The sequence below is a fragment of the Python bivittatus genome, unplaced genomic scaffold (genome assembly GCF_059951505.1).
Source record: "Python bivittatus isolate LINGU-HERP-01145 unplaced genomic scaffold, Pbiv_v1 ctg000020_np1212, whole genome shotgun sequence".
NCBI lineage: Eukaryota > Metazoa > Chordata > Lepidosauria > Squamata > Pythonidae > Python > Python bivittatus.
The window spans coordinates 47972510-48044598 of NW_028277030.1; the positions used below are offsets into that span (position 1 = coordinate 47972510).

The window sequence follows — 72089 nt, forward strand, 5'->3', positions numbered from 1 at the left end:
CAAGTGAAGAATAGGAAAGAGACATGGCAAGGCAAAGTATTACATGGCCAGTACACACACACACACACACCCAAACTAGCAGGCAAAGACCTGGCAATGGCTAAGAGCAGGAAAGTTGAAGAAAGAGACAGAGGGGCTAATTCTGCTGCACAAGACCAAGCCTTAAGAACTAATGCATACAAAGCCAGAATTGAGAAGACAGCAAATGCCGTCTGTGCAAAGAAGCTGAAGAAACAGTGGACCACCTAGTTAGTTGCTGCAAAAAGATCACACAGACTGATTACAAACAACGGCATGACCAACAATGGTGCATTGGAATAGCTGCAAGAAATACCATTTGCCTCCAAACAAGAACTGGTGGGACCACAAAACAGACAAAATAATAGAAAATGAAGAAGCTAAAGTGCTCTGGGACTTTAGAATTCAAACAGACAAGCACCTGCCACACAACACCCCAGACTTAACAACAGTTGATAAGAAAGACAAAGAAGTCTGGATAGTGGACATTGTAATACCTGGAGACAGCAGAATAGAAGAGAAAGAACTGGAGAAAATCACAAGATACAAAGACCTGCAAATAGAAATAGAATGACTATGGCAAAAGTAAGCAAAGATAGTTCCAATAGTAATAGGCACCTTGAGTGTAATCCTAAAACATCTGGAGCATCACTTGAAGACCATCGGCATCAACAAAATCACCCTCAGTCAATTGCAAAAGGCAGCTTTTCTTGGAACAGCTTACATCCTGCGATGATACCTGTAACACCATCCAACAACATCATCTGCCTATCCCAGGTCCTTGGGAAGGACTCGACAGGTGGATAAAAATGCCGAATCCAGTCTAAACATCTGGCTGACTGTGCGACCAACAATAATAAAATTTAAACTTGTATGCTGCCCGAAGATGGAGAATGTTTGGTGGCTATATAGTACTGAGGATCTATTAGAGAAAAAGGGAAAATGGGGATGGAAGGGAATAATGGAAGGGAATTGTTGTGACTATAATCCACATCGTCGAGGAAGAGATGCTCTGGGTCACATACACAGGAAGCCTGATACCCCAGCCTGCCTTCCCTTCTTTTTAGAAAGAACTTGGTGGATTCAGCTAACTAGAGATAAAAAGTCCCCAAACCATGGCAAACCTGGCTTAGAATTATGCATTAACAAAGCCAAAGTTAGTAATTGAAATACAACGCAAATTTCCAGTTTCTCTCAAAAGTCAACGTGAGGTTTCATTTTGTTTCACTGAGGTACAGAGCTACGAAGACCATTCTGAAATCTCCAGAAGCAATCTGCAGATTTAAAGAGATAGATTTGTTTATTACAAGTGCTTCTATGTCCGTTCAGTCATACGAGTCTAAGAGTCTAACAGCGTAACAGAATGCATATAATACATTGCAATAAATAAAAAACAATAATAAATATAACCATAACCATAACAATAATAATAATAATAATAATAATAATTCATCACCATCATTCTATGTAGGCCATGGAAATCTTCACCTTAGTGAGTTGTGCAGTAACTGTATACATAAGTCTTCATTAGTTGATTTCACGCTGAAAAAAAGGACTGCACCATCCCAGGCGTTTATGTGAAAATAAGTTCATTCCTAGATATTTGTATTGCTACTATTGATATTAGCACTACAACTATTGACTGGGGATATCTCAGGGAATAGTGGAACTGCAGTTCTGTACATGTTGGCCCTCTTCCATAGCTGCTTCTACTGAGAAAGGGAAGTGGTGGTGGTAGCGGTGGTGGTGGGGTGTCTGATATTTCTATGGATAATGTTAAACATATGGAGCCCAAGTAGCATTATATTTTAAAAGCCAGAAAGCACTAAATATATTTTACTTTCATAACAGCTATTCAGGATATGTAACATTGTCTAAAGCAAGAAAAAGGGGAGCTCTTAAACTGTTTCATGGTTTGATGGCCCTTGACATTTTATCCCCTCTCCCTTTGCTCTTTCTGTCTGTCATTTAACCAGTTATACAACTTATTGCAAATTAAACTACTCTAAAATTACTGAGCATAAGCAGATAGAGGATCAGGATCAGGAAAGAGAGAACAAGTTGGAAAGATTTAGATAGCATTTACACTTATTTATTTCTCATGTTTCCCTTTTAGTCTCTGTTCATCAATTAGAAAAAAATGTACTATATATTTTATACAATACTATATTCTGCATTGATCATGCTCCATCTCAAGTAGAAGTCTGGTTCTGGATTACACATTTTAAGAAAGATTGAAAGAAACTGAATATGCTTAAAGAAGGACAACCAAGTTGATCCCTAACAACGAATGACGAGAGACTGAAGAAAATGGCTATGTTACAGACTGAAGACTGTAAAAGGTTATGGCAGCACTCTTCAAGGACCTGATGGATGGGCTGTCATTTGGAAGATAATCAAGACTTGTTACAAAACACCCCAGAATATAGGACACAGAATAACAATCTTAATTTACAGGAAGGCAGATTCTGGTTGAAGACTTCCTAATGGTAAGAATTGCTTGATTGCTTGATTGATTGCTTGATTATGTGCCATCAAGTCATTTTCAACTCCTAGAGTTGACCACATAGATAGATTTTCTCCATGATTATCTATCCCTAACCTGGTCTTTTAGGTCTTCTAGTGGCAAATGATAAGAATAGTTCTACAATAAAACCAGTTATCAAGGAACAATAAACCAGGGTTTGTGCTTATGGCAACTAGCACTTAGCGTTCAAGGAATTCTTCTATCTGAAATAGCAGCAGCTGGGGCAAGAATCTCAATGTTAGCTACATCCTGGCTTCTGCAGGGATACCTTAGCCTTCTGCCTGTGAGTAAGCAACTTCCTTGTTTACAGAGAGAATGGAGTCAGTAGAGCTAAGTGAGAGTCAGTAGAGCTAAGTGGGATTCTATCCCAGGTTTAACCCCATGTATCCATCTTCCACAGACTTATCCACCAGCCTGTTGCCCCATTGCCAGAATGGGCAGGCACACATTGGAAAATTGCTAGAGACAAATGGTTGCAATGAACACTAAGATAGGCATGGTTAAGTCCTACAGTACTCATTTCAGTGGGAATGGAGCTAACAAAGGAATGGATTGAACAGTGGTTAACTCGTGCACGATTCAAGTACCTAGAAGTTGCTATCCTAGTTGCAAGTAAGTTCCAATGAAGCCAGAATTAAAGTAATAGGCAGAGGTATCTGCAGAGAGGTGGGGGTGAGGGTGGGGGCAGTCAAAGAACAAAAGCAATATAGTGCTGTTGTGATACAAGCTCCATCTCTTTTTATGTGTGTTGGATGTTACAAGTATGTATGAAAGGGGCAATGCTTATGTCACAATAGCACAACACTGCTGTTGTCACTGACAAAAGGTTGACAAAAGGTTCAGATCCTGCAGATGCCTCTGACAAGAAAGACATCATACGCTATCATACGTGGAGTATATGTGTACATACAGAGAATGCCTATTGCTGATTAGACCACTTTGATAGTTGGAAGTGAGGAAGATTTAAGGCTCAAGGACCCAGCATCGAGTGTTCTTGGAGTGGCAGCTAGAGCAGCTAACACTCTTCAGGTCTTGACAGACTTCCATGTAAGCTGGCACTTTTAATCACAGCAGTGGCATTTAGGATTGAGGTAAGGCACCATGTAGGTGTAACACAGAAGCAGCACGGTAAGCGTAGGATATAGAAAGATGGTGGCTTCTCTGCCAATCTTAGCAGCAGGGAAATGGCAATTCTATTGCCTGGAAGCAGTGATGCCGAACACTTTAATCTTTGGGCAGGGCTAGTGTTTTAAAGTGAAAAATGGGAGTGTTAAGTTTATCTTATATTTCTGAGGGCAATACAAAGTGAAAAATCATGCAGCTTAACATCAGTGGTTTGGTTACTGAATTTTGTCAGGAGTTCCTTGGGGCTGCAAAATCAGGGGTTCAGTGATACATAACATTAAACAGGTCAATTCATTATCTACATATTGTATCTACAAAGAACTCTTCTCTATTAAATGCTAAAAATCCCTTTTTTATGTTTCTATGAGGTGGTAGTAGTACTCTCACAAAATGCCCATTTTCAGATATTTTTAGATACCGCTAAGAGTTAAACTGATTCAGAACAATCCAGGGGTCGTGTGTAATTGTGTCATTCAATTATTGGAAAAGCTTTGGCAAGGGGGATTAATTCTACCCCTCCATCCCGTGTACCCTCCTCCTAATCTGTTGTGGAGAAAGCACACAAGTGGAATGGTGGAGGGAAAGTGAAGAAAGGCTCTGATCTCTTGATCAGAAGTCTGTTTATGTAACATTGGATGTGGCCCATCATCTGATCTTTTCTTTCTGTTTGAAAAAAGTCACACTTGTGTTTAGATATTCTTCAGACTCAGATGTGAAATCATTACATTTTGTCTCCCCAAAATATTCTGCAGGCTCTCTTCCAGTTGTTCTGCTCTGATAATAGTCTAGAAAAAAATAACTTTCTCCCCTAAGCTAAAACTGAGTTCTGTAGAATGAGGTATATCTTAAAGGTGAGCTGGATATTTTGGGTCAAACCATGAATATTATATTTTAAACTCAGGAGCCCAAATTTTCACTGACCTTAGTATAATCCCTGTGATGCCTGTGGAACTACATGGGCCATAAGTTAAAGCAACATTTGGCCTGAAGCATTTGTGTCTGTTCAGTGTTTCCCAAAGAGACTTTCAACATTCTTGTTGATGAGGTTCACCAGAAGGCTTTCAGCTCTAATAGTATACTGGAAACAATACTTGCTATTGGGACCAAGGCTGCTTAATTACATACGAAGCCAAACTTTGTGGAAGAACTGAATCAAGTCCAGTGGAAATTTGGAATCTGACATGAAGATTTCTCTGAGCATTATCTCATTTCATCATCATTTGTCACATTTACACAATGATATAAATGGACAATAACATGAGTCAACTGGTTGGAAAATGCCATATGGCTGAATATGAACTGTTTTTGAGAGTTTAAAATTCCAGAAAAGGTTGTTCCTAGTTATATTTCCATGAAAATGAGTTGTTGTTTTTTTAAAAAAGATATTGGATCTTAATTATTCCAAAACTTATAACTAAAAAAAAATCAATAAAAACAAAAACAAAAATAAAAAAGCACAGAATATATTTTCTTTACATAGTCTTTCTCAAAGTGGTGCCCTCCAGTATGTTGGACTGTAGCTTGATCAAATTAACTGGGTGTTTTGGGAGTTATAGTCCAATACATTTACAGGAGATTAGTTGAGAAAGGAGAAAGTTGAGCAATCATAATAAAAATATTGTTTAGGACATAGATACAGATGTTACAATTCTGTCATCTAAAATGCATATACAGTATATTTACACATGCCATTTAGAGCTACAGAATACAGAGTTGAACTGAAAATCATTGGTAATTCAGATGAATGGATAACAACCCAGTTCATAAATTTTAGATGTCTTATTTTCACATATAAAATGTATACACATTACAAATTTTACATAAATATATAAACCACGTAAACATTAATGTCTATTATTTTCACATATAAAATGTATACATATTTATATTTATACATAAATATATATAATAAGAAATGTGAAAGTCTTGCTACTTTTGCTGGAAAATTATGCAAATGTTAAAGTTATCCAAAAGTAAAATTAGTTACATAATGGATTTTGCAATGCAATTGTTTCATAGATAGCTGCTTTTCTCCAATGTTGCTCTATAACCTCGTTCAAATGTCTTAAATTTTATAAACTATTAAGGACCGCAATCCTGCACTAGCTTAAGATGAGAATAAGTCCTGTTGAATTCAGAATAACCTTTGATAAACATGCTTACACTTGTATAAGTTGTCTTTTTGCATGAATTTTTCATCTCTGAGTGAAATGTGATCTAATGAGATATGTTAGAATTAAAAAGATTGATTTCTATTGAACGGATTAAAATGCAAGAAATGCACATATTGCAGTGATACATAATGTTTGTTGATGTTCTTGTTTGTTCTTGGTGAATGTTTGGCAGATTCACTTGAGCACTTGGCAAAGGTGAAAGTATTGAAATTATCAGAAGTCATTTCAGAAATAGATGACATGCTTTCAGAAGTCAAAGTCCATTGCACTGTGTAACATTTTGTATACCTCAAATTTGTATATGATTTGGCAACAGAATGTATAAAAACCCTGATTTCTTTTTTCTTTTCTTCCATAGACATAAGATTAAGAAGTGAAAAAAACAAAGCGGGGACTATTAGCTGTAGGTTTTAAAAAACAAGAGTGAGAGAAAAAGAGCATTTCCAGAGCTCAGAGTGAAAGGCTGTTGACAATGGCAATCAAGAATGACTAATAACTGGTCGTTGCTGATCATTGTCAGGTTTTTGCTGTAAAACATCAAGAGTGTGAAACAAGATTATTCTGGGGAAGAAAATACAAGCAGCAGAGGAAGAAGAGCAAACAATACAAGGTACTTTACAGGTTCAAGGAATTGAGGAGGAGATGGAATTACAGTACAGTTAGGAAGTGGTATCTCTTGGGTTCACCATTATGTTTATCATTACAATACTGAACGTATTATTTTATTCACTTTATAGAACAGTACTACTTAACTGAGCCCGCTCCTCTCAGCATACTGTAATCCCACAATTTATTTGATCCATGTATCAATTATGGTGTGCCACTGAGACTGAAGATTCCTGCCTGTTTGTTGAAGAATGATTCCCTTTGAATTCAAGGGGACTTCTGAGTAAGTATGTTTCAGAATGGAGCAGGGAATTTGAATTAAATTCAACCAAATGCATCTAGACAAATGTCTACACTTGTAATATTCTTTAGTTTATTTAGAGTTCTTCAGAATAAATCAGAGCTCCTCAAAAATTCCAAGAGTTGATAGTCTAACACATTTACTTTATTTATTCACTTTATGTAGTTATTTATTCCTCCCCCCTCCCCCACTTCAAATTCTTGCAAGAATATCTGTATCTTCAAAGCACATTTTCATTATCCAACTGCTTTCTGGGGTATATGCCAAAGGTTCCAGTTAGGCTTTTAAGGCCCATTAATTTCCAAGTCCCATCATCCTCACAACTGGCCATACTGACTAGAGCCGGTGAGAGTTGGAGTTTGATCATACATAGGGGACTATTTCCATTGGTGCATCAGATGCAGCCCTTTCTAAAGCAGGAGGCCTTAGCAATAGTCACTCATGTCCTTATTACTTCAAAGTTGGATTACTACAACATGGCCTACAGAACCGCCTTTGAAGACTACTTGGAAATTTCAGCGGGTGCAAAATACGGCACGCTGTATACTGGCAGGTAAGAGCAACTAAAGCAATCCTACACTAATATTTAAAATGCTGCATTCATTGTCAGTTTGCTTCCTGGTACAATTCAAGGTGCTGGTAATATGTATAAAGCCCTCCATGGCTTAGGTCTAGGCTACTTAAAGGACCATCTTCTCCAAAGGGAATCTACCAATTCAATCTATCCATCCATGAAGGGATGTTCTTGGTTTCCCTTCCTTGACAGACTTAGGGGAAGGACCTGGAAAAAAAAAAAATCAGTAGTTCAGTAGTTCAATAATTGCCCTACCTCTTCCCTGTGAAATCTGAATGGGCTTATATCCCTATCTTTTCACAGAGGAACAAAGAACTGGCTGCTTAAGACAGCATCTGGAAATTAAGAGCCATGGCATGGATTGTTTTTAGCACACGTCTCTCTTTTCATCATGCCTTGTTTTTATATTATTGTTTAATATTAGTTTTATGATAATTATATATATTTTTTGAATTTTTATTTGGACGTTGGCAATCCAGAATCTCCGGAGCTGGCAAAACAGAGATATTAGTCAAACACACAAACAAATGCTCAATGCTGCTCTAAATAATTATGATCCACCTTAGATACTGGATTAGAGCGCCCATAATTCACACCTAGTATGAACTCATCTAGAAGGCATTAAATTGAGGAAGGCTGCTCTGTGCAGACAGATTGTTACTTTTATTTTATGCATCCTTGTGTACTAGGTCCCTGAAGACTTTGACATACCCTGGTTTTAACTTTCTAATCTTTTGAAGCCTATCTGCATCATGTTTGCTGCTGCCAACTTTAGAGTCCTGAGAACAGGCATTAAACACAATTTAGTGTTCCCTCTGGCTGACCTATAAAAGAGTGCAAAAATGCCATTTGGAAGCACGCCCTGCCTCCTGAGCTGCAGCTCCTGGGGAGGGGGAGATGGGGGAACACCATTCGCCCTGTCTCTCCACAAATGCGGAAAAATGTTATGGCCATCCCCTGCATGCTTTCAATTCTGTTTCTGTTTAAAAACCACTGCAAGCTATGATGTATTCATATTTTTGCAACTAGGTATTTTTTTACAATAGCTCTGGTGTGATTGTTTGTAATGTGGTAACAGGAGTAGGGGAAAACTGATTGATTTGGACAGTTTTGGCTGTTTTCATATCCTCGCAATTTGGGGGAGGGGAATACTGTAGGCCAAGCAAAGAGAGTAGAGTGAAACTGACAAGCATTTTGACTATTTCCCTCTTTAAATTTCTGGAAAACTCTTTGGGAAACACTTGGTTCCACAATCCAGGCCTTGCCATAGGGACATGTCAAGAAAGGGAGTACAGGGAAGCATCTTAAAAGCTGCGGAGGTTATCAGCACATCATACTGCAGAGGAAATTATGTTCTACAAGCAAATTTTGAAAGTGGTAGGTGACAAGGTTGGGAAAGGGTGGAATAGATTTTGTCCATTAGTAGGAGATTCTAATTACTCAAAGTGTCTATATACTCTTCATTGAAATAAAATAAGAATCCGAGTAAGATATTGCTATAAAGCTTTCTTTAATGTGATTATACCCCTAGCCTTGTGACATGTGGAGCAGTGTAAGTAATTATATTCCTTTAGTGTTTCAGAGAAGTCCCAGTGATTGTAATACACGCTAACTTCATCTTAGCCACAAACTAGTGTGTTTCTAATTTACAAATCTGGCAATTTTTCAATAAGTTGTTGCACTTTGTCTGATCTGTTCTCAAAATACGGAAGTGCTTGAAGCATGACCACCTGCAATAACAGATTACTGTTCCCTAAAATATTGTCCTACACCTACAATGCAGAGGCGCAAAGCTTCTCTTAAAAAAAAAATCTTTGTTATTTCTTTTTGCTAAAAAAAGAAGAGGAAACTGTCCCAAAGAAAAGCTAGTTTTCAGCAGCTTCTTTGTTCCCCAAATCAACTGGCATCAAAGTCTAATGAAAACCTGTTTGCGGACACTGGATCTAGTCCAAGGTACACTATTGGCCTATGCTAGATTCCTTGGGGACATGACTCATATAAAAAACATGAGGCTGTCATCATATGGCTGGTGGCTCCAATAAATCAAATTTACTTTGAAAATTGAAGCATAACAAAATTTTATTAGGTGAAACTTTGGCATTTCTCACAGCCGTCTTGCACATATATATTTTTGATTACTTGCAGCAGTTTAAAAGTATGCCTCAATCCTATTCAGAAGAACAGAGATCTCAATGATACCTTTTTAAAAGGTTTTAACTGGTGGCAATGGGAACTGTTAGTGTATGTATATTAATGTTTGTGTGTTTAAAAATGCACTAAATAATAGTATGGAGAGACTCAGTGCTTGTTTGACTTTGAGATTCTTTTCTTAAAAATAAGTGCTTCCCCTCACCACCCAAGAAGGGAAGCTGTTATTTTTGAACTATTAGGGAGAGTGAAGCAGCCCATTCAGACGTTAGGAAGCAGCCGCCTCATTCACATATCTGAAAAGGAATCCCTTCCAAATTGTGTCCCAGTTATGATAACTTGGAGTTTCTTGACTCCCAATCCACTAGCATCCATAGAATGAAGACTTTGTACACAAAACACTAGGCAAAGTATATGGGGGGGGGGATGTTTGTAGGTTTTCTGTCTCTTAGAAGAAACTTGCCCTTAGGCACTGTTATCATCAAAAAGCCCTAGGCAACAGAAAAGTCTGTACTGAGAGATGCTTCTTAGAAGGGTCATGCAAACATCACCTGACACAGGGGTTGCTGTAGATGTGAGGGGTATCTTTCTTCTGATTGGAATGGACACATAATCCCATCCTCTAATGGAAGAACTTTGTAGGCTTTGATAAAAGGCTCAGCGAAGATGTAACTTGCCAGAAGACTGAGGAAAGTATGAGTAGGGATCTTTGAGGTGCCTATGGTCAGCTTCTTTATGGTGGGACTCCTTGTGCAACAAAACACCTTCAGATTATCTTACTACACAGAGTGCTTCAAGAGCATTCCCTTCTAGCTTTTTGTGGTTGGCTGAGCCATGCCCCACATCAACCCCAATTGTACAAAATCTATCAATGTTTATGTAGACGATGAGACTTCTAGGTTTTTATATGGAACTCTAGAACTCAGTAAGAGGTTTACAGTTTGAGGAGTGTTTGTAGAATTCAGAAGAAAGAGGAGGTGGAGGAAAAGCTGGTTCTGCAAAATATCTAAGAAAGAAAAAGAAAAGGACTTCCATTCATGATCTTGGATCTCCAAAAAACATTGAATGATATTGCATGATCTGATCAAATTGTGATGTTTCAGGGATGAGGGAAGAGTCAATGTGCTCTGCAAGCCGACAATACAACCCTGGCATTGCCAGTTAGATGGATCAGATAACAAGTGATGGGAAAGACTTGTGCTTCAAGCCTTCAAGAGCTGTTACCTAACAGAATAGAGAACACTGAAATAAGGTGTACAAGTAGTCCGATATAAGGCAATTTCTTACGTTTCTAATATAATTGAACCAGAATTTTATATAGTCCCAATACCTACTTTCCAAAGCACTAGTAATTTTCATGATCAATACAATTCAGATTGGTTTCCTTTATATGGATTGTGTGTGTGTGTGTGTGTGTGTGTGTGTGTGTAGTATAGTGTGATAAGTATAGACTGAAATAAACGTTACTGAAATCAGGTTAATATGTACAGCATAAGAGAGAGGAACTAAAGTCTGCTATGGAAGTTTGCTGCTGCTGGATGACTTGGAGCAAGGACTATTTCTGAGGAATAAGGAAGCTTACGCAGTATACTGTTTCCTAGCCCACACTATATCATACTGTTGTGCTCAGAATCAGTTATGAGGAGGAATCCTGTATAAGCTTTCTTGAGTTCCTGGAGGAAAAGTGAGATACAAGTCTGATGAATAAACAGAACTCATACTTTGAGCATCTCAATACTCTGTATGTTTCTCTTAGTTGGTGGGAACAGTATACTCATTCGTAAGGTGGTTTCTAGTTAGAGGTCCTAGCTTGTATAGAATAGTGTGACTACGCCTGAGGCAAATCTGGGCTTTGGGAGTGTTTGTGGCCTACTGGCCTAAACTGACTGGTCCCTGGACCACATGAAATGCTGCCTGTGGTATAGGTATGACTAAGTCTGGTAACCTAGTCTACACCTTCTTTATCTTACTAAAAATGTGTAAAAGCCTTTTTAAAAATTCTGTATGTCACCTAAAACTTTCAGATTTGGCAGCCTGTACATCTAAATAAAGAAAAAAAAAGAAAATCAGCAGTGTAGATATCTGTGGCATGTTGAGGCTGACGACCATTGAACATAACAATGCTGAAATGATTTGGGATGATACTGAAATGAATGCTTGAAGGAATATTTCCGAAAGTGCATAGAAATCATAGTGAATCAAATGCTATAAATGTTAGTGTCCAAGGAAAACAATTAATGAAAAAGAAAACATATATACTGTATCATGAATGTTTCAAAAAAATTGTAAGCTTGCAAGTAAGGATGAAATAACTAGAGAAATGTGAAGATATAGATGTTTGTTTATGGAGAAGTTGTGTGACTTGTGTGATGTATGAATGAATACTGAATCTGTGCCTGTCAGTTGGAAAAATGCTGTTATTGTTTTCCTCTACCGAGGGAAAGATGGCAAGAATGAACTCAAAAACTAAGTAATCTTAGGAAAGTCTTTGGCAGAATTTTGACTGAAAGGATACTAGAGGAGACAAAGCACAATAGTTGGGAGTGCAATGTGGCTTTCCATAAGGTAAGAGATGTGCACTCCATATTTTTACTCTTCAACAGACTATTGAGAAATGTATGAATGTGAGAAGAAAGTCTATTATACATCTGCTGAAAGTATATGACCAGTTAATAGGCTTCAGTTATGGAACTTTGTGTGAACATGGAGTTGATGGCTGGTTCCTGATTGTGAAAAGAGAAGTATACGTATGAAATAAAGCATGCGTAGAAATAAATAGAATGCTTAGCGAATGGTTCACTATTGAACAGAGAGTACAACAAGAATGTGAAATACGTGAGGAATGCTTGTGAGTGACATTAGAGGCATGTTGGTTGAAGATGTGAATATATGTATACTATATATGCAGACAATACAATGTTGTTGGCTAAGAACCCAAATGAATTGCAGTACAAATGATGCAACTAGGAGAGTTGGTATGAAAATTAATGTATCAAAATCACAGTGAACCATTGCAAGTTACATGTAAATGGTAAAAAAAAGTTAAAATAAGCAGATAAATTTATGTATTTTTGATAGCTTCTTTACTAAAGATGTGACAATGGATTTATAATTTTTAAGATGTACAGATGCAGGTAGAAAGATAGTAGGTAATATGCAGTCTGTTGCAAGAAAGAGAGTTTGTCAGAAGTGAAAATTGCTATGTATGAGAGTATCCCTCTGCCCCTTTTGTTACAAGGGAAATGAGATCTGAGTATGTTAGGAGGAAATTCTCTTTGCATTTTTTATGTTATGCTTTTAATTTCTTTGACTTTCCTACCCTCTCTCTGCACTTTGCATAACAGTAGTCCTTGCTTAACAACTGCCCTGTTTAGAGACTGTTTGAAGTTATGATGGTGCTGAAAAAGTAATCATACAACCAGTCTTCACACTTACAACTGTCACAGCATCCCCATGGTCACCTGATCAAGATCCGGGCACTTCTCAACTGGCGGGCATTTACAACTGTTGCAGAGTCCCGTGGTCACATGATTGCTATTTGCATGCTTCACAGCCGGCTTCTGACAAACGGAGTCAATAGAGAAGTTGGCAATGAAATTGCAAGTCGCAGTCACATGATTTCTCACTTAACAACCATGGGTGATTCACTTAACAACTGGGGTGGAAGTGAGGTTGTAAGTTTGTCATGGTCATGTGTTGTCTTGCTTAATAACCACATCACTCAGCGATGGGGTTACCGATCTCAGTTGTGATCACTAAGCGAGGACTACTTGTAGTGTGATGGATAAATACAAACAAACAGGGATTGATCTCTTGATTAGCATCTCATTTAATCACAACCATAAATTCTTAGCCATTCATACCTCTTAAGGAAATATTTTAGACTGCTTTTCTGGTGAACTGTTTACCTGACATCCATCTAACAAAAAAGTAGCCATCCCAAACCTTCAGTGATATCATGGAACAGGGCTGAACAGCCCATAGTGTACCCTCAGGCCTGATCAGAATCTCAGGAACCACCTTCCTCCCCCTGCAACAGCCTAGGAGTAAAAAATGTAAATAGGGCAAATTCCTGTCACATTGCGAGAGAAATAATGCACATCAGGTTGCACAGAAATTGATGCAGAAATTTTAGATTGCATTATTTTAAATTGTGTCTTATTACAAAATCCATAACATTTTTTTTACTATTCACTAGATATATAGTTTCCAGTCCTAGGAAGTAATACTGCCTTGTAGTTTTCTGTTTTTGTTTTGCTTTTTGGCAGGCAGTCATTCTTGTTCTCTACAACTCATTGGACTAGTTTGGGGGTGCCACATATTTCTGATTCATGTAAACCTCAATTGATTTTTCTCAGTTCATAACATTATGATCATAAGATTAGGCCTCTTGACAATGATCCCGTAGACTTGAATGTTTGAATAAAGACATCAGCAAAACCTCCCAGTACGCTGGGGGATCTGGCTTACTCAGAATGACTTGTGTTGTCTGATTATCACTGATAAGATAAGAGGAATCCTTGGACTGCATAATTGGGGCCAGCTTTTAGCTGGCACAAAAATGATTTTTCTTTTCTACTCATTATACAGGTACATAAGCAGCAGGGTTTGCAAATCTTCCAGTACTATACATCATCATTAGACACCAGAAAACAGCTTTCCCCAACCAAGCTTAAAATGTGTTATGATTACAGATGCTAGAAATGCCACATGATATGGCTGTAAGCTTGGATTATTCACTTTTCTGCCCTTCAATGGTTTTACTGTTTGCAAGTCCCTAAGAATTAAATTTGAACCTTTTGACACTGCCTAATAACTGTTCTTGGAGTTCCATCTCCTTTTAACATAGATAATTTATTATAGTAACAATTAAACATAGCTTATATCTCATCAAGTTTTCTGGTATTTGGAAGAGATGCCTAAAATTTTATCAGTAATCAGGTTCTGAATGGCAATCATGTAAATGACACCAACTCAGAATGGCTTCTTCATCCAAATTCATATGGGCCAACAGCCTTCCCATATCAACCAAGTTATTGCTTTCTGCAACATTTTGTTCCTGTGCTGAGGTGGGAGGATCTGGTTCTGATATTTTGCTGTGAAATACACATCATCGGATGCCATTCTTATTTCTGCAGATAGCTACTGTATTTCATCAAGAATTCAGTGAACTTGTATTGTGCTGTAGAAAGAGGTTCCATGTGCAAGCAAGAATTTCCTGAGTAAAAATGAAAAGTATTGATATCATCTCAATGTATGATCAACAGAAGAAAAGAAGGTGACATTTTCTGTATGCTTGTTCTCAAATGTATAGACATAGCATTGATTACTTCCTATTCTAAATTATGAGTGCTTTATGGTTTTTGGGTTCTGCCACTGTATAACATTTCATTATGGTGGAATAATGAATGTTGGGTAATATACGTTGGAAGATATGGAATGCCAACACATCAAACAACATAGTACATTTGTGAGTCTACATCCCTTTATCATTTGCATTGGCACATTTTGATAGCTTTATATAAGGTTTGATTTATGAGTTGATGTTGTGGGGTATTTTTGATATGTAGTTTCTGGATTTTGTTGGTATATCAGACCCGACGTTCATTTCATGATCGTTGATGTCAAGCTGTGTATAAGAAGCATTAATTCAGTAACAACATGAACACCATTTTGAATTCTGGACTACCTCTTGTATTCCAAGAGGGGAGTCCAGAACCTCTTTTGGTTCATTCATTGAGCCATTTAAAATTTTTAGAATGCTGGGTGGTCAGGTGATCCTATTTCTCAACATAGTATGATTGCCAGACCATTGGTTCTTTACGAAGTTGTAGCTAGGCAGTTGAAAATACTCTTGTGATCCCTGCTGTGATACTGGTCTCTGTGCTGTATTCTGGAGCTTGGATCTGGATTTGGTTGAAAAGTATTTTAGTTTGAGTACTTGGGAGAATAGTAATATATTATCTTATACAGTCTGTCTGCACTGAAAACAGAATTAGGTTGTAACCCAAAAAAGAAAATACACAATGGACAACAATTAGCAAAAATAATTATTTAAATAACATGCAAATTTGGAATAGTAAGTGTATATATCTACATGAAGATCTAATATATAGTTTAGAATTTTAAAAAAACTGTAAAAAATACAGTACAATTATACTATTGTTTCCAGTAGATGACCCTCATTGGATGAGACATTTCTGTGCCCTTTGTTGTCCAGGAAAGGCAAATTATGATTGGCTGGTTGTTTTCTTCAGTGCTGCAAACAAATGAAAATGCCTGCTCCTGTGAATGAATAATGAATAAATTTGTGTTTCATTATTTGTTCCATAAGAATAGGTTGAATTATAGATAGGCTTCTCACCATTCTAATTTTAAAGCAACTACTGATCAAACTGGCAATCATTATGAAATCTGAACTGGTTTATAAGGCTTTCTTTCTCATCATGTGGAAGATGGGACCTTATAAACAGATCAAGGAAAGTACAACCTCCAGGACAAGTCTTTTAAATAATGCTGTGCCATATGAACCAAAAAATGTCCTATGGGGCCCAAAGTATCTATATTTTCCATAGAAGAGAGACCACATTGATCCACCAAGCATTTGGTTTTACATTACTGAGACCGAGGGATTAAAAAGAAATGACAAAAAGAAAGCACTATTGAAACCAATGGGTTTCTGCTAGCATTTCCAACACCTGATATGTAGCAAAGTATTCCTTTGTAGGGTGTTTCAGTTTACAATGAATCACAAATATTCAGATGTACACATTGGTGCTTGCCATTGCAAACAAAAGATGTTAACAGCCATTGCTCAAATCAAGCCAACAGTATAAACAGGATGATGTCTAAAAGCGTGGTATGGTCCACAGAGGGCGAAGTGTGTTTGAAGGTTAGCTTATTAATAAAACATAACTGGCCTTGAATCAGCTTAGAAGAAACCTAAGACGTTTATCAACATCTGCCCAAACCCATTTCCAGTCTCTTTGGACTCTGCTGTGAATAAGCTGATTAATAAAAGATGATGTCTTAGGAAGGAAGCTTAGATCTCGTGAAGCAATGACAAAACGAAAGGAGCACTCAATCTGCATATGAAAGGGTAGAGGGAAAGTAAATGAGTTCACCACTCCATGCTCTGCTGCCAGTTTCTGATAACAATTCGTCTGACTGTTTTTGGGACACAGTTTGGATAAATAAGAACGAACTCCAAAAATTACGTGTGGAATTAATTTATAAGAAAAATCTTGGCCTGTCTTAAAAAACAGAGCAAAACAAAACAAAACCTGAAATCCCTCCCCCTCGCCACCCCCCCCCCCCGAAATTGAATCCAGTCCCTTTCTGGTTTCCTCCTTCCCCCCTCCGTGTTCATTTAAAAAAAAAAAAATCTGCAGCCCTGTTTGTTTGTTTTTCATCTGTTTCCTTGATCCTTTAGTTTCTCCTTTCCCTGGGGCTAGAATAAAACTCTCATATTAAAATAAATGCCACATCTTGCCTACTGATAGATTATTGCCCAATAAACTGTGGTCCTTGAAGCCAATTAGTAAAATATAGCCAATGTCATGATACTTTACTTCATTACAGTGACATGTTTTCACTTCAACATCTGTAGATTATATGCTGCTTTTAAGAACACAGAAACTAACTTGCTGCATCAGACCAAAGTTTCTTCAACTTGCAAACATTTGGTTTCCAGCAATAGTCAGATGCCTTGGGAAGCTCACAAGTAGAACATGTGGCATGAATACTGGACAAGGCACAGCTGAGAGACCAAGGGTAACCAGGAAAACATCCCTGGGCTTGAACCACCGATTTCAGTCTGATCTGCGAGATCCCCAGGACAGAACTATATGAAGATCAGAATTCTCTTGCCGTCTACCATCAGAACCCAGAATCAGAATATAGAAAGCCTCTGAAAATTTATTTAGCTACCCCAAGAGGTGGTGCTGGCCACCAGCTTGGCTGGCTTCAAAAAGGGGTTGGACGATTCACGGGGATCAATAGCTATTAGCCTCGATAGCCGTGTGACAGCCTCTGTAGGACACCTGTTGGGTGACTAGTGGGCTCCCTTGTGCAGTTGGTTGGCCACTGTGAGAACAGATTGCTGGACTCGATGGGCTCGGGATCCAATCCAGCAGTGTACTGCTTATGTTCTTACAGTATTGTGCCTACCAGCTGTGGCTGAGAGCTCTCATATATTGCTTTTTTAAGTTAGTGGCTAGGCCCAATTCTTATGCTATTGAATCTCATGAATTAATTCAAAGTGGGGGGGCTTGGAATTTTGAAAGCACTCTTATGAGCACTCTTACAAAATGCACATCATGGCGATGTGGCCAATCACAAAACACCCATATAAGATCACGGTGCATGCATCCCCCTACCCCTTTCTGCCCCAGCAATGGCACGTAGTCACCCAGCATTGGTAAATGCCTCTGGAAATACAGGTTATTCTGGAAACAGAACAATATACATTTATTAATATGAAATTAACACAAACTAGAATTAAAATGATTTCTTCCTTAATTTATACATCTCTATCTGTATGTACATACATATGTGTACACATATTGCTTAGGATTATGCATTATTTGAGCAAACTTTTGTTTATTTTCTATATTTTTACACCAGATTTCAAGCATACATTACAAGCAATTTCTGGAGCTCCCCTACGTTTATCTGGCTAGAATAAGAGGACTACTTTTTGAGAAGCAGCCCTCTTATATTCAACTATAATTTCTTTGGCACGTGGCTGATAATTAATTTACAATGAATGATAATTAAATCACAAATAATAACAGCCCCGCAGAAGCAGTGTGTACACACACACATACACAGTGTGCCAAGTTATGGAAATTAAGGAGAGAATAGATGCTAAATAATGACTGCAATGAAATGAATGAAACCTGATGATATAAGGGATGGTAGCAGGTTTCATTTTTTAAAATTTTCTTGTCCTACCCAGAAAATTGCTAACAATATACTGAAGAATAGATTTGATGATCAATAGGTACTGGAATCAGTGTATACATGGAATGTCCAATTATATATGGCATAATATAATGCACAGGAAACTTGTCTGTTTTGGACAGATGGTACAGATGAGAATATTTTGCCAGAAACGTGGCTAGAATAAATTATTCTTGTTTCCAATTAGCTGATGGAGTATCACAATAAACACCAGCTGAAGATGAGTCCAGTTATGCTCTAGCACAAAACTCAGACTTACCACATTCTAAAACATGGCTTACAAAAAATAATTTTAAGCAGTTCACCCCAAGTGGATTGACAGGGCTGAATTTATTTCATTTAAAGAATAAATATGAAATACTGAAGAATAATCAATAAACCTAAACTGTTGTTGTTCAGTCGTTGTGTCCAACTCTTTGTGACCCCATGAACCATATCGCGCCAGGACTTCCTGTCCTTCACTGCCTCCCTGAGTTTGCTCAGTTTCATACTCATTGCTTCAGTGATGCTATCTAACCATCTCTGCTGTCCTCTTCTCCTTTTGCCTTCAATCTTTCCCAGCATTAGGGTCTTTTCCAAAGAGTCCTCTCTTCGCATTAGGTGGCCAAAGTATCAGAGCTTGAGCTTCATTATCAATCCTTCCAATGAGCAATCAGGGTTGATTTCCTTTAAGATTGACTGGTTTGACCTCCTAGCAGTCCAGGGGACTCTCAAGAGTCTTCTCCAGCACCACAGTTCAAAGGCATCAATTCTTCGGCGCTCAGCCTTCTTTATGGTCCAGCTCTCACAGCCATACATTACTACTGGAAAAACCATAGCTTTGACTATGCGGATCTTTGTCGGCAAGGTGATGTCTCTGCTTTTTAATATGCTATCTAGGTTTGCCATAGCTTTCCTCCCAAGGAGCAAGCGTCTTCTAATTTCATGGCTGCAGTCTCCGTCTGCGGTGATCTTGGACCGCAAATAAATGAAGTCTGTTACTGCTTCCATTTCTACCCCTTCTATTTGCCAGGAACTGATGGGTCCAGATGCCATGATCTTAGTTTTTTTAATGTTGAGTTTCAAGCCAGCTTTAGCACTCTCCTCTTTCACCCTCATCAAGAGGCTCTTTAGTTCTTCTTCACTTTCTGCCATTGGGGTGGTATCGTCTGCATATCTGAGGATGTTGATATTTCTCCCTGCAATCTTAATTCCAGCTTGTGATTCTTCCAGCTTGGCATTTCTCATGATGTACTCTGCATATAAGTTAAATAAGCAGGGTGACAGTATACAGCCTTGTCGTAGTCCTTTCCCTATTTTGAACCAATCGGTTGTTCTGTGACTGGTTCTAACTGTTGCTTCTTGGCCCGCATACAGATTTCTCAGGAGACAGGTAAGGTGGTCTGGTACTCCCATCTCTTTAAGAATTTGCCACAGTTTGTTGTGATCCACACAATCGAAGGCTTTTGCATAGTTCTCGGTTCACATATTGCTGAAGCCTAGCTTGTAGGATTTTGAGCATAACCTTGCTAGCATGTGAAATGAGTGCAATTGTGCGATAGTTTGAGCATTCTTTGGCATTGCCCTTCTTTGGAATTGGAATGTAAACTGACCTTTTCCAATCCCGTGGCCACTGTTGCGTTTTCCAAACTTGCTGGCATATTGAGTGCAGCACTTTAACACCATCATCTTTTAGTATTTTAAATAACTCAGCTGGAATACTGTCATCTCCACTAGCTTTGTTGTTAGTAATGCTTCCTAAGGCCCACTTGACTTCGCTCTCTAGGATGTCTGGCTCAAGGTCAGTGACCACACCAGCATGGACATCAGGGACATTAAGATCTTTCTTGTATAGTTCTTCTGTGTATTTTTGCCATCTCTTCTTAATCTCTTCTGCTTCTGTTAGGTCCCTACCTTTTCTGTCCTTTATCATGCCCATCTTTGCACTAAATGTTCCTTGATATCTCCAATTTTCTTGAAGAGATCTCTAGTCTTCCCCATTCTATTGTTTTCCTCGATTTCTTTGCATTGTTCATTTAAGAAGGCTTTCTTATCTCTCCTTGCTATTCTCTGGAAATCTGCATTCAGTTGCTGATATCTTTCCCTTTCACCCTTGCTTTTCGCATTCCTTCTTTCCACAGCTATTTGTAAAGCCTCATCAGACAGCCATTTTGCTTTCTTGCATTTCTTTTTCTTTGGGATGGTTTTAGTTGCTGCCTCCTGTACAATGTTACGGACCTCCGTCCATAGTTCTTCAGGCACTCTGTCTACCAAATCTAATCCTCTAAATCTATTCATCACCTTCACTGTTTACTCACAAGGAATATGATCTAAGTCATACCTGAGTGGTCTAGTGGTTTTCCCTAAAACCTAAACTGGGAAACCCTTAAATTAAGTATTTAAGATCATTGAAACCATAGAGTTGCTATCAGTGTCATGATACACTCTGACTAAAAGAAGATACTTAAATTTAGTTTAGTGTTTTGACGCAGCTGGAGATTTCACCAGTTCTGAATTCTTTGATTTCAATAAGAATGATCAAGCTGACATAATTTAAGAAGATACAACAATGTAGGTTATGAATCAGCCCTTGTCACCAGAATACTGCGGTGAAGAAAGTGCCGCTAACCACTTCATACTGTATTATTTGCATCTCCATCCACTTGCTGTTTTGATTAATAGAAAAAGAATGTATTTTTATTTATTTATTTATTTATTTATTTATTTATTTATTTATTTAGTTAGTTAGTTAGTTAGTTAGTTAGTAAATTTATATTTTGATTGTGGCACTACCCAAGTGTAGAACTGCCTGTCCTTAGAGATTTGCCTTTCCAGTTCACATACAGATTTTCACCACCAGGTGAAGATGTTTCTGTTTTAGCAAGCTGTTGATCTGCTTTCTCTTTGTCGCCTGTCCTCTTGCTACAAGGGAAAGATTGGGTAAAAATGAAAATTCCAATTACTGTTGTCCCAAGCCAAAATAAGATGTTCCGGAAGATTTTGTCCTTGAATAATCTTCCAGCTGCCTCAACTTTCTTGGTGTAGAAGGTCTTCCTTCTAGCCTCATTCAGATTAGTACTGTTACTGAACAGTTATCTGAACACTGAATGGAGTTTTGAACTTGAAGTACAGTAAAACACACAAATATAGTGCTCCAGAGTGTCAGTTGAACAGTGGCAACCTTTAATCTGTATGTGTTGATGTGGAAAACACTGTACTTTGCTTCTGTCCTTGTATAAATCCGGAACTTATTTATATTGGTCAGGTATCCTCCTCCAGTCCAAAGGAATGTCAGAATTTTTTTTAACATTATCCATTTCACAAATGATGGGAGGTTCAGATGGTTTAGATCTAAAAATACCCTGAATCAATTCTGCATGTGTGAAATGTTTCAATTATTCCTAAAATATTTTTAACAGATTCCAGACTGAACAGGCAAAGTGTTTACAGAGTGATTGGGGCATACTGTGCCTTTTAAATTTTAGTATGCCACATAATTACAGACACATGCTAGAATATACTTTTGAAGTAGTACCAAATACTATGGCAAAGGTGGGGAATCATAGGACCAGCAGCACAGTTGCGGCTATCCACTTCACAAACAAAATGACAGGGCAGACTTGCTTCTTGCTAAGATTGGCGTGCACCTCTGCAATGTCCAGAGACATACTGTGTTCCAGCATGCCTATCTGTGAATGATTAGCAGGTGGCATTCAGATTCCTGTTATGCATGGCTACAAATCTGCATCAAAGAGGTTGTCCATAACCGCTAGTCCTCATGAATTTCCCATTATAAACTAAATATTTCTTTCTACTTCAAAGGAATTCTCGAATTTTATTTTTAAGGGAGAAAGCTAGAACAATGCAATTGACTGTTTAGTATGAATTCTCCTCCAAATCCTCATGGAATGTTATGGTCAGTGGGGAACAGCATCTGGTCCTCCCGCCACCCCCCCTCCCAACCCCCCCAGAAACATTTCATACACTAGACCAAAGAAAACTTAGATCTGCCCTCCAGTGTACATACAAAGAGCCAGAGGCAATTACACTCTGTGGAATGTGCCTATATGATACACATATTTGCAAAAGCAAGTTAGCGGGTAGCAAAAGTAAACTTTGGAGATGTAAAGTGAACACTGGCAAATAAAACATCTAAGGGGCACCATCTCTTATGGATTTCATGGGTTCAGATGGGTCTTCTCTTTTTGCTTGTCTGACATCATATTAGAATGAATGAATACCTTTAAATTAGGATCCAACTCTCAATCACATCTGTTGTAAATGCAGACATATGGAGAACATATTTGTCCAGTTTTGTTTGTCCAGTCCATATTTGTCCAGTCCATATTTGTCCAGTCAGTTTTCTGACACCAATGGAGCCACCCTCCTAGAGCTATTAGCACACTTGGGAGTGAGATGACGTCATTGAAACTATGGTGGAGAATGTTTGCTATTTGTTTTAGCTGATGCAGCTGGAGGTCCCACAGTGAGGATGAAACTTAACGGCAACCCTAATTCTAATCATACCTGTAGCATGCAAAGGCATAGTGGCTATGGATTAATGCAGCTGGCATAACTGCACTTAGTCCCATATGATCAGGTTCACATGCAGAGAGACAAAAGGCCCTGCCCTGACTGACATACCCTGTGTCTGTCCCTCGCTATCATCAATGTCTACATATTAGGGAAGGAGGGAAGGAAGAAACCCACCAAATTTACTTATCCATCAGCATTTCTCAGGAAAGAACACCGACCATACATTCTGCAGCCTCCCCTTCTTTAGACCTTTCCCCAACATGAGACACTACTGGGAGTGGTGGCTGTTTCAGGGCCCAACAATGAAAGTGGTCAAGTGACCCCCTCATCTCCAGCCATTTCCTTGAGAGTGGCCTGCCAAAAACATTTGATTAGAACTTATGCATTTGGGGGTGATTAGACCTTATGCATTTGGGGGGATCACTGGAATATTAAAAGGACAGATGCCAAAGGAAAAAAATGCAGGAGGAAATTTTTAGGTTTCCTGCATTAATAGCAATTACGTTAACCAAAAGTGTATTGTGGCAGATCCAAAAATTAACTCCAACAGCTCTAGGTCAAGGTAACCTGCCAACCGCCACACCTTTCTGCTTCCTCTGTCCTGTACAGGTAGTCCTCGTTTAGTGACTTCCTTGCACAGTGACCATTCACAGTTATGACAGTCATGAAAAAGTAACTTTGTGACCAATCCTTGCATTTTTGACCTTCACAGGTCTGTAAAGCAAAGGAAAGATGAAGTAAGATTGTAAGCACAGTCACGATTTCACTTAGTGACCCTTTCACTTTAACAACTCAGTTGCTGGTCCCAATTGTGGTTGCTAAAGGAGGACTACCTGTATTTTGAACACAAGACTGAGCCTGACCTAAACCCAGGAACCACAGGGGCAGCTGCAACACTGCGGGGCTGGCAAGGCCCTTCCTCACTTCCTCCTGTGTTGGGCATATAGCCTGCTCTCACACAAAGCTTTGCTTCCCTGGGGCTCTGAAAGAGAGAGATCAGGCCAGGCTGTCACTTATTCTCTACAGTGGCTTTAAATTGTTGACAGCTGCCATGCAACATCTAGAGTTTTTGTTTCTGACTTGTAAAATCTAAAACATAAAAGCAAAACAAAATAAAATAAAAATGTCAATAAGACATTTCTCCCTCTCCTTAGTAAAAGACAGGCCACATTTTCTTGAGCTTTCAGACCTATTTGGAAACATCAGGAAAACATATTTTTCTCTTATCCCTTTTATCTGTCTGGGGAATATTAAATTTTGCAATTCCCCAGATGATGGAAATGAACTCATTTTCAGTCTTAGCTCATATAACTTTATCCCTTTTGGAGAAGCAGAGTGAAAATTCCCTGTGAAGCAAAGGTTTTTCTTAATTTTTATTTTTCACAACTCCAGTCTGGCCTATATAAACATCTGTGGTTCTTCCTCTTACTAGAAGTCCATCTCCATATCAACTTGGCTTCCCGTAACACTTAATAGCTACATTTAGCTAATGTCATCAGATTGAGATGAGAGAGCGTTGTTCCTAAATGTTCGTTAAAATTAATTTTTCCTTCTAAGATTAATTTAGAACACACTGCTGTGGGTGTATTTACATATATAGAAAGGGGCAGAGTGTTATAATAATTCTTGTTATTGGAAAGGTGTGAATCTCATATTAAAAAACTGCTTTCTTGTATCTTGAAAATTGATGATGATGATGATGATGATGATGATGATACCCTTTTAGCCCTCTGGAAGGCCATGAAGATCTGGCTCTTGCCCCAAGTGTTGGGCTAGGATGGGGGTTGAAGGAGGCTAAAAGTCTGGTTGGTCTGGCACCTGCTGGGAAGGGTGGTTTTGTTTTTCTTATTTTTCCAGCTGTTGTGAGCCACCTAGAATCATTATATGAGATAGGTGGCCATACGGTATAGTATTATACACATACCCACACACCTACTCACTCACTTATTATCAGCCTAAATCAGTCCACTGCAGGATAAAGATCAGATGATTTCCAGCTGCACTGACAAGCCACAAGACATTTCCAGCTAGCACCTTTGAACTGAGTTACATCATCTGGGTCTTTTAAGGTCAACTGGCATCTAATGCCGGATGGTTGTTGCTCAGCATGGGCCACTGCTTTCCCGGAACAGGAAGTGGGAGGGCGCAGCATCAGGAATGGTGCCTGCAGTCTGGACTAAATATCGTGTAAGCTGTTTCCAGAGTGGCTCCGTCGGAGCAACAACTGTCCTGCATTGGATGCCAATTTAAAGGCTTTTCTTAAATTGCCTCGGGCTGAAGCTGTCTTGAGCACTGGACAGGAGCAATTTAAAGAGTAAGGGAGGATGTGCCCTGAATATTGGAAGGTGATCTGTTAGAGATCTGGGTATATTTAATAGAGAACGTGTAAAAGGTAATGCTACAGATTTAAGCTCTGTTGCTTTGGCAAATAATGACATTATCGAAAAGGAGATGGGAGACTAATAGTGCTATTATCAGCTCTACTAGTTTCACATCAGATGGTTACCTGTGCCTTTCTTATCATACTCCACTTTTGTAAAATGATAAGATTTGTTTCCCACTCAGGATTAAAACTATGGTGAAAGGGAAGTATATCCAACGTTCCCAAATGCTTTTGGCAAAATAAAATATATGAACTCAGGACACACAAGCTGTTAAATTCTCGTTCATACCAGAAACATTTTGATTAAGGAGTTTGTACAATGTGTTATTTATTTATTTTTCATCTGACTATAATAGCAAACAGCTTCAAAAGTACAGGCAAAATCTAATTCCTACTTTTTATAGAGATGCTAAATGCTCATAAGATGACACATGGGGAGCTGCTTAAGGCTTTTCTGGAGACATCCAAAACCACAGAAAACAAAGAAACGTGACTCTGGGGGTTCTGATAGTGATTATAAAATAGGCAAACTTTTGACTTTCAGTGCAATGGATTTTTTTTAAAAGAAGCAGTGGCTGCTCCATTTAGAACAGGGGGTTGGGAACGCTGATGATGCCAAGGGATCAGGCTTTGAGGCGGAAACCCCATTCTAACTCCCTAATTTCCTTCCTGCTTTGCCAGTTCTTTCCTTCTGCATAAAGGAAGCCTGGGCTGAGAACCTCATCTCTTATGCTCCAACTCCCCCTATTTAAATTGCTCAATGGCTTATCCTATGTGAAGAAAATGTGTGTGGCTAGATCTGACCTATGGAGCCAGGTATTCTAGTAGATGAACTTTAATGAAAACTCTTTCTGTCTTAAGCCATGCCACGTTTCCAGAGAGGTGATGCATGGCATGGCCACTGTCTTCTAGCTGGAGCATTACTTGGATGGCCCTCATAAATCTCAGCTGTGCTGCATCCTTTGCCTTTGCAGAAGGCATGGGGCAGTTGAGAAATCACCAAGCTTCCAAGCAGCTGAAAAATGGCACAGAAAAAAAGCATTGGAGGAGTTTCATATACAAAAATGCTTGTATCTGTGAAAGTAACCTTCAAGAAAAGGCAAAACATTACACTTTCTATGGGAAATGTTGCTTAGAAGATGCATAGGTAAAAACATTTGTGCAAAAATAAAAAAAGTTGTATATAAAATGAATATAATAGAGGAAACCATATGCAACATTTTGGAAAATATGTGGAACCCACTTTAGCTTTCTTCTGGCATTCACCAGAACTTTTGGAGACTTTACACTTGGTAGTGAAAGGGATGTGCCCATTCTCCTGCTTCCTTTATTCCTGACCTTTCTTCAAGTAGCCAGAAGGCATTTGCTTGAAATACTCTTGGTGCGATCTGGGACCCAGCTTCATAAGAGTTCTAGACCGTATTCAAGCCAACATCTTTTGTTTAGACCTCCCAGCTGAACATCTGAAGGTTGGGGACAGTGGAGAGCAGACTGAATGTGTAGGCCCATTCTTTCTCCAGTTGGAAGCACAGCATTCTTCAAGGAATGTCTGTGACTGCCCTCGAGGGAACCAGTTAATCAGTGAAGGTACAGTATATGATACTGACATGCCCAACCTACAAAATAACTAGCTCCAGTAAGGTGAAAACTGCACAGTGAGACAAATTATTTTAACTGCTGTCTCTCCATTGCTTAATATCTCTTTTTAATATTAGGCCATCTAACCAGGCATTACAATCTTTGGCCAAAGTTTTTAATGTTTTTATCTGCATGCTCAGGTTTTATAGTGTTGAATGCTGTTTGACCGCTTTACCTTAACTGTGCATGTCCATCCATCTAATGGTGATTATCACTACCACTGTGTTGCCCAACAGTATAATGCAGCATTTCTCAGCCTTGGCAGCTTGAAGAGGTGTGGACTTCAACTCCCAGGATTCCCCAGCCAGCATGGGGTGTAATGATTCCTGAGATGGGTTGCAGGGGCCTTCTTTTGCTTGCTTGCTTACTTATAAAGGCATTTACTCCTCTTCAGTCATAGAGACTCTAAGCAGCTCATCATTACTGGATCGGTTTCAATCTCTGTACTAGCAGACAATCTGTTTGAAACAGCGCACTGATGCAGGGTGGGAAAGCAGGCAGAGAAAGCATTCTGATTAGATCTGATCCCATGTCATCCACAAGCAGAAACTACTGAAGCATGAGCTAATGGAGACAGGATTGCTGTAGTTTGGAATAGAAGCTGTAAGATCCAGTTGCAAAGCTATGGATGAAACTTAGACTTGGCCTTCATTTATTAGTCCTTTTGCCATACACTATCATTCTGCTTGCCAGCTGCCTATCTCCCTAATCATTTTGTTTATTTTAATGAGAGTTGGAAAAGAACATTTTTCTTTAAAATAAGCATAAATGTAAATCCAGATTTTTTAATAAAGATAGTTGGGATGGGGGTGGGGTGGGGGTGGGGTGGGGGGTGATCAGGGCTGAAGGTATTATAATAGAGCTTTCCAGGCTGGGGAAGACAGAATTGGTCTTCAAGGTCAAGAGGCTCCTCTTATGGACCCCTTTTTATTTAGTGATCTTATTTGGCAGCCAGTAGTATTGGCATTTGAAATGGTCTAAGTCAGAGCAGCTACTGCTCTTTCTATTTTCCTCAATGCCTTGGACTGATGTAGCATTCTTCTGGGCCAGCCTTCTCCAAATGGGTTGTTCCCTGAGGGGTTGGATGGCAACTCCTAGGATCTACAGTACGGTCTATACAATAGCGGCTGGTTGTGCAGGATGGGGATTACATGAGCTGTAGCTCAAACTGGAGGACTGTTTCAGAGCACTGGGAAGTTAAAAAGGCAGTGGAATAGAGGCAACTTTAAACCTGAGTGTTAGCAATGAACCTTTCTTGGCCCCCAGCAAATGTTCCAGAATACCCCATGTTACTACTGGCCTTGAAAGTACACACACTAATTTCTTTCCTCTTGCTATCCAAAATGTCTGCAGAAAATTAAATAAATAATAGTGAAGTCAGTGTGCATATCCCAGGCAAATATAGTACAGCTCTGGGGGTAGGGGCAGGAAATGCTTGACATAAATATTACCTCCTTTTCCAAGACAACCTACAATTAGGTGTTTTGCACTGGAATTCAACTTTGCACACACAGGCTTTCTGCACCTATGAACCATTAGGGCCAACAGATAGTTAGCAAAGGGACTCTGCACTTAGGTCACTAACTTTGCGTATCTCAATGTAGTACTCTTTCTATTGGTTAGACTGATAGTCTCAGAGCTTTTCAACACTTCCCTGCCTCTTTCAGTTCGGTTCTTTTTCTCCTGACTCTGACCCATGCAATTCAGGTTCTTACCTGACTTGCTTTGCCTCCACAATGGGGAAGGCCCTCAACTTTAGGTAGACTTAAGTAACTGAAGCTTTCCTATCATCCTAGTACTTTCTAAATAAGGCTCATCTCTAATTTATTTTGCACAAGCACCAACTTCAAGAATACTTTGCTATTAAAATTATACTCCTGACTTTAATGTTTCTTTCCCCCTGCATTCTTTCCACTGTATAAAGTGATTTATGACCTAACATTTTGATCTAGAGCTTAGTAACCAACAGTGTTTTTTTATTGTCATAGTCACCATCACCTCTGTCACGCTCAAGGACAGACTGTAATATTATGCCATACATCTGAATTGGGGAATAGTGCTTCCTATGATCATAGAAATTAGAAGTGCATTAAAAGAATAATATGAACACATGAACTGAATTCTTTGCATATGTATCCAGCAGTTTCACAGCAGGATTTCTCTTGCTACAAGCAAGCTGTTTACCAAAGGAGAATGGTCATTTCCCAATAATTTAAATTTCCTATCAGGTTCCCTTTATTTACTGCCAAGAAACTGTTTGGGTAACAGTTAATAATCATCTGTCTGGACTACCTCACTGTAAACATTTCAGTGTTTCATCACTCCTATTTTATTTAATCCCTCTTGTCATCAAAATCATATGATTGGAGACTTTTCTTTTTAATTATAGTTAAAAGCTGCTTTGCTTATATTTTATACTTCATTCTCTAGAGTCACATCTAGGAATTCCCAAACCGACAGAAAAGCCAGTCTGAAGGCAGATCAGGATCTACTGGCAAATCCCTGGGTGATATGCAGGAGATCAGCAAGGCTTTGTGACACACAGTTGTTTAACAAAAGCAAGAACAGGACTCTCCTCCTGTCAGTTGCATTGATGAAATGAAGAAGAAGCTTGGAGAAATCCAGAGTGGATTTTTGTGGCTGAAGATTGCAAATGCCCTTCAAAAAACAATTCCAAATTCTGAAGTTAGAACATTTATGTTCTATTATGTGTCTCCCAGGTTCTAGCTGGAAGAAGGCTTGTTCTGATGGCCTAGAGGAGTGTTCCTCAACCTTGGCAACTTTAAGAAGTGTGGACTTCAATAAAGGTGGGGAGAAAAAAATCTAAAAAAAAATTTAGACCCATTTGACTCTTTCAGGGACAGCCATGCAATAATTATCCAATTTGTCATGTTAGTGCCACAAAATAAGCAACCACACAGGCAACAAAGCACAAGCAACATTGTAGTGAGTGATGTGTGGAAGTAAGTGCGTCCTACAACATCCTTCTCTTTGGGGGTCTGTGAAGTTTATTAACAACTGAAATACGAGAAAGTCTTAAATAGAAAGAGCCCATTTCTTTCCTGATAAAAATCTCAGTGATGGAGAGACAGCTTAAAATGTTAAAAGCAGAACTACTGGGAGACAGAGTGGTTCAACAGATGGGGATATTTATATATAACTGCGGAATCAAATATGCAACTCATTTAGAAATCTTATTCTTATACTTTCTCTATGACTGGAATCAAGGTTTATTCTCATTTTGCCAAATCTGAGGACTGTTGATATCACTTCTTGGCCTTTTGGCTAATATCAAGGGGAGGGTGTGAGAGGACTGTTGATATATAAAAATAATACATGACTCTGAGCATGGAGCAATCTACTATATTTCACAGGAAGCCTAGTCCTGAAGGCTATGCAGGCCTGCCCAATGAAGAAAATAGAAGTCAGTTTCATTTTTCTGGGAAACACTGAAATATGGAGCTCCCATAAGAGAAGGGTGTAAATCATTTGCCTTAACTTATCTAACGGAAGAGTGCTGAAGTTGGCAGGCTAAAATAAATTCATCTGCATTCAAGAATGCATGTCCAATTGCCTACAAATGTATCCAACACTAACAGCAGGGAGAAACATAGTCTTATTGAGTTGGCAACTCAGAGGGCTGGCTTGGAAACTGCATGTTTTAAATAATATTCTCTGCATTCCATTCCCCCCTCCCCCAATGTTTCTAGTTTCTAAGAAATTGGAATAAACTTTTCAATATTTGTCTTTTTAAATTATCATGAGGACTAGTAACGAAGGTACTTGCAGTTAATGGTTACTTATGGAGTCTCCTTTTCTGCCACTGAATGCCCCCTTCCCCACTGAACTAGAGAAGATTTTCAGAAGAAGTTCCATCACGTACACTGCAGAGTCCATATTTTGACTCTGCCTTCTAGGGTCAGCACAGTTTTCTTATAATCACAGTTATTCAGACCTTAATTTTGAATTATCTAACCTTAAATTTTCTAGAGATGTGAAGGATCAATGGAAAATCTCAATCTCTACCCCCTCCACCAATTTTTCATTTCTTTACCCAATTTTTCATTTCTTTACTGGGATCTTTAGGGTTACATATAACATGGCAAACATTTTCCATTTCAAATTTAAAACAAAGCAGCCCCACCTGAAATATCTGTTGGCTATGCTCTGATGAAACAAAATTCAACACAGCTTGAGTGCTTTGTTTTCCCTGTGTTGCTGGGAGGGTGCACATTTTAAAAATACATAAATTAGAAAATTTGAAGTGTTCTGATTATTATGACCACAGGAAACAATGGGAACTTGATATGGCCCTGTTGCTCCATTGATTTTTAATTGAGAACCTGTGGAAGGCAGAAGGAATGGCCTTGTGGGACAGGAGGAAGAGCCACTACCAAGACAAAGGTTGGATAAAAGAGAACTGAGTCTTGGGCAGGAATGTAACCTGAGTAAACACCTCAGACAAGACCTTCCCTAGTTCTCACAAAGACAAAGGGAGGGAGGGGGAAGTGTATTCAGATCTGCAGGATTCTATTAATATAGCTATACAATAAAAGTAGTACTGACCTACATGACAATGGATTCCTAGTCTGGACTACCCTGAATGGCTGACAGAGCCACAAGAGTAGTTGAGGTAACAATCTTCATCACTAGGGATGACTACTAGCCAGCCAGTTTGCAGAAAGATTGGCAAAATGGATGGTTAAAAAAAATCCCATGCATACAAATCCCATGTGGCTTTGATAGAAAAAAGAATAGTCTAATTGAGAATATGGAATAGATATAAACCCAGGCTGTGCCTGAAAACACCTCTATGGATCTCAACACAAGAAGCATTTTACAGAAGAGAAGCAACAGGCAAAGACAAATGGTTAACATGCCAAGAATTATTGGGGAATCACCAAGAAGAATATAACATTAAATCAAGAGAGCAACTAATGGCAGAAGGATATAGTTGTCAATGGCTTTCCCATTTACAGTTATCAGAAAGATTTAAAATGGATAAAAAGACTTATGTATGGAACAAGTAAGACAGAATTTGAAGTGTAGTGTACTGATGAACATGTAATTGCTAAAATGTATACATTTTTGTTGAATTTGAAATGGAAGAAGAACAGGTTAAAGAATGTATGATGAAGTGGGCTAAGAATTTTGATAATAATATACAGATGGATCAATGGGAAAATATGTGGTCAAAAGGGTTGAAATTTACATTATGTTATGATCTTAAAGAGAATTTTTATTAAATGATGTATTGTTGGTACATAGCGCCAGAGAAATTATTTAGAATGCATAAAGGCATTCCAAACATATGTTGGAAATGTGAACAACATGAAGGGACATTCTATCATGCTTGGTAGACATGTAAAAAAGCTAAAAAAAATTGGATTCAAATACACACATTGATACAGAGGATTTTAAAGATTAATATTCAGTTGAAGCCAGAACTTTTCCTTTTAGGACTGATGGATAGACAGTTAGAAAAGAGTCATGGAACATTTTTTCAATATATGATTACTGCAACGAGATTATTACATGCACAAAGATGGAAAGATTCGGCATTACCCACCATGGAGGAATGGCTGGGTGAAATTGACAGAACTTGCTGAGATGGCCAAACAGACTTCTTTGATTAGAGAAAGGTCATTACTGACATTCATCAATGACTGGAAACCCCTTATGGACTTTTTGCATAAAAAAGAAAATGATTTTGTGACTTATGGTTTTGATGATTAGAAAGAATAGGTTATAGAAAGAAGGGAATTATGATGTAATCTTGAGAGAGAGGTTTGATTAAAAATATATGTATAACTGCCGTAGCTACTTCTTTATGTATTTTTCCATGTTTTCTTTCTTTTCTTTTTTCTATCTCCTTTTTTCTTTGTCTTTTCTTTTCCTTTTCTTTCTTTTTCCCTTTTTCACATTTACTGCATTTTTTTCTTTGAAAAAAATGTGTTTCTTATTATATATAATTTAAAAAATATATTTTTAAACAAAGAGAAAAGAGTATTCTGAAGTCCTGGATCTTATATATAGGAGAAAGAGTTACTCTTATCAGCTTTTTTGAATTAGCAATTGTTTAGCACATCCTGGGTTGAACATTTCAACCCAGGTAGCCACTTCCATTACTATAATATAAGGTTTCTTTAAATATTTCCAAACATTGTATAGCCTTGGCTGTGCTGGCTGAAAAAAATAGGGGTGGGAGTGGGGACAGTGCTGTTTAACTACATGAATAATGCTAATTAAAAAATGAAACAATAGAAACCATACCTACTACTATTATTTTGCCAGATTCTGCCAATAATATGAGCATTTAAATAAACACAAGAAGCTCATCACCAAAACACAAGCATCAAAGGCACGAACTTACCACCCAACAATGAATCTGATACAGGTAGTCTTTTCCAGTTCTTAAATGCATCCTGAACTTAGTATCAGCAAGGCACAAGAGTAAGCCTATTCACCAAAGCCTCAACAAAGCAATCAAACCGACACTAAGCTCTACATCAATAGACACAAAAGCTAAACTTCAACCAGCCAACTAAAACCAACATACGGAGATGTCTTTTTGAGAAAAAATTGCCTTGGCTTTTTCAGCTTTATGTAAGTGCATACTGTGCATGTTCCTGGGTCCTTTTGATGCATAGCTTTCAGAATGCCTTTGAAATGAGGACTTGTGCAGGTCACCATGTCATTTACCTTGGAAAACACCCCACTCAGAATGCTGGTTGGTGCACAAGAGACTCTAGCTTTGGCTGCCCAAAAGGAAGAATGTGTCTGTCATTCTCACTTTCCTCTCAGAGTGCAGAGTGGAATTTTCCATGCTAGGGGCTCTCTTCTCTCTGGCAATGCACCAAACAACGTACCTGTTGCTCCAAAAGCAAGTTAGCATGCTCGGGACACCATGGAGAATTCCATGTCAGAACTGGAGCCTTGGCTGCTATTGCTGCCAGGAAAGAAGCATCTGCTGGATAGACCAGCCCCTCCTCAACGCAGTCTAGTCTCCTTACCTCAGCATAGGCCACTTCCACAACCAAGAGCTAATGACCATCTCTTTTGAGTTACACAGACTGGCAGGCATGAATGTTGCCCCAGAGCTTTATTCTTGGCATAAAGTTGAGCTGCTAAGGCTTTGCTCTCCTCAGAGTCCATCTTCTCCTGGAGTTCCAAGAACATAAGATCAATTAGTTCAGTATGGCTGTATCCATGCTTAAGAGGTTTGTCATGAAGCCACTCCTGGGTCAAGAGGTCACACGGTTGTGTTTCTTCACAAGCCTACATGTCCATCTGTTCTTCAAGCAGCTGCTTGAGCAGCAAGTTGGTGGAAGACAAGGGGGACATCTGAAAGACAAGCCTCTTTAAAGCAAAGAGGACTCTACTTAATGCATGTGTGTAAAAGACTAGTAGGCAGCACAACAGCAGCATCACATGCAAGTGATGCCATGCTCTTCCTTGAGAACCAACTGATTTGAGAAGAATGTTAGTTTGTTTTTGATGCAATTAGGAATGTGGATCTGAAAATTAATGTATTGAGTGAATGACTGAAATAATGAAATGATGAAAATGATGATAATGAAAACATGACAGCAAGTAGATGAATTTATATACTTTGGGCAAATATTAAAGATATAAACATGAGAAATTTTAAGACATGCAAAGTTTAAAAGTGACCTGTTTACTGAAAGAAGTGAAAATGGCTGAGAATAAGAATATTTCTCTCCCTACTTTCTTATATGAAACAGAGACTTGATCATGTCAGGAGAAACAGAATAATAAATTGAATGCATTGGGAATGGATAATTTAAGAAGTGCATGTGGCAAGACAAGAAAAGATTGGTTCAAGACCGAATGGTTGATGAATGAATGTGGATTGAATACAAATGTGAGGGACCAGAACAAAGAAGTATGCAGGAGGTTTGATCCTATAGAGCAGTGTTTCTCAACCTTGGCAAGTTTAAGATGGGTGGACTGGCAACCTTGCCAAGGCTGGCTGGAGAATTCTGGGAGTTGAAATCCATCCATCTTCAACTTGCCAAGGTTGAGAAACACTGCTATAGAGAGAATGAATGAAGATTAAATACAATAATAAATATGTGAGAGATAAGTGAATGGGCTGAAAGGGGAAGACTGAGAAAGTCATGGTTGTATGGGGCTGATAAAATACTCAAAGAGAGGTGTGAAATTTGATGAAGAAAAGGAGGCAGTGTATAAATGAGGTGGAAGCAAGGATAGAAAGCTATAGAGAAGTATTATGAATGGTATTGGAGTAAATTATATTCATTATCTCCTGCTTTTAATTTGTTTTGCCCACTTCTTTTCACCCTTTTTTCCTGCACTTTGTATAACATTGCTTACTCTGGAAGGAGATAGCATCATGCTATGTGTACAGGGATGACTTAGAGCAGGGGTTGGCAACCTATGGCCTATGGGCTAGATGTGACCCACCACCCAAAATCATCTGACCCGTGGTCCCAAAAGATATATATTTGTCCAGCCTGAAAGAGAGTGGGAAAGGGAGCTCACTGTCTCCTCGGGTGGCTGTTTTGGCAACAGCTTCATCAGTCATCGTGGCATGGGCAGAGCAACATGTTCCCCAGAAATGGCAGTGGCAGTGGCATGGCCTCTGACCCCTACACTGAAGAAGGTTGCCAACCCATGACTTAGGGCACAAAAGTATCATTTCAAATACAGAATGCTCAAAACAGTTATTCTGAGCTTGGCATTATTCATGCCTGGTCCATTTTCTACATGCTTAGTAATTTATGTTATGGACTACTCTTAAGTTTATTTCAAAATGGCTGTTCCCAGGGCAGGTGGCTTATCAAGCACTTTGGATTCCTTGTAGAACATCTGAATTTAGCAAAAGTACCGTTTTTATGGTCACATTTTGTTTTTAAACTGCTGCAATCATGTGACTGCAGTTTACAAAGAAAAACAGTCATAATGCAACAATATACAACCAATCATGACAAATTAACTAGAACACATAAACAATTCTATTTTAAAAAGACTTGTGGAAGAACTCTATTTTTTCTGGCCTCCAGAAGTCCAACAGGGTTGAAGTTAGCCTGATCTCTGATGGTAAACTGTTCCCTAGCAAGGAGGACCTAAGAGAGAATCATCTTCTCCCAGCCTCTGTCCCTCTAATTTCCCAATAGTGAGGGGCCACCAATATTTTTTTCTCAAATTGATGATATCAGACAGGTTGATTCTGGTTGAAGGAAGCTTCCTTATTTGATTTGTTTAAATAAATTTATATCCCATATATCCACTGTTTTAGTAGCCAAAAGATCTAAAATACAAAATAATAATGGATTATGTGGAAAGTCCTTTTATTGCAAATTTTAAAAACCAAAACAAAAATAATTTTTTCTCGTTGCAGCTAAAGCAAAACAAACCCTAGTCTTCAATAGAGCTAACACCAGGAATTACAAGCCTGTTTTGTCATTCAGAGTTGAGCTTCAGGGTAAGACGACGTAACTATTGTCTTGGAAGAATATGTTCTGTTCTCTTGTCTGGAAATACTAATTCTGTATATTCTGTAACTCATAACATGATAGATTACAATTTCTTTCATCAATTATTTTTATTACTGCATCCAAATTCAAAAGAATGGTACTTAATTTGAGTGACATTTTAAGATGTATGTATATTTCAGATTCATTTTTACACAAACATATGCATACATATGCATATGCATAGATGTAGATCTATTTTCTGTTTGTGAATCTATATGTGTACCTATAATCACATTATAGTGGGTGGGTGTGGGTGTAGGTGTATGCATCCCATCACCACACAACTTCACTTAGTCTCTCTCCAAGTCAGTATTATAAAAAGACAGCGTTAGCTCTGAAAGGAGAAATCCAGTCCTGAAAAACTCCATTTTGCCTTTGTGCCTCTGAGGCCAATCTATTTTGAAACTGGAATCCCAACATCAGAAAGGGACAACAGGAGAGGTACCAGAGGTGGGTCAGAAAATACAGTCCAAATTCTTTCTGCGTCCCAAAGAGTTGGCTAATTTATGACATCTCAGAAGTTGGTGCAAATTCTTTATCGTGGTATTAATCTGGGAGAGTCCTGTTTAGAAAATAGCCAGAGAGGGCAAAACCCAGTTCCTCTGTGGCTATTTTTTCCCATTACTTTTCCACTGAACGTTTTTTTCAGAATGTTTCAGAGTCTTCCTAAAGAGATACAGTTCCATTGATTCAGTGGAATTACATGCCTCTGAAGCACCCCACTGGAATAAGCTGATGGGCCTGGCTTCTGTATTGTGAGGAATACAGTATATATCCTGTATTCTGTACTGTGAGGAATATTCTGTATTGTGAGGGATATATACCATTGGTGGTATCAAGCCTGCGTCCCAGGCCAAAACGCTGACAGGAGTTTTGACCCTGAATAAAAACACCACTATTATCTCTCTGCCTTGATGAATTCATTCACAAGTACAATAAAAGCAATAAAGTTCCCCAGCTGGAAGTAAGCTCAAGTTTCTTAAAAAAAAAAATGCTTATGGCATCATTCACGGAAAACAATATATTATTTTCTGTGGAATGGTATTGTTCCAAGTAATGCCCTAGGAATATTAACCACAGCCTATCAATATATGCACATCAGGGAAAATAAGGGCTTACTTAAATACACATGAAAATTAATAGCTTTCCTGATCTGAACTCATTTTCTCATGCTCTTTGGATTACGGAAGGGTTATTCTTCTGGGGTTTGCACTCCAGGGATTAACATCTGTGTAAATGTGGTCATATAAAAAAAAAGCTTCCAGAATGAATCCATGAATTGTTCTCATTGACATTAGAAGACACTCTCTCTTGGACAAGCCTCCTTTGCAGGTGCACCAATGACCACACACTCCTTGGAAGGATTATTTTCTTAAGATGCTGTGCAGTTTGTCAGGCTTTTCCTGGACAGTCTCACTGTTCTAAGCAGCTGCTGGGAACAGTTGTTTTTTAGTACTGATTTTTCAAACCCAACTTCCCTGTGCAAAACATTGCTGAACACAAGCCCTCTCTTCCCAAGGCAACACAGAAATACAAAGCATACATATTATTTGTAGGCGAACAACACTTTGTAGCAAGCAGAAAATGTAAAACCCCTTACAAATATGCTTCTTGCAACTCCTCTTTTCCTATTTTTACCTTCACCCCTAGTGTGGATCTTTAAGACAAAGCATGTCTATTCAACACCTGTGGGGATTAAGGGGCCGAGCTTAAATCCATTGCCTCTGTGAGCCTGTCTATGAGCATTGCTTGACCTACAGAATCCCATTATATTATACAGTATATCTGTGTTCACACTGGCAGATACTTCCAGTTCCATTAGATCTGTTCCTTTGGAGACAGCCAGGCTTGTCACTGCATTTGACAAATTCATCTGAAAAAGTTTATTAACCGCACTCTCTAAATCATGCATAGCCATAATATTGCATTATCAAATGGTGGGCAATGGTGGGCATCCCTTGATCTGAATTATTTGAAGCATGGTTGTGCCAATTCCAGAAGCGCATGTTTCTTTCTAAATTTGATATATAGCACTGTGAGGTGAGGGCAGGGGAAGGTATTAAAGTGTTAGCCTTCCCATATTTTGTAAAACTGCAAGGGCAATCAATAAGTGGATTGTTAGTTTTTGTTACAGGAACAGACTGCTTGCAGTTCTGTGCCTTAATGCTTTGTCTAGGTGCTGGTCCATCTATAAATATGCTCTCCTCCTCCCTGTGCTGTTTGCTCAGCTTAGTGGTTTTCTTCCTGCATGAGAAAAATGAGAGAAGGTGAATCTTTATTTCCTTTGCTTTTCATGCCATTGTGGAGGCAGAGTTGGGGGTTACTTTAACCCCAGGTCACATTGAACAGTCATCACAGTGCGTCTGAAACTTTCCTGCCTTTATGTTCTTTTGTTCTGAGGTCCAACTGACCTCTCACTGAGCGTTCATTTCTTTGGGCCACCAACAGCCATGTTTCGCTAGCAGCCTTCGTTTCTTTCCTCGGCCTCTGCTGTGAAGTTCAAGAGTCTTTGCAATGAATGGCTGAGAGAGGAGCCCAGCTTTTCCTTTGTTACAATACAGCCCAAGATTTTGTTTGGCACAAAACACAAACAGATTGCAAAGTAGCCTAGGGAGGCTCCATATGGCCCAGCTGAAAACTGCCTGCTTTTCCTGATAGGTTTGTAAATATTGTTCCATTTGCTGTCTATTTAACTTGCCTATAAAAGTTGCACTCGATTCCTGGTAACTTTGTGGACACATCCAAGCAGGTTTCTTGGCAACAGTGTGGTAGTGGTAATTTTTTTTCTTTTTCTTTTTCCCTTCAAATTCCCAGCTTTACCTTTTGTTCTGCCGTTCCCTGGTACTCCCCGGACCAAGAACTAACTAGGTCTGAGTTAAGCTTCCTAGCCTAGACTTGGTGGGCCAGATGGTGCCACTTTCTGAGTCAGCTTGCCTAAATCCATCCATGCCTCCAAATCCTAGAACATAACATATTGCTGCCATTTTCTGTTTCGGTATGATTGCAGTTCATGGATGCTGCTTCTGAATTGGAAAGAAAAAGCCAATCTTTGGTTGTTAACTGGCTACCCCAGCTTTATATATTTACAAGGCATGAGCATAATTATATTAATGAACAAGTGAAAGAAAGTGGGGAGAGGCCCAGGCTATATTTCCTCCCACTTTCTCATATAACAAACTGGCCTGGGCAGCCATTCTGGACTGAACCCTTCCATCTGACACTTATACACATATGCACCCTCTGCTGAGCTAGAGTAGATCAGTATTTCCCAGTCTCAGCAACTAAGATGTGTGGACTTCAACTCCCAGAATTCCTCTGGCCAGCATACTGACTCGGAGATTCTGGGAGTTGAAGTCCACACATCTTACAGTTGCTGAGGTTGAGAAACACTGGAATAGACAGTGGGTACCACGTGGTTCCATTCCCTAGGATTTGCATCATTTCTGATGGATGGTCCCCACACATGTCCCCTGTGCCACAAATGCAACTCTACTACTTCATTTTCTTAGCCATAATCTCTGCCTTTTATTTTTTCCTGCCAGAGAAGTTGCAACAGAGCTCTTGCTCCTTTTTTAGGATTACAAAATTCTCTCTGATATACTAACTCTGGAAGAGGAAAAATGCTTCTTGAAGCCATCCGGAAGAACATGAAAAGAAATCCTGGCTGGATCTCCATGCTATGACCAACTAATTGCCTGGAATAAACCAAATATCATGAAGATGGGGCGATTGTGTTCCCTGCTCGGCTGAATGGATTGTGAAATTTGGACTGCTTGGAGCAGAGATTTATAAAGCCTCATCTGTCTCTGTCTCCAAATTTCACACCTACAAAAACGATCCTCTCTGAATGTTGTGATGGTCAGCCAACATGAGAATGCTAGGGATTAGCCTTTTCTGGAAATTGGGCTGCACTCTTGAATGATGTCTAACTTTGACAATGGACTGGATGAGAGAAAACAAGCTGAAACTAAAGTTTGAGGTTCTGGTGGTAAGGAAAAAAATGTTACTTTCAGAATGAAGTGAAGCTTGCCAGGGATGGGGTTGCCAGAGAGAGCAGGTTCATAGTCTGGGAGCACTCCTTCCTTCACAGTTCTCCCAGGGTTTGCAAGTGATGGCTGTGGTGAGAAGCTGGACATTGCTTGCAATGGAGGCTTGTGTTAGTATTTTTTATCTGTTTCTCTTGGGGAAGTCATCTTAAATTCAGTATGGTCTTCCTTTCAGGTACAGACGCTAAAAGCTGGAAGGGGGATGAAGACTATATTTAATTAATAGAAGCGGTTATACTTTAATGTAAAATCATTTTGCACAGATCTGTGACTGACCCCAAATTCTAATCTCTTAAAGCTTTAACTTTTGCATTTTTGTTGGCAACGTTTTTGAACAGAATACAGTAATTTTTATGGATTTCACCTGGCTTTATGCTTTGTTTTCTTTTTAAGAAATTCATAGGAGGGAAAAGTATATTTAGTCCATGTCATTAGTTGTGTCATAATATTACTATTACCAGATTTTTTTTTTCCAGCAGGTTTTAGTTGAAGCAGTCCTGAAATATAATATTAGCCTGGGACAAAAGTTAATAAAACATAATGCTGTGGAATTACAGATGGCGTAGTTATAGAATTTGCTATAGATGAAAAATGAATTCATCAAGGATGGAACATTTCCAGATCTGGGGGACCCTAAGAACCACAGCCATTTGGTCTTGCTAGGGTTGAGTTGGAGCCTGTTCATCAAGGTCCCTACAGCCTTCAGACACTGGGAGAGAACCTTGATGGCATCATTTGGACAGCCAAAGACAGAGATGTACAACTGAGAATCACCAGCATACTTATGATATTTAATTGGGAACCAACAAATAACTTCATCCAGCACTTAATGCAGGTGTTAAATAGGAGTGGGAGAATATCAAGCCCTGAGGCGCTCTGCAGTGCAGAGGTCTAGGGCTGGACCTTTCTCCTTCCTCCAACCAATACCAACTGGAACCAGCTTGGAAGAAGGTCAAACAGCTGAGCAATGGCACTACTACAATTGCCACACTGCTGCCAAAATAGCAAGGAAGTTTGCCATCCTCTTTGAGGATGAATGAAAATACAAGGGGGTTTTCCAAGGAGGAGTGGGAGAAATTGGGAAATTTGCATCACCTCAGTCCTTGTTTGCATATAATATTTGTGATTAACAATACTGTGTGTGTAACCTAAGAGCAGGGAAAACCACCTCATGGAAGAGAGTCATTAAGGTACAAGCCTTTATCTGTTCATCTTGTTTCTAATGATCATAGTTCATGCACAGACTATTGGCCATGTGGAATCATGATGACTTATTTGAGATGGCTATAATGATCTCTCCATTTGTGACACACACACCCTCCAAAATACCCCAACTCTGAACTCCCTCATTGCAATTAGGCATGAGAATTTAAATTTCTCAAACTTAATTGCCATTGGGGGAGAGCTGATTAATGCTTAACCATCTTCCCCTGACTACAACTCCTTCCATTAAACCTTTGGGCCAGGTTTGGCTATATATTCCTCTGAAGCCAAGGATGGTATTTGCTCAACCCAATGGCTAGGAAGATGGAGTCTGGGTAAGAGATTGTATGCTAGATGGGTGAGGACTTCAGAGTCTGCATGCATTCCATAAGTTTGTGGTTCCCTACCTATGACAATGTGTAGAATTGTGCTGCAGCATGCATACAAATGGATAAAACCCAGCCATTTGTTTCATGAGACCTCTGCTGCAAATAGAAGCAGCATATGTGACCAGATTCACCTAAACTGCTTTTCTTCAGTAGGAGATTGTTTTCTGTTTAATGAGTTTCTCTGGATGATGGATGAACTACTTTATTTAGCATGAGGTCTGTTTCACTGTAAATCAGGATCCTTCCTCACAACCCAGTCTGTTCTCTCACCTGCTCACTGTTTGGTTTTGGATTCTATTCATGACTGACAGCCTAATGTTATTGGACATTTACTAATGTTATAGTAAAAAAATGTCTTATAATGCGTTCTTTATTGCTGCAAGGCATGGCTGAATTATTCACAGGCAGCAAACGAAAGAACAAGACTGGTATTCCATTCCATTTTATGTATAAAAAATGAAGTTTTTATCTTGAGTTCATAAATCTAAATGTAATAATATTGCTTATCTCCAGACACTCTTTTCAGCATGTTGGTTTTAACAGACAAGTACAACACTTCAAATGGGGAAACACAGTGGGTAATATTTATATGAAACTTCCAGCCACCGTGGTATTTTGCTCATGTGGAATATCATGGCATTTTGCCTGGATCAAGTCACCAGCAGATTAACACATTAACACTTTAAAAAACACGTATGTGCAATTTACTCTGAATGCAGTCTTAGACTTCTGTTAGGAATACCTTTTCCCCAACACCAAACTGAAGTACTACTTCATATAGCTGTTCAGATGAACATGCTGCTAAAAATTTGAGTGCGTAAAACTGAGGGTACATACATAGTCCTTTAAAATAATTTGACTCTTTTTTCCTTTTCCAAAAAGGACTTTCAAAGTAGCTAGTAGTACAATCACATTCAGTGAATTATTTTTTTATTTATTAACCTGCCTTTAGGTTTATACAACACTCACAGTGACGTCTAGCAATTAAATTATAATATGTTAGGTTAAAAATTAAAATCATTAAATTAAAATCAAGGCAATTAAAATAATCAAGACAAATCAGCATCATTGAAATCAACGTCCATTCAGCCAACAGAAGCTTTGTGAAAGACCTTTTGCCATTTTCATGAATAGTCGGAGAATGAAAGCTGAATCCATACACTTGGAAGGGCATTTCACAGTCTGAAGGACACATAGGCCCTCTCCTGAATACTAGATAGATGAACTTTGGCAGTGGGGGAATCTTTAAATGGGCAACTCTATATAGTTAGAATAAAAGAACATAGTTTAATAGAATCATAAAGATGGGAAGAAATGTATTGTGGCATGAACTTCCATGAGCAAGAATTGACTTTCTCAGATGCATAAAGCTGTATAGAATGTATATTAGAAATGTAGTACCTACTAAATATATAGAGACTGGAAATGTTTTGATCAATTATAGTTTGCTGGGTGAGCCAAACCTGGCAAACTGAAGTTTGTCTTGACTATGGTTTCTTGAAAAGCAGTTTCAGTCCATGGGTTATTAAGCTAGCTTTTTTCAACAAATAATAGTAGATTGCAACCCACAAAAGCCTCTGCTGTCATGTATTTGTTAGCTTTTAAAGTGAAACAAATGCTAATTCTAAAGATTAGTTGAAAATAGAGTAAATATACGGTTTTGATTCTAGACATAGATTTTGTATGGCTTATTACAATGAAATACCATCATCCTTTATTGAAACTATTGCATAAAACTAAATATATTTTTGTGTGTGTGTGCGTGTGTGCACGTGTGCATGTATCATTTTGTGGTTGCTGCTGCTGTTTTCCTTTCCTTTCCTTTCCTTTCCTTTCCTTTCCTTTCCTTTCCTTTCCTTTCCTTTCCTTTCCTTTCCTTTCCTTTCCTTTCCTTTCCTTTCCTTTCTCCATTCCCCTTCTGCTTCTCCTTTTTCTTTTCTTGTTTCATTTAATGAAATAAATACTCCCCCCCCCCAAAAAAAATTTACAATGATCCCTTGAGGAAGAGTCTATATTTCTTCTAAGATAATTAGACGTTTAACTAAATTCAAGCAGGTTCAGAATTTTTTCTCACAGTAACCCTATAAGGTGGGCTATGTTAAGATAGATGAGCTAATAAGCTTCCTGGTTAAGTGGAAATCTGAACCCAGAGATTTCCAAAACTCAGATCTAATATGCTATCTGCTGCATCATAAAAATTCCACGCTGATTTCACTTGTACACATACACGCTTCACAGAAACAAGGCTTCTTGTGAACCAATGCTAATCCATTTCCTCCACTGAAAGAAATATGGGGAAACTGTTAAGTAATATAGACCATAATGTTTAGCTTTATAGATCCTGTTAAATTGGGTAGTGGATATGACCTGATTAAGAGTAAAGACTGATTTTTTAAAAAATATTCCAGAAGCAAATAGCTAAAACTACCCGCTTATTGCTATGCATATTTTGCTGCCAGTGTAACAAAAGATACAAGTACATGAGCCCTGCTGAGAGCTCTGTAGATCAGATTCCTTGTTTATGTTAACAGCTGCAAGCACAACATTCAGAGTCAAGCTGGAACTGAAAGCTCTTTTCCCTCCACTTCCTACCAGAGCTAGGTTTTTTTTTTTTTTTAAGGATTTCTTCAAGAGCTTTACCCTTATATTTAGAGGCCAAGGTGTACCTGTTTAATGATTAGACTTAGGCTACCTCCAAAATAAGATTATACCAGGAACATTATTGTTGTGATGCCAGGAACTTCATGGTAAACCCTGCCTGGCTTATAATCAATCCACATTCATGAATTGGAAAATTTAATGGACTTGAGAACCACTGATTGTAATGATTATGTCCTTCCAAACTGGATGCTTCATATCAGACTGTTGTTGCTCCACCTTTATTGGAGCAAGGAGCCTTTTGCATGGCCAAGGATCAGAGTAGTTAATGGAATGATATAAATTGGATGGCTACTAGATCTGAAAAGCAAAAATCTGTATGACCACTAGATGATAGCAAATACTGATCTCTTGGTTGTTATCTGGAGATCATCCAGATTTGTATAATCCAGATCTGTTGGACCTACCATGGATTTTCAGGGTTTTTTCTGTGTGGTAAGGAGAGATATCTCTGGGTTTGGGCATATTAATTATGCTAATCCTTCCTCTTCCTCTTCCTCTCATTTTTCCCGCAGGTGCAGGGTCCACTTCTTTTTTTTTTTTTTTCTGGATCAACCAGATGTTGATCCGTTGGTTGCAACAGAATTGACCAACTGGCTTGTCGTCTGATCCAGTGATTCCCCAGAAGAGTTTGCGGGCTGATGCAACCTTGGAGACACATTTACATCTATCTCATCAATTTCTCTTACTACAGACATACTAGCTCTTCTATACAAGTGTTTTCTAGATCTTTTAAATTGTTAAAAGAAAACCTTAAACAGAATTTTTTTTTTTTTTTTTAAAAATAGCCTTTCAGTATTTTATATTGTAATAGATGGATGGATAGTCTTAGGCTATCTCCAAACAACAAAATCCTTTCTAATGAAGCATTTCAGCTAATGACTATGTCATATAAAGTTTGTTGTTTTTTCTTCTGGCCATCTAAATCACATTTAAGCCTGGCTTACTATTCTCTTACAATATCATTTTATAAGGACTGTGTTTTTTTTTTCATAATGAAGTAATCTTCTCGCTTTCTAACATCTGCAGATGCAGAGGATTATAAATTATCTTTCCTCAACTGATGACCCATCACTCACAGAAAAAATCTTGAGGCTGTGATGTATCCAAGCCACAAGATCAAAACTGTATCGTCATGTTTCTGCACAGAAGAAAATTATGCAGAGATTTTAAATTTACAAAGTATAACAAAATACAATGTCACACACAAAGCATCAGTATGTATTTATACCACACAGAATTACATAAACGCAAACATGTCAGAGAATCACATCCTGAGCATTAATCCTGTTTTCAGTTCCAAAACTCTACAAATGATTGGCAATTTCCTATAAAACTTTCAGTGCCCTTTTTGCTCCTCACATAAGCCTGCATTTTACAAGTAATTTTTGCACATGACTATTACATACAAGATTTTTTGAAATCAGTTTTCAACTTCTCAGTTTTCATTGTTTTTCCTATGTTGTAATGAAAGAATACTACTTAAAACATACATTTTTGCAGAGTCAGAATGCTTTTCATGGTTTTCAGATGTTCTTTTTATCAAAATAAAACATGAACTAAAAGCATTTCTCTTAAAAAAAAAAAAAAAGATTTTCATGGGTTGTACTTTTTATCTGTTTTTAATATTGTATGCTATCCAGAGTTGTTTTGAATTGGGTGACTTTACATATTTAATAAATTAAATATCGTGAAGAGTATTTTCAAGAATGATTGCTTATCATCACAATAAGGTATATTAAACAATTTAAGTACAGTATATATTAAAATGTAACAATATTTTCGAAAAAAATGTAGTACTCCTACTAATTTGTTGTTTGTAAAATCTAAGTATTTAATATCTTAGAAAATACTAGTTTCTAGTACTTTTTAAAGCATTACACGGAGCTACCTCACTTTGGGCTCACATAATTTCCTAATGCATCTTTACTATACTATAAATTTTCACAAATCTGATTTTTTTTTTACCTCCAAATAAAAGATCTCAGGATATTGTTCAATATCCTGAGTAGCTGCCAGCTATCTATAGTTGTGTTAAACAAACTGGGTGCTTCATAAAGCTGCTTTACACATTCACCTATCTGTAAGGAATGTGTTGTGATGAGATGCTATACTCTAAATGATTTGTTCAGCTGCACAAATGCCAGCATTATAAGAAATCTGTTTGTTAGATGAAAGGTCAGTGAAAATTCTGCTCTGATTCCTGGCGCTTTGCTGTACTCCAAAATAAATTCCATCTGAAGTTTTGCCAAACTTGTCAGACTACATGCAGTCACAGCTGTAAATCTTGGCTCTCTGGACACTTATCCCTTTATTCAGGAATAGGCATACTAGGCAAAAGGCTCATTGACAAAACATAGTAAGAGTGGTCTCTTCATTGCAGACAAGAATGAAGCCATATACCCAGATAACATTTGACCATTGCCTTATATCAAAGGCAAAGTCTTAATATAGGTCTGTGCTTCTAATTTTAAATTCTAGGCATTTTCCTCCCAACTTTGTGAGTCAATTAATATTGGCTGTTGTCTTGATGATTTTGGGAGGTACCTGACCTACGTTGACATAATACTTCTCTCTAGTGTTGGAACTGCTGGTTCCTGCCTCGCCAGCTTCATTCCTTACACCAACTCCTTCCCCTAATTTCTCCTTCTCTTCCCCCTCTGAGTCTGGATGTGTCAAGTATTTCTCCCCTTCCCTCCTTCTGGTTGTGGGGGGTTGGAGACGTGTTCCTCTTTCCATTTCTTTTTCAACTGAACCTGATGAGATCTCCCCCTTTTCAGATTTATCTATCCCTACCTCCTTCAAAACCAGACAGCAGCAATAAGGGTATTAACATATCTTTGGTTTTTTCATTAGAGAGTCCACCTTCCAGAACTCTCTCTCTCTCTCATCTTCAGAGGATTGAATTCTCTCTTTCTCACAAATGTGTCTCCAAACAAGTCCCTTCCCCTTCAACAGCCTGATTGTATGATAAGGTAGTCTGGGCTTGTGCTGATATTGCAAACGACACTGACACAGAAGACTTAGTACATGGATATTCATCTGCCACTTCCCAAGAATAGTAAGTGTCTAGGTAGTCCTTCCAAAGAATCAAATATTTCATTCTGCCCCACCTGTGCTGTGAGTTTAAAATAAATTCCACCTTGAATTCTCCTCTTCCCTGAACCCCTCCCCCCTCCAAAGTTGTGGTTGTTGATGGAGCAGAAATGCATGGGGGACAAAGGTTAGATTAGAGGTATTCTAGGACCAGGAGGGAATGGCAAAAACTGGATGCACTTTCTAGTGTGACTAGAAACTGCAGATAAAAGGTCACAGGACTGATCTATGGAATTATAGGAAATGGTCCAATAAATTTAACATCTAGCTTAAATAGTTGTATGGAGGGGGAAAATATGGTAGAAAGCTAGGTGTGACCTTCAGTAATGATGGGGAGGGTCTTCATGACTATGATGGTCAACTGAGTACTTGTAGGAAGCTTTAGCATGATTCAGTTGATCCTTAAAGAGGTACTGAGCAGCTTGAAATTCCTGGAGAGAATAAGAGACTTCTGGGATAAACTAGGGCTAGGATGCATTTGGCAGCAGGGACAAATGGTAGAAGTTGGTGGCCTGAAATGGTGGTATCTAAGTAGAGGCATGAATTGGGTTAGTCTACCTCATCCATAGGTAGAAGGATAGATAGGTAAATGATCTTGCTGGGTATTTTATATAGGAACTTTTTTTTTTTTTGAAAACTCTATTAGATGTAAAGCTTCACCTGTTGTTTGCCCATCATCTATAACTGGACCAAGAGAGAACAAATGCCACCTTAGATGATAGAATATGTTCTTCCAAAATGCCCTCCTTCTCCATAAATATGATAATGTCTTGATACTTCAGAATGGAGGATTGTAGCAGGACACTGACAAGCAAAGTGTCCAGGTTGTCCACAATATAGGTGTAGACCATGTATGCATTGGCATACTTCTTAGGCAGATAGCAGAGCTCTGCTAGCTCTGAGCTACATGGCACCAACTGTTGAATTTTCTGATATGTAGGTAGGGAGGAGGAGGAGAAGGAGGAGGGAGCAAACAAGAATAGTGCTATCTTCTCTTCTTACCTGTTCTGTGCTGTTCTTTAAGACTTCCATTGAAGCAGACTTGAATCAATGTTCATGTAATCTCTCTCTGAGGTGCCCTGATGACTGAGTTTATTTCAACTCATGGTCTCTCTTTGAATTGCTCAGTTAAATTTCTTTCGTTCCAGTCCACATCCTGATCTAACAGCTGAAACTCAGGAACATGCTCCACACCAAACATTTTGTCCTGATCCTGCTTCACATGCACACATATGAAGGAGTTTGTTTCCCTTTTTACTTTGGAAACACGATACAGAGAAAAAGTTCCCACAAATCCAAAGTCTATAAGGCTTGCCTGTTAACAGTAACACAGAGGAAGGGTCATCAAGTGCAGTCTGAAGTCAACACCAAGATCGTAGGTCATTAGTCAGTACGGGTTGAGGTTTCACAGGATAGCAATTTCATGAAACAAGACAGGAAGCAGAGTAACTAGAATGTTGTTACCGAAGAAACACCTATTTGCTGAGCCTCTTTTATAATAGCCGCCCCAATGTTGCTCATTTCTGAGGGCGAGATTCCTTTCTCACGAGTAGCCTCGCTGAGCATCTCTGCTGAGCTCTTTTCTCAGCACGTCTTACTCTGGCATCGGGTGGTCACAGCCTCTCTGCTTCGTTATCGGAGACTGGATCCATCTGGGTCTGTTGCTCGCTGCCCTGCCCCACCTCCTCCATCTGCCCAGCCGGCTATTCATCCGGTGCCTCCGATTGCCCCAGCTCCTCTTCTGCTTGAACTTCTGAAAGTACCTGGTCCTCAGACTCTGGCTCTGAATCTGAGTCAGAGCTGGCCATGATACATTTACTCTCTCAGATGTGAGAAATGTCATGCTTGGCAGTCATCTGTTTCATCGGAGTCTCCAAGTTAGCTCTCAGGTTTGCTACAACTTATCATAGTTGTCCAAGTCTAGGTAGTTCTGCATCAGAAGGTGGGTGTTGCTCATTCTGCAGCTTTATCAGTTGTTAGGCTAATTATAAATCCTACTCATGTTGGTTAGTGGGAGAACTAAAGGTCTCAGAAAGATATATAGTTCACATTGATTGAAGAAGTGTGTACATTTGATTGGATTCCAATCATATTTGTCAAACAGGCAGTTGAATATTTGGCTTCAGATGGCCATGGCTACTGTAGCTTCTCCAGCAATGGGCTGGAGCTGGTATGGAGATCACATGTCAGGCTTCACACAGGAAAGCACTTATATGAATCTGTGCATGTGGGTTTACATTCTAGGCTTTTTTTCTTCAACCTTCATTGTTCTTTTGATGGTTTTCAGATGCACCTGATCTGTGTTGACACAGTTGTTCTCTCTACAAAAATATTGACATTCCCAAACATCTATGATTGGAGACATGCTGTAATGGAATGTGCAAGAGAAAGAAACTTAGAAAGGCCCCGCCCTAACTGATCAGGAGGTAAATAGGGGTGGTGGGAGATTTGTACTTTCAGACTTGCAAGATTCTATTAATATAGCATAACAATAAAATAGAATTAGCTCATCTGGTTGTGTTTCCTGCCTGATTTACCTGGGAGGGCTCACACACACACACAAATCTGTTCATAGATCTGCCATCTGATGGGCAGACAAGATAAGCATATGCATTGAAGAAGGAAAGAAGGTCACTATAAAGGGAGTCTCCTCCATTTTATTCCACAGACTTTAGCAATAGCAGACATGTTAGGTAAGTGGTACTGCAACTACCCAAGCTGACCTTAAAACAAGGAAATTGTAGCTGTTTGGTTGTTACTGAGTTTCAGCATCCAGCAGCCTCAGCAGCATGGCCAATTGTATGGATTCTGCAGTGGTAGTTCTGTGACATCTGGAAGACCACAGATTTCCCTGCCCTGTCTTAGCAGTTGCTTTAATACTTTTCCTTTCCTTTCCTTTCCTTTCCTTTCCTTTCCTTTCCTTTCCTTTCCTTTCCTTTCCTTTCCTTTCCTTTCCTTTCCTTTCCTTTCCTTTCCTTTCCTTTCCTTTCCTTTCCTTATTATTCTTCTACCCCACCTCAATCAAATGACTCTCAGTGGCTTACAGATTATATAAACAAAAAGTACAACATTTACGGTGCGGTTAAAACCAATCAAATCAATCATAACAATGATAATGATAAGCACACCAGCCTTCACATAGAAACAAAAGGACACAAAAATGACAAGAAACAAACAATAAAACAAGAAACAGAAAGCAAAATGGCATCATGTATAGCTTCAAGAAAAGGTGCTCCAAAACAACTGTCTTTAAAAGTTTCTGGAAAACCAGCAAGGAGGGGGCCAGCCAGCCTGATCTCTACTGGTGCTGCCACGGTGCTGTCATGGAAAAGCAGTGCTGTCAAAGCCTCAGCCCCCTGAACGTCTTGGAAATCTGGGATTACAAGAAGCTTCTTCTTAGCTGTTCCACCTGGTTGGGCTGGGACTGGTTGGAGCAGCTGGTCCTGAAGGTATCTTAGGTGCCAAGCTATGAAGGGCTTTATAAATCAATACCAACGCCTTAAATTGTACCCAGAAATGAATCAATAAACAGTGTAGGGCCTGCAAAATCAGTGTTATATCCTTCCAGCAGAAAGCACCAATAAGTATTGCAACCACTGCATTCTAGGCCAGTTGCATTTTCTGACTAGTCTTTAAGGGCAGCCCCATGTGAAACACTTTCCAGTAGTCAAGGCAAGGGATGACAAGAGTATCAGTTACTGTAGCCAGGTCCTGTTGCAAAAGGTATGGCAACAACTGGTACATGAGCTATAGCTGGGCATAGGCCCCTCTAGCCACAGCCTTCACCTTCTAATCAAGCAGGAGCCAAAGATCCAGAAGGACCCCCAAATAGCAGACGTGCTCCTTCATGACTGCCTGCCTGCCTGCCTGTCTGCCTGCCTGAGAACCCTAATGGACAAACAGCAACTCAGTCTTACTACAGTTCCACTTCAGCTTGTTCTCTCCCATTTATCCTTATACCCCTCCCTCCTCCCCCAGGCACTGGGAAAGGGCATCAGTAACATCTCCCTTTCAAGCTGGAGTAGCAAAGTACAGTTGAGTGTCATTAGTATACTGATAACACCATATCCTGAACTACCAAATGAATTCAACCAGCAGTTTCATGTTCTCTCATGTTCAAAAGGCAGGGCAAGGGAACGGACCTCTGTGGCACCTGAAATATCAGAGTTAAACTCTCCTCCCCCACTATCACAGACTGAAACTGCCCAACTGAGGAAGGAATGGAGGCATTGCAAAACAATGCCTCCAATTCCCAGCGCCTATAGAAAGTCTATAAGATACCAAGATCAGTGCTATCAAAAGCCACCAAGAAGGCTAGCAGGACAAGGAGGGGTACCCTTCTCCCATGCAGGTCCCAACCTAGATCATCCAAGAGAGCATCCAGTAATGTCTGTGCCCCATACCTAATCTGCTTCGTCTAGGATGCTATACAGCTGATCGGCCATCCTGTCTCAACAATCCTCCTCAGAAAGGGGAGTTTGGAGATAGGACATTAGATATCTAAAGCCCTTGGATCCAGTGATGGACTTTCTTTATTGAAATCACAGCAATTAAATTATGGTCTCAGTGCATAGAATTCATTGTCTTGGAAAAACACATGCAGAGAAAGAAAGGTAAATAAGTAAAATGTGGCTGAATTCTAGTATCCCACTTCTAGATCTTTTAGGCAAAAAATATGTAACACTTGGATTTTTCACTGAAGCAAAAAGAAGTTGGCCCTTAGTAAAACGAGAATTTAAAACAGGATTTTTATAACCTCAGTATGTAGAATACACACACTATCTACATTCTGCATTAAAGAAATTTCAGTGAGAAGATGCTCTAAATGCTTTTTCTGAAGAATCATTTGTACCCTCTCACATGTATGTGACTCAGTTTGCAGCTTCTATATATTACATCAGCCTTCCCCAAATGCCTGCACTTCTGGAGAGCACCAGATTGGGGAAAGGTAGATTAATCTGAATAAAGAGGTTGATTTAAAAGTTATAGCCTCAGCATGAAAGTAGCTAAAAGTGCTCTGGCACTTAACATTTGACCTCCCCCACAACATGAGCCCCACAGCAACTGCTATGATGCAAGGACTCTATACCTGTGTTGCTCAAATATGGCAATAGCCAGGAAGTATAACAATTTACTGAAGAGGTAGAATTCTGCTTAAAGCTCAGATGGCAGTGAAATTAAGGCTCTTTTGACCCTAATCATCAGCTTTGCTACTTTCAGAATGAATGGCCAGTTGATGAACAAGATAAGTTCATGCACATGATTCATGGAAAGACCATACTTTAGATTTCTTGATATGGACCAATTATTAATTAATATAAAATTCAATTTGCTTTTCATCCCTGTAAAGCAAAGTTTGGCTAGATAGTTCAATATTTTTCCTCAGTCCCCATGGAGCTTAAGTTCCTTCTGGACATTATCCATCAAAGTTTCCTTTGCTGCTAACTTTCTTCCTGCCCCATATATCCTGTCTCTCCTGTTTCCAGGTGTTCTAATACAAGATTTCCCTTCTGCCAAAACTATGATTGGCTGCCCTTAATTGGGGAAAAAGAAAATATTCCCCATGTGCTGGAAATCTGGCTGGTAATCCACTGAGATTATAGAAGAGCCCAGAAAGGAAGTTGAACACAGATATCAAGCAACACAGTATTGGCTGTTGAGGTGTCTAAACATCCTTGTCTCAGTTCAATATGCATTTCCCAATAAGGTTCCCATCTGGAGAAGGCAATATTAGTATCAGGGTACTTACTGTGATTCTGCGCATTACAAGACTGGGATAGGTTTTTACAAGTGGTTAAAATGAAGGAGATCATATGGGAATGTGGTAGGCTCCCATTGTTTCCAGATAAAACTTCTGGAAAACACATGGCAAAAGGGAGGAATTAACTGTGGTATTTATGTTGTTATTTATTCATTCAATGTATATAGCATGTGACTCGGAGCAGTGTACACAATTAAAAAGAAATATTTATCTATCTGTTTATTGCTGGAGATGATTCAAACAACTAGGACAATCAAAATGACCTTGGGGGATGCATTCCATGGTGACAGAGAAGGAAGTAAAGGTGGGTTGGGAAGTGGAGATCATGAGGAAAAAAGTGTCTGTAATAATTTTCTCTTGGCCACCAAGCAGCTTTTGTACAAGCTTCGTGAAACTACCTGTCTTTGGGGAATCGAGGCAGCAGTCCCTAAGGCAGAAATGAATAAAGAAGGCATGCCTGAAAAAGGGATCAGGAAAGGAATAAGTTTGGACTTACTCCACCCATCCACCCAAACTTTGGAAAGAATTGGAAATGTGTGCTGGAATTTGGGGATACACACAGAGAGACACAAACACACAGACTCATTCACATAAATAAACAATAGTGGAGTGTAAAATAGGTACACACACTGCCCAGGGGGCCCATTTGGATCAATTTATTCTCAACTCGTATATCAATAGAATCCAAACGGCCTCAAAATCAAAACAGGCTGGCCCTATAGAGTGGGTTTAAATATTAACATGTTTTAGATTTCACTTATAAGCAGATTTATGGGCCAAACTAAATAGGAAGTAAGGGAATTTGAGTAGCTTTTTGGTTTTTGACTACAGTAGGAGGGGCTTCAAAGATTGTTGGAACAGTAACATGGAATAAAGGGCTTAATCTCTCTTTGCAAAATGTTTGCAATACACACAGTATAAATCTTGCATCTTTTCAAGGGATAGAGGTACTCTTTTTAAAAAAGAAGGGGAACTTAAATGTGGGTGCTTCATTTTCTCAAATAGTTGTAATCCCTTCTGAGATCAAGCAGTTCAAGTCTCCACCAAGTACTTGCCTCCCCATGTCACCTTTTTCTCCTGACAGTCATATCTGCAAGCTAAGATCAGGGGAGTGGGGAAACTACAAACATGTTTGCTTACAAGGTCTCAGAAGCAGATACCAGCAGCAGAAGGGGATCTAGCAAAAGATCCCCTTGCCCTAATTTCTGAAGCTGAAATAACCCTTCTGAACATGCATATTATTTCCTGTAAAGATTATGTCATTATAATGTGAGTTTCTGTAGTTCACCCCTTATTCCACCAAGATATTCTATCTTGAGAACACAATTGCCTATTTCCCCCAAAGGTATTATCTTTGTCCATGCTGGCTGGAAATTATGAGAGCTCACAGTAGATGGCAGCATCTAGCTGATCTTGGCTGAACTTGAAAGCTGATCAGGGTGACACCTGGTTAGTACTTGGATGGGAGTCTACTAGAAAATCCAAGGGCTAAATTTTAAACTGGGAAGTTGAAAAAGTGTACTAGTGAAGAAGGCAATAGAAAACCGCTTTTGAACTGTAACCAAGAAAGCAACACAGAAGTGTTCCTGTGGTCCGTAGGAGGCTGAGCTCAATTTAAGGGTGACTTTACATCTGGAAAGTTCAAGATTGAGGAAGGCTGGTATAATGGAATGGATACCATGTATTTCAACACATGTCTATCAGTCTACAGTGCACATCACAGCACAAGCATCTGAAAGTGTACCTTTCTGTGAAAATACTGAAAATAACGCAATACAGGTAGATGTTATTGGACAAGGATCTGATTTCCTCTGTAGCTTTAAAAGGAACAGCAAATTTCTCACTCATGCACCTTAAAAATGGAAGTGGACATTTCCTTTACCAGTGAAATGAATCCTTAGGTTTCAAACCAAGAACACAGGCCTGAAAAAGGTAGTTATAAATCCCATCTCGCTCCTTCTCTCTTTTCCTTTAAAGTAGAAGGGGAACGTTTTCTCTCTCAAGGATAAGCTGCGCTCAGAAATTATAGACATGAAAGTATGTGTGCTCCGTGTTCCTTTATCCATGTGATGTCAGGTGGCAACTTTTTTTCATCTGGGAATTGTGTGGTTGTTGTTGCTGCTGCTGCTCCCCGAGCCTCTAAAGATGGAAGATGGGCATGTGATACAGTGATATCCCCAGAATGGGCTGGGCCGATATTTGGGGTCTTTTCATTTTTAATGTTTATTTATTTACAAAGAATAAATGCGTATAGTTTCCTAGAAATTTAATACACCTGCTTTACAGATTAATTTTTAAAATACTGCTGAAATTTGCAATTCTGCAGCCCACTTTTGATGGCATGATCCCTGGGAGTTCTGGGGTTTGCAAAATGGGGCTGGAGACTACACACAGACCACGCATTTCTGCTTTAAGCCAGTGCAAAGATGACGCAGAGCTGTCATTAGGCACAGGGAAGACCCAGCCATATCTCCACTGCTGAGGTAACATTCCCTTGCCTATCCAGTTTAATAGGCGCAATCTTGCCTATTATCTTCAGACAGCAAAGCGCCTTTGGCTGGCCCTATGCAGGGAAGAGATACCACAATGATATGAGCTGCCAGGAATATAAAATATAAGAAGAATCAAAGAGGCTGTTCTGTTGCATGGAGAACATGGGGAAGTAAAAACAGAGAAAACGGAGAAGGTAGAACTGCTTCACGCCTTCTTTGCATCTGTCTTTCTCAGAAGAGGGAGAGAGCCTTTTATAATATGATTTGGGAAAAGGGAAGAACATAGCTCAGGACTAATAAAGGTATAATAAAAAGGCATCTTGCTGCTTGCTACTTTAAGCAATGCTCCAGAATCTTGAGAATATTCCAATTTTGGCAGTTATAATGAAAAGAAAACACATTATTAAATTTCTCCCATGACAGAGACCTGGCCTTGTGACAGGCCAACACAATTCTGGTTACATTAACAGAAGCCTTGCCTCTACTTTATGGAAAGTAAAAGCTTTATTTTACTCTTTGCTAGTGGATCACCCTTGGAATATTGTGTTCAGGTCCAGGTGGCACTGTACTTTGAAAGTGACCTGGAGAAATTGGAACAGGTACAGAGAAGAGCTACCTGAATGATAAAGGATCTGGAAACTGAGCTTTATGAGGCCATTAAAGGATCTGAGCATGTTTAGCTCAGACTATAAGTCTGTTGGTGAATGAGGAGGTAGACCTGTTCTCTCCTGAACCTGAAAACAAAATAAGGACCAATGGTTTGAAAATTGGAGAAGGAAGGAGATTTGAGCTAAATATTAGAATTTTCGGATGCCAAGAACTATTGAGCATTGAACAATTTGCCTAGAATAATGATGGGACAACCTCTTGCTGGAGGTGTTCAAATGGGGATTGGATGGTCATCAGCTGAGGATGGTTTGATTCCTGCACTGAGGTGATGTTTGAACTGGGTGATTTTTAAGGTTCCAAATCATACATTCTGTGGTACTAGATTTCTAAGTACCAAATCCTTGTTCCTCTTCATCCTAATGGCCAACTCTCTACTATGTTGTCCTGCGCATTGCTTTCCCTGAAAATAATTGCCTGAGGAGAATGCATGAGTTGCCCACAGTCCCTGAACTAAAGGCTGTTGTTTTATTTCAATGATGAGGCAGGTTTCTTGTCTTTGTTTTTAAAAAGCATCATTACCTACCTGCTGTAGGGTTCACCTCAGTCTGTTCTCTTCTCCATTTTGGTGCTGGGTAGATACTAAGTTTATTAATTAGATAACTTGCCTGTAATAAAAAAAGGTAGGCAAAGAAACTTAATTACATTTTTCTTTTAATTATATTCTCAGGAGCATCGCTTGAAGTAGCAAACAACTTGTCCACTATTTGCCATTTGTGGGCAACAGGCTATTTATTGTTCACACACCACATTTCTTCTAAAAATGTCCCTCAGCTGAGATAGGGAATGTCTCGAATAGGCCTAGATGGCAGTTGCAATTTCAGCCTAAAGTATACTTTCTGCCCTTTCTGCCTCTCTCCTACTCCCAAACATCACAACAACAAACCACAAAGAGATTGTCGGTGTATGTTTCCAGATTCATCTTCAGCTATGCAACACAGTGCACAAAGTTATCACTGATAAACTCAGAACATTCAAAACCAGCCAGATTCTCCCCAACCGCCCCAGCCTCTTGCCTTTGGCCAAGGCTGCTGCTGTACAAGACTTGGGAACTTGATTAGCCAGCAATAATGAGTAAAAGCTGAGGGACTCCCTTGTGTGAGCAGATGCATTTGCAAAAATAAATGAATAAATAAGGCAAATAAATAAATGAGAAAGCCACCATGCTAAATAAAGCCATACTGCCATCTCAGGTTACCATCTGTTTCTACTTTCTCTGGACGTTTTCCTTTCAATCATTCCTTCCATCATGTCTGAGGCCAGCTGGCGTCTCTTCACCCCAAACATGGCCGGGGCCGCACCAGGACCCCAGTGCCCCTTTCTCATGATCCTGGGCCCTTAGATGATCTGTGAGGAAACAAAAGACACTTGGATGACTTGTATCTCTCATTTCTCGAACCTTTTAATCTCTCACTCAGCACTATTTTGGTATTTCTCTCTCTCTCTCTCTTTTTCTTTTCAAAATAAATTCTTCGATCTGCTGTGGTTCAAGAAAATACACAAGTCCTAGATCTGACAATAAATTTACATTTAGTTGAAGAAAGAAAACAATTACAAATGGGAAACAGATTTATTCACACTCAGTGTATTAATGAAAACCTCTTTAGAAAAAACAACAATAACAGGACCTAAAGAGCCTTAGTATACTGTGTGGAAAAAAATAATGGCCCAGCAGGTCCAGTTTTTATTAACAACTCATCAGTAAGCAGGTTGTAATTCATGACAAAGAATTTACCCGTAGGAATGCCACAGGCCTGTGAGCTTTTTAGTTGCTTAAGAAAATACATATGTTGTTCCACTTGGTTTCCTTTCCATAAAATCCACCAGTTAGCGCTTCATTTTTGAGCTGTTCTGACAAATCAGGTGAGGTAGCTTGGTAGAAAAAATGGGAGCTAACTTTTAATCTGTACGTTTTAAGAATGTTTTTAAAGTTAAAGAAATGTTCTAAATGATGAGGAAGCCATGATAAAAATCTAGAAAACGGTGTTTGCTGAGAACAGCTGAAAATTATATGGCTGCTTTTATGTTTATGTCAGTAACATTTTCCCCTTCAAAGTAAGTATTTTAAGGATCATCTTTCAACATTGATATTGGAATACCTTTTGCCTATAATTCACACACACATCAGTCAGACACACAGATATATTTAATACATTAAACCTCATTATAAGTGATATATTGGTAATTATTGATCAATAAATTTCCACTAAGAGGATTCATGACACTATTGGACGCACGCTAGGTGAAATTTGCTGTTTATTTAGTGCTAGGAGAAATACTTAGTGGGATCTTGTAAACTGGGGGAGAGATTATGTCTCTACATACATTAGACCACCGGTTCTCAAATGTTTTGGCCTCAGGACCCCTTTACATTTTTAAAAATGATTGAGGACCCCAAAGAGCTTTGGTTTATGTGTATTATATCTATCAATATTTACTGTATTAGAAATTAAAAGTGAGAAATTTTAAAATATTTATTTATTTGATTTTATGGGTCCCCTGAAAAGGTCTTGGGGACTCCCAGGGGCCCCCAGACCACACTTTGAGAACCACTGCATTAGACTCATAGAATCCAGACAAATTTAATTATAAGTAGGTTTTATATAAGAGCTAGTCTGGTGCAGTGATTAAAGGCACCAGGCTAGAAACCAGGAGACTGTGAGTTCTGTTTCTACCTTAAGCACAAAGCCAACTAGGAGACTTTGGGCCAGTCACTCTCTCTCAGCCCTAGGAAGAAGGCAATGGCAAGACACTTCTGAAAATGTTGCCAAGAAAACTGCAGGGACTCATCCATGTAAATGTCAGTCAAATCTAATTTGAGGGCTTGCATGCACATACACACAGGAAAAGCTTTATATATTCTAGAAGTACTGTATGAAGCAACTCATCAAGGAAAAAAAAAAGTATAAATTTCCCATAATTCCCACTATGTCAAGGGAAACTCATTCTCAGCAGCTCCAGAAACAAGAAACTTCAGCAGAGATGCAATCTAATTCTTGTTAGCTTACTACATTACAGTACCATTAACAGAGAAGGCTGTAGTTTCCATCCTGGATAAATATATACATATTCTAAATAGATACTGTATATAGATACAGTTTCTTCAGAAAGCTAGCAGTCTCTGGGCCTACAGTCTCAAAGTTTCAAGTTTCAGCATACTGATATTAATTATCAGATGCAATTGGATTAAGCCCCATTGACATGCATGGGGGGTTGTGTGTGAACTGTTACATAGTGGTGGTAGTGGCTGTTGTTTAACTTAAGTAGGACTTAAACTGAGGATGCTGCTTATTCTTTTTCTGGTGGCTTTTTATGCTTTATGTGTGATGCTGTATTTTACATTATATTTAATTGTAAGCCAACACGAGCACTTTTTCATAATGAACTTTGTCATGGAAAGTTGGCATATGATTATAATGATTTTTTGTGTGTGATTGAATGTTATATTTCATAATATCATCACCACAATTTTACCAAATCCTTTTATTCTCAGGACCAATAGTACCTGAGGATGACTATGAAACTGGTAAGATTAATGTTGCTCAGCTTTCTCCTACACATCCAGCTATACAATTTGGTGGTCATTGTGTTGCTGTTTTGATTGGTTTTTAGAAATAAAAGTGGTTTTCCTCAAAAAAACAGATTCATTTGCCACCAAAACAAGAATTTCTGATTTTTTTTCTTCCTAGCATTTTTCCCACAGGTGCAGGGTCTGATTTTTTCTTTTTTCTTTTCCTCAGGTCAACCAAATGTTGATCCATTGGTTGGGAGAGGAATTTACCAACTGGCTCTCTGAAAAAACCCCAACTTCTGATAACAGGTGGATATCTGCTATTGGCTGGAGTTTCTTTCCCATGGGCAGGGTTTTTTTTCCCAGCCTAAACCATTGTCTGTGCTTTATAGTGTAAATGTGTTTCTAAACTGAGTATTAAATAATATTTTATATAAAAGTATTTTCAGGTAGCAAATATTCATGAGCTATAAAAATGAAAGCATTTCTCTCTCTACAAAAGTAGTCCATAATACTACCTCATTATTTCAAATCTCCATAAGGAGAAGTGTAATTTATAAAAACACAGGTTGAGAGAAACATTTATCTATTTTAAATAATTACAGTAAAATCATAATATTTTAAGCTGGGCTAACCAAGACATTTTTCTTGCTGATACCAAAGGCAAGAGGGAATACAAAGGCAAACTCCCCCACCAAAACAAAAAAAAAAAGAAAACAAACAACGCCCCCCCCGCCCCCCCCCAGCCCTGTCCAAATTGCCCTCCACCACATATAGATGGAAACCTAGCTTAGGGGGGCACATGACACAAACACTCTATTATCCAACCACTTCTTCCTCTCTCTGTATTGTCCCCCACCACTATTCACTGCCTCAGATGGCCACTTCCCTACACCTAATGGTAGGATGGGCTTAAGAAATAAAGGCCATAATTTACATCATGGATTTAATTTATATTCCAATTGTCCAGAAGAAAGATTCTGGGGAAAAAATGTTGGAAATTTTGATTTAAATATCATCAATGCAAGGAAGAATGCCATTTTTCAATATAATAATTTTATAACCTAAAAAGGGGTTGGAAAATCAAGTTGAGAAACTTTTTTCAACTTGGACAGTTTGGGGTATGTGAACAAACTTGTTAATCATTTGTTGTGATAACCTCATGGTACACAACTTTCTGGTCACCATAGTGATTGTTCTGCCTTGTTAGTACAAATGACAGACTGTGTTTGCCCAAGCAGAGCTACTGAATTTCACTTCCACTAGCTGGGCCAAGTGTCAAAATTACTAATGTAAAAGCAAATATAGGATGCAATGTACAAAATAATACTTAAATCATCTCCACTCTTACTAGAGTTTTCCTCTTCTCAAGGCTCAGAAGTTCTGTTTCTTAGCAATAATTTTGCTGTTATTCACAACAAGTTTTAATAGCTCTGTAGAAATACAGCCACTGTTGTGTCTGTACATGGAACTAAATAGGCAGTTGTACTGTGATCATAATTCCAGTCACAAGTGGTTCATGTAACTGCTCTCATTAACAAATAGAGACCTAGGTTGCTTTGCTTCAAATATCATATGTGGGTTCTTTATATGGTAGAACACCCTGACCCAGCCTCCAAAGGTATTGGAATGGTTGTTCCCAGAATTTCCAACCAGCTGCCAGACATCCTGGAGGTTAGACATCAGGTTCAAGAAGGTATCTTGCATGGATATGAGAGATTAAACTCATCAGTGCCTGGCATTCTGGAAGAATTAAGGGAACTCAGTTTTCTACATTCTTAACATTAATGTTTTATTCATTTAACTTATATGACTTGAATTTTTGAACTGTATAAATGATCTTTTGGAAATGTATTTTTGTGCATATTGAACTTGTTTTAGTCACCTCCAGCAGAAGCAGAATCCTCCAAATCTAACAGCAGAGAAGTTGACCTTCCATTCTGGCATCTTAATAAAATGGAGGAGATGGTCTTATTCCAGTAGAGAAGCCACCCAGGTAATCCAGTACATTTTTATCAGGAGTCTAGGCCTTTGCTTATTGACTTCCAGTTACAGGGCTTGAAGATGCTTAATACTCTGTAGAGGTTTGAACAGACCACATGAATCTGGAACACTTACAGCTTCTCACAAGCTCGCTCAGCACCAGATAAGGCAGGAACATTTTTTTTTCTGTTATCTTTTTAGTCATTTACATTTCAAGCTCACAGAATGAGCAGGTTGATGCCTTATCACAGAAGACAGGGTATATTTTTTAATAATAGCTCTGATACCATTCCTTGCCTACTGCATATATTTTTTACCTGGCTCTGATTTTCTCAATACTGTGCGCTCTTAAATGGCTGTCATTAGTTGCACAGGATCCCTTCTAGGAGCATCTGCAGAGTAGGTGTTACACACGCTGCTCCCAGGTTCGGATTACAGTCACTCACTCACACACTCATAGTCTGTTGAGGCACGCAGATCTTGTCAGCCCCCCTTGCTTTCTACCTGGGTTTTCCAGATAGGTGCGGCTGGAGCAGACAGACACACAGCCTTGGTCAACAGCGGGGGAATAATTGGGGATACACACAAATCACTTCCAACCAAACACTGAGACACAAGAGGTTCTTTGTAATACATGGAGACCCAGTGAATTTAAAGTAACAGCAAAACTTTACTGGTTGCAAGGTACATTTGCTCTTTCTCATACACACACACGCGCGCTCATCTACACTTACCCATGTCCTTCCCAACTAAGCTGTCAGGCACTAGCTAGAGGGACAGAAGCCGCCAAGTCTGGATCCAAAGGTGACTCAGATGACTCAGACGACTCAAAGTGGGCGGGCTTTGGGACCCCTTTTATCCCCAAAAGTCCTTACTGGGTTGATTTACAAGTTGATGGGATTAGGGAGGGTCCTTAACGACTTGCTTCCTTCTTATCTACCTCCCTGAAGGGATCTCATAGATAAGTTTCCTGGCTTTTGTCCTCTCTGCTTACGTGCCTGCTTCATCTTTAGATTATGGCAGCTTCAGCCTAGTCTCACATAGGCTAAAAAAATCAGGATGGTAGCCCATCCTTTTTATGTTCGTTGCATGTATGATGCACTTTAAAAAGGGTACAAGGTATCAATTATGCAGTTGCAGCCACCATTTAGATGTTTTTTACACACAAACACCCCCACAGACATCCCCAATTCCTTCTTCTTTCCTTCTGCTTCTTCTTTCACATAAGGACAAGTTACAATTCAGTCTTTAAGTTCTCTCAAAAACTAACTAGCTGGCTAATATGCCCATGCAGAGAAGAGATTAGAGCAAGACTCATAAGTTAAATAACTGAAGTAGCACACTAAAGTGTCATTTCTTGATGGTCTAAATATGGTTTCTGTCTAGGTGCCTTTATTTGTCTTAAAAAGGGAAAGTATTACAGTTATGGAAGATGCATCTACCCATTTCTCATGATGTGAATTTATTAAAAGTATGCTTCCTGAACCCAGTTTATACATTCCAAGGTTGTGAATGCCTTATTTTTTTGATTGAATAAGCTGTTATCATATTGGCATGACTGCTTCTGGATTCTCATGCTTCACTGCTAAAGCACTATATATAATGAAGATGGATTTCACCACTTAATATGTCCCTTCCTCCCCCCCTTTCCTAATTTTATGACAGATTTGTGAGAATAAGATGGCTTTATATAAAAAACTGTCTGGAGCACCACTTCTGTGGAAGACTTCAGGAACATGGAGAGTCTGTTGAATCAGAGAGGAGGTATGGTCAAGGTTTTGTATTGTGAAGCTTGTGAGCCAGTGCCCAGTAGCATCTGGACTGTACAGGTAGTCCTCCACTTATGACCATTCATTTAGTGACCGTTCAAAGTTATGACAGTGCTGAAAAAAGTGACTTATGACCGGTTCTCACACTTATGACCATTGCAGTGTCCCCATGGTCACATGATCAAAATTTGGGCTCTTGGCAACCAGCATGTATTTACGACAGTTGCAGGGTCCCAGGGCCATGTGATCACCATTTGTGGCCTTCCCAGCCAGCTATAAAGATGCATTTTACCTTCTTAGGCTTGTGGTGTGCAGGCCTGGTCAACGAACTTCTGAGAGTAGTGCTTAGAAATAACACTCTCAGTCAAACCACAGAAACATAATGGACAGTAGAAGCTCTCTTCACTTTGCACCTGGCCCAAGAAGAAGGGGTTAATTCTTTTAACCCTTCACCTCTCTTGCCTTGTGGTTAGAAGCATGTCTTGTCAGAGGGACCAAAGCACTTAGTACACATGGTCCACAGTCTTTGTAACACCAATACAAGCCAAATTATTTGAGTGCTACAAACATTGTACCTTTTTTTTTTTTTTACAGAAAAGGCAAATACAAAAGAAAGAATCAGTGCCAAAACACACCAGTGACAATTTCACACAGCATGTGTTTTCATCCTCTGTACATGGACTCATATGTTCTCAGGAGGTAACCATGGGAAACCATGGGAAATACCGTTGGGATTACAAGGCAATGGGTTCCTGTCTTCTGATCAGTGGAAGGCAAACATACACTTAATTTCATGGTAGGCTTAAAGACCATGCTGCAGAATGAAGCTATATAGAATGCAGTTCTGATTTAAATTTAAGATGGGTGGTCGATGACATAGAGTACATATGGCAGGGATGACCCAACATATTTTATTGTTTGCGCTAAAGGAAAAAATGATGCCTTCTTCCCTTCCAGTTACAGAAACAAACTAGGCTGGCACTGAATCTTACTTCAGCAATGTTGAAGGAAAGATGTAAGAACATATGCAAGAGATGCAGACATGGAATTGACAGTACAGGTAGTCCTCACTTAATGACCATTCATTCACCGATGGTGCTGAACAAGCGGTATTTACGATTACCCCTTACAGTTCCAACTATTGCAGTGTCCCACAGTCATGTGATTGTGATTTGTGACCTTCTCTGCTAGCTTCTCATAAGCAAAGCCAGTGGGGAAGCCAGCAGGAAGTCAGAAGTCACTATCACATGAGGTCCTCGCTTAATGACCCACACAGTCCTCACTTAACAATGGCAACTGGGGACTGCCAAAATTGCTGTCACTAAGTGGTGTGGTCACATGATGTTCCACTTTATGACCACATCACTTAGCGATGGAAATACTGGTCCCAGTTACCCTCGTTAAGCGAGGACTACCTGTAACTTTAATCAAGGACAGAAGCTATAAACTGTTCACCTTCCACTACAACCTGTAGTAGAAATCTGAGGAATGGGAGAGGATCCCATTAAGTGGCCCTGGCCCTTCCATACAGAAGTTGATTTAAATTTGTATGTGTGCTTGTAAACATGCGTTGCAAGGAGTATAAGTTTTGAACAGAAAAACTATATTTCCTTCTATAGATTCAGAGCATATGCATTATTAATACTACTATGGTGGGGCCTTAATGGATAAGATCTTGGGCTCTGCAATGCAAGGGGACCCCAAATGACTTGAAATGGCTGTTTTAGGTGCTTAATTATAGCTGATTGACTGCATGGAAGGTTCAAGGTGGGAACGGAAATCAGAAAACTTTGGGTGGTGTATTGCTCTCATATCCACCCTGAAATTCCCAAATCCCTCCAAAAACTTCTAAAATTGTGGGGGGGGGGGAGGCAATTAAGGATGGGAATAAGAGTGGCTTTGCTCCTATAAGCCTCCCTCTTACATTCCCACTTCTCCCAAAAACTGAAGAAGGGCCCAAAAACCCAACCATGCCTCTTCTGGTGACATTACCATGTCACCTGATGGCCTCCTCAGCACCCCTGAAAGGCCAGGAGGCTGACTTATGGCTCCTGAACCTTGTCTATGCCTGGCCTTGACACTCATGCCTAAGCCAAATCAGCATGTGGGAATCTGAGGAAGGGACAACAGGTCCAATTCACTTGCTTACTTCTTACTTGATTGATATTCTGAAATGGTACATTTCCTTCTGGGTGTGTATCACTTCCATACGTTCCTTGCATACTCCTTTTCTGTACCAAGAGCTCAAGCTCATCTTGTTTATTTCCCATATTCTGAGCACAGGCAATTCAGGCCATGTACTTTATGGGCCAATGTTCTTTTGGATTTTTCATAGAGTGATTCAACAGGCCCTATTTCAGCAATATCCCCATTCTCTCCAGTAACAAGTCTTTGTCTGAGATACTTTCAGTTGCACTATTTACAGGATTCAGTTGAAAGCCCTCCTAATCAAGCTTCACATGCTTTGGCCAAAAGCATTTATATTCATCCTGTGAAATGCAACCCAACTCATGCATGTAGTCTAACTCATAACAGGCTATGATCCCAGAAATCAAATCTCTCCCACAGAAGCCATTTGCATGACCAGTCCAAGGCTTGCAGTATTCTTCTTTCCCCTTCTGGTCCCCTTCACGGACTGGAAGGGTGGATAAGAATACCACCCAAGTCCCAGGATTCTGAGCTTCCTTCCAAGTTTTTCAAAGTCTGTAATGATATGGTTCATTGCAGTATCATTTTTCCCCAGGTGTATTAACAGGAAGGAATAATTTTCAGTGGACTTAATAAGCCTTGGAAGTCTGCCTGAGCTTTGAGCCTCACAGCTAGCATACTTCATGAGCCAGTGGATCCTGTCAGCATATGTGTGTTTCAGTTCCTTGCAGATGAATTATACCACGACTCTTCTGTTTAACTTCTTGCAGGATGCAGTTGTATCTTCTCTGACCTTTAGAGAATCTTTTTTTCCTCTCCCATTCTTCAGTGTCCCATTCTGAATGCTCCAAGCCTGTTTCATCTGCAGGAGCTTGAAAACAATTGCTGGGTTCCAGCAGTACAGATGATCTTCTACAGTATATCTCTCTATTATGGTTGTTACTGTCATCCACTGGGTTTGGTCTTCTGTTTGATTGCCTTCCTTACGAAGAGATGCTTCCACTGCCAGTTACTGCCCTTCTTTCTCTGAACCAGTAAGTGTTCATTCTTTCTCATCAGATGAAGCATGCCCCTTGCTCTTCCAGGCCTTTGACCTCTTGTCCAAAGGCTGTTATAGACTTTCATTTCCCACAGATAGGTTCCAGGCTGGAAGACAAACATGCCACAAGCATTGCAGGTCACAATGGAAGACTCCTGTCCAGTCATCTTCACCCTTGCTTCTCAAGACATATATTTCTTCTTCCTTCCTTCTCAGGCTTTCACATTAGGCAAGTAGAAACTCTTGAATTAGAGGGGAAAATGGTTAACTGAATGTCTGCAAGATACTGTCCATTAAAACACCATTCAGTGCTAGTGCAAGGAAGCTATCCGATCTGAGTTAGATAGAGCAGGCCTCATTGTGGAGTGAGACAATGCCTAAGGTGGCAGATGCTTAAGTATGCAAAATTCTGCTTCTAAAAGAGATTAGTGCAGCACCACTATAGCAGAACATTTTTAGAAATCAGCTTTTAAAACTGGTGTTTTATCTTTCCCATTACTCAGGTCACTGATGGTTAAGCACCTTAGCTGGATTTACACTACCAATTCTGCTAGCATGTGAAGTCTGGGATATAATCCTTGGCTTATGTCCATGCAATATAAGTAAGTGACCAATCACATTACTTGGCAGAAGATCATTTCTTCTGAAAACCTAAAAGGCTTTTATACAGGAAACCTAAAAGGAAGGCCTGTGAACTGCTTAATGTATTTCTTAGTTCAGTCTTTCACATAGCCCATTCCCATCAGTTCCTTCACTTTTCCTTTTTGCTAGAAATGTGAGGAAATGTCAACTATGTGAGGACTGAAACCTTCAAAACTGTGTTGGTCTGAAGGGACACTGGGGAGCTAGAGGTTTGTACTTGAATATTTCCAGTAATGCCCTTTGGAGTAAATTGTTCTTGGCTTGTGTTACCTGCTCTTCCCCCAGCAATTAACTTCTTACAAAGATCTGGTTGTATAAAGGTGAAGCTCCACATTTTTGTCTGCAAGGCAGCACACAGAGAGCTCACACATATCTTTTTCATTGTTTGTATTTAATATAAGGGGGACCATAAAGAAAGTAGTGAAAAGCTTAAATTATAATTCATATCTCTACAACCCTTGTTTAGAAGATTTTGGAAGAAAAATCACAACCGGCCTGCAGGGAAGGAAGAGGAAGGAATGTCCATGGAGCTCACATTTTTGCAGAGACAAAGACTCAGCTCCTATCAAATCATACATGCTGAACATGGGTGCTGGTCTGCCACAGTATACTTTCATGGATCTGCACAGGGAAACCACAGAATAGGTAAGAAGAATTTTCAGCTTGTGAGGCTTTCCCAATGTCACAATGGCATATTACAATACAGCAAGCAATGTTCTGAATTTTCCACAGCTTGTCACCTGGCTGAATTTTTAGCGAAGAGGGGAAGGGCAGGGCTGCATCTGCTTTTCAAGTAGCAGACCAAGAGAAAGAAGGGAATATAGCAAATTAAATTTAAGTGAATATAGTTCACAGGACTACAGTTAATAATTCTCAACTTTTGCTGCATTAAAACAGACAGTACCAACTTTTTGGAAGGTTTAGAACTTTAGGCTTTCTCTGGCCACCTCCCTCAGATTATCCATTCCTTTATTAAAGCCATAAAATCTGTACTAGTCATAGAATTATTTGGTTATCTGCTATTAAAAACTGTAAACTTCCCCTACACTTTCAGTTTGGAAAGGTGTAATTTGAAAGTCCTTGGTAAGCTGGACTTTCCATAGAAGAATAATTGCCTACTATGAGATCATTTAGAGAGGTATTACTGCATAACTCTGAGTGAAATGGAATTGGAACTCCCTTCACAATTCTGTTATTTTAGTTTTGTTAGAAATAAAAATTGCTTTGGAAGTGGTGGAAAGGGCCAACAAGGAACTGCCAGCAAAGGGAATGGAATTAAAAATAAGTGATGAACTGATCTGGGATGAAAATGAAGTGAGGGAATGCTGGAAGCAGTATTTTAGAGATTTATATTGGAATGGTAGTGAAATGTTGAAGAGTGGGATTGAAATGAATGCTACAAATGCTAATGCCCATGAAAAAAATATGAAAAAATGATAAATCCTGTGAGAATGTTGTAAAATGGTATGGCTGCAGGTATAAATGTTTGTAGAAAGAAACCCAAATTCCTGTGCCAACTTGGTTATATGAAAGTGTGATTTGAGTATCTCAGGAGGAGAAATATAAAAGTAAACTGAATGCAGTGAGAATATATTACTTTAGAAGTGTCTGAGTAATAAAACAAAAAGTGAGAGTCAGGAATGAATGGCTGATGAATGAATGTGGACTCAATATGATATGAAATAAGTACTTTGTGGGTCTTTGGTCATATAGAAAGAATGAATAAGAATCAATCCATAAAACGAATGTGTTATTAGAGTGAATGCGATTAGAGGAAGACTAAGCAAATTGTGTTTGGATATGTGATCCTCAAAACAGCAATGAGAAGTTTAAAGAACAAAATGCAATGCATGAAGCATGTATGGACACGGCGGAAGCAAGGATAATTTGCAACAATCAAAAGGTTTGGAGAAGCATAACATTGCTGTAGGGAGTAAAGAAGGTGGTCTTGACAGAAATATACAGGAACCTTTACTTAGGCAAAAGGGGCTGGAGCATTTTTAAAGTCCAGAACAGTGAGATAACATTCAGAAGTGGCTGAGGCAGATGCCTCCCTAATTCACTGAACTATAAGGAGGAGGAGATACAGCATAATCAGATTCTGTTGTTATAGCCAATCTCAATAAAAATAGTTTCAGTCTTCATGTGGAATTGATTTCCTGGTCTGGTCTATCTACTAGTGTGTCTGATAGTTGCTTTCCTTGAAAGGGAACACCATGATGGATATGTATATATGTTAATCAAATTGAGTTTTTCTTCTTGACCCATCCAATTTTTGGAGTACAACTCCATTGGAAAACCATTTAAAGGTCACTCAGTTTAAAATAGGTTTCATGCCTCTGCAGTGGTGCATTCATTTGCTTTCACTGGCATTCACACACACTTTCTATGCTTGAGTTCTCTTACAGATAGTTCTCCTAACAGTAATAGGAGTGTTTCTTTGTGTATAGATGTTTGATACTGGCCTAGTATTCACCTGAAGTGAAAACACACTTGCAAAGCTTCCTTCCTCTTTTTCATATTATAGCCCAACATTCACCAGATTAAAAATGTTATCAGGTTCAGAAGCTGATATGCAAAATATTCCCAAGTACCTTTTGCAATGTTTTTCACTATGTGGTATTTTAAACAATGATTTAGGGGGGCCCTAAGTCAAAGTAATTTCCTAACCACACTTACTGAACACTTTCCACATAACATGGAGGCACTGAAGTATCCTCTGGTATCCATGAGGTCTGAGTGCCTGTGTAAAAAAATGTCAAGATGCTGGCTTCAATTGCCCGGTCATGGCACACCTTGACTTTTTAAACCATTCCCCTAGAGATGCCTCTGAAGGTGGCCAACGCCAGCTGAATGTTGCTGTTATATTAATGTGATTCATTATTTCCTTTGAAAAGGATATTTTTTTCCTGCCTCTTTCACGGAGAGCAAAAGAACCTCTGTAATAATCCGTAAGAGGAGGAGAAAGAGAGTTTGCCTTACTGTGGGGATTGATTTCCTTTTCTTTAATCTTAAAAAGGAGCTTCTCCTCTCGCGCCTGACTTCACTTTTTCTACCTTGCAACTTCTTCCATGCCTGTGCATTGTTGATCAGGTGATCATCTCTGGAAAGAAACTGTAACATAGAGGACAGCCCTCTTACATACATTTTAAAAGTTAAAGTTACTGGAGTATTAAGGGCAAAAAAAGAGAGATCCTCGTTATCCATCTCTGGTATAAGGTGAGCCCCTTTCCCCTCCACATTTCTGCTTGAACTCTTTTTAATTTGCCCCACCTACATTCACAAATGAGGCAGATTAAAAGGGAGAGAACAGTTTGGGTTATATTAGTAGATGGATGTCCTCTACATAAATTCCAATTAAGATGTGTATTTCATGGCATTTTTTAACAGATTTATTTATTTATTTATTTATTTATTTTTCAGACTTGTATGCCGCCCATCTCCCCCAACGGGCGACTCTGGGCGGCTCACAATAATAAAAAAGAAGAAAAAACACAGGTCTCTCCAGACATGGATACAATCTATAAATAATTAAAAAACATATATTAAAAATGCCCTAAAACCTCCTATGATTTTAGCCCTAAAAAACCTGTAAGATGCTGGGAGGGGGAAAACCCATCATCCCACCAGCCATCTCCACAGGTGCGGGCCCCCCTCTGGCCCCCAGGCCTTCTGGCAGAGCCAGGATTTGATCCCTTTCCTGAAGGCCATGAGGGAGGGGGCACACCGCACCTCAGGAGGCAGGATGTTCCATAGGGCAGGCGCCATGAAGGGGTTTAAAGGTGATGACCAACACCTTGAATTGGACCTGGAAACAAACTGGCAACCAATGCAGCTCACACAACAGGGTTGTTATACATGCCCTCCTAGGGGCATTAAGAACTGTCTGCGCCACCGCATTCTGTACCAGCTGTAGCTTCCGGATACTCTTCAAGGGTAGCCCCATGTAGAGCACATTACAGTAGTCCAACCGGGAGGTGACCAGGGCATGAGTGACCGTGCAGAGGTCCTCCTGATCCAGGAAGGGACATAACTGCCCCACAACACAAAGTCGTGCAAAGGCCCTCCTAGCCACGACTGCCACCTGCTCTTCGAGCAGGAGTCGTGAGTCCAGGAGAACCCCCAGATTACGCACCGGGTCTGTCTGGGGTAGTGCAACCCCATCAAGAACGAAGGATGACAAGCTCCTAGA

At 39.2% G+C, this 72089-nt stretch overlaps 1 long non-coding RNA gene across 4 annotated transcripts; it reads left to right on the forward strand.

Annotated features, from left to right (window-relative positions):
• Positions 1 to 3247: 3247 nt before the first annotated feature.
• On the forward strand, positions 3248 to 46536 carry LOC148217053 (uncharacterized). 4 transcript variants are annotated; one of them, XR_015795711.1, is made up of 4 exons: positions 3248 to 6733; positions 7213 to 8702; positions 36359 to 36442; positions 40037 to 46536. It is a non-coding gene; the product is annotated as an uncharacterized LOC148217053 (long non-coding RNA). The 4 variants fall into 4 exon arrangements; XR_015795705.1 differs by having other exon boundaries at positions 3248 to 6454; positions 6582 to 8702; XR_015795706.1 differs by having other exon boundaries at positions 3248 to 8702; positions 40037 to 40482; positions 45306 to 46534.
• Positions 46537 to 72089: the final 25553 nt, after the last annotated feature.